Here is a 72,089-nt window from a genome sequence, read left to right as displayed (position 1 = left end):
CTGGGCACATGTGCTTATAGGCACAGCCCCATGCCTACTCTCTGTGCTGACGCTGGTAAAACGCCACTTACAATTCGTCGGTAGCTCCTCGTGTTGTGTCAGGCATGTGAGTTCCTTGTAGCTCAGAATTCAGCTGTGTACCATATTGTTGCTTGACAGCTAGGATGCCTTTTCTCCAGTTGTCCACGAGCAGTAATGTCATTAGGTATCTTGTGTGTGACATGTGGTGTAGTCGCTTGCTATTGTGGAAGAACAACCTCACAGCCACTGTTTTAACCGTGTGCCGCCCTTACTGCAATGGCCCAGGTAATTTTTCATTTGCTGCAGTACAAGGGAGATTGCACTCTTGCATATGTTTTAATACGTTATTTTATCTCATTCTAAATGAGCACCACGGGTGCACAGCTGTCCATACAGATGGGTCGAAACAATGTTGGCGGTTCTGTTGTTTTCCAAGATCATCTCCTCAACATTTGGTTGCCTCCACTGTATTTGATGCCAAACTATCCGCGATTTTGAGGGCGCTGGAGTAGGTGAGATGCGCCATGAATGTTAAATGCCTCATCTGTTCCAACTCCTTGAGTACCCTCCAGTCTTGTATCCAGCTCATAAAGTAGTTCACAATATCCATGATGCCTTCCTCTGGCTACAACGCCTGGGGAGGAGGTTTCGTTCTGTTGATGTCAGGGCACATGGGTACGGCAGAGAATTAAATGGCAGATCTACCAATGAAGGAAGCTTCTCTTGACCGTCGATTAGTTCAATGTGCAATTCCACTGCATGCCCTTATTTTGTAGTTGACGTACAGAGTCATGCGTCGATAGGAAGACGAGTGGCTGAAAGTGACTGATAACAGGCCGCGTCTAGTAAAGCGCACTACACGGCTGTGGTGTACTTCCTTCGCTCACACAGGTGGAATGAGGTCCTGTTTACTCGTCTTCGCTTAGGCCACCGCACTATGATGCATGGCTCCTTGCTCCAGCGAGAGAATCCTCTAGTGTGTGGTGCTTGTGGCGCACAGATAACTAACCGCCATACTTCAGTAGACTGTTTTTTTCATTTTTGGACCAGTAAGGCAGTAGCAGATTTGCCGTCAGATCTGCCCTCTCCTTTAAGTAACACTGAAACGAATGTGGGTAGAGTTTTAAGATTCTGTCATGTGTCCAGCTTGTCTCGAAAAATTTTAGGGAGCTGCTCTTAATGCGTTAACAAGATGACTGGCTCACCCATGTTTTTTTGTAAGTGGTCAGCCAGTCACACTTCCTGCGCTTCTCTTTTAGCTCTACTATGATTTTACTTCTGTTTTAATCTCAGGCATACCACCTTTCAACCTTCACCATTCTAATGAGGCTTGTGAGATAGAGTGATTGTGTGGGTCAAAGTGAGTGGGATGGAAGTGAGTTAACGACTTTTATTTTACCTGTTTCCTTCTAATCGTGTGAAGTATTCAACTCCAAGCATAACATTTTTGTTATGGCAAACTCCTGTTATATACAACAGTTCGCCGCAAGGGTTGAGAAAATTTTCTCTGTAATGTGCTATTTATTCGTAAATGTACTGTTATTTCGTGTTTTATTAATTCTCTATGGTTTTATTTATAAGCTTTCCGACCTGTATTCTGTAAAATGTGTTCTTACTCGTTCCGCGACGAACTTGCTTTACCTAACATGGTTCCACGGCATGTGATAAGCAAATACAGTGTAAGTAGCGTGAATAAAAGGACGCTATGTGCAAGAAGCATGAAGCGCCCTTTGAATGTATCCTGATAGTTAAAAGAGCCACGCGCACTTTGAATAAGAAAATGCTATTTGACACTGAAATCAGTATAAAAGATAGGGTCGCCACCAACTCTAGCCACACGACAAAGAAGAGGTAGCACTGAGTCGGAAAATTACTTAATTTATTAATAAGAAAAACTCACAAAGGAACATTCATTGTAAAGTCATTGATAAAGAATGGGATGTAGTTATTAATATGATCCAGGCATTCTTCCCGTGAATCAAATATTGAGTAAAGTAAATAGGGCGTGAACGCCATGCGTAAGTGCAGCCTGCAGCAAGATTCGTGAAAACACGATCTATTCCAGAGCATTTGTTTCAGATAAAAAAAGGGACACTAATCACTACACCTGTGCACATGGAAACGCTATAGGTGGGCCAACAAGGAAAACTACAAGGTAAATGGCGAAGGTAACGGCGACGTAACATCGGTACACAAGATAAGATTGAAGGCAAAATTATTTATTCCTTAAAACATTGATGTAGTGCATCTATAGACTGCTGTTGCATGCTAACTATGTACGATTGCTTGTGAAATACTATACGTTTCATAACAGACTCGCGTGCCCACTCGGTCCGCGGAGACGAACTTCTATGGACCGTGGCCAAATTTTAATCACATGAGACAAAGAAAATCCACAAATACACAAAAATTAACAAGATCCGGAAAAGATTAGAAGCATACACACACAGTTGTAGGCACATAAACATTCCCACTGAACCGAGGGCACTTCAACATATGCAACTCCTTTGTGCTGCGTTCCTCTCACGGATCAAAGTCAAGACTGCATTGGGAATCAAACTGAAAGTCTACAAAAGCCTTGCATTCCCTGCTGAAACCCAGCAAGTAAATCTTTATAAGACGAAATTCGACACCAAAAGCTAAAAGCTCCCCTCTCTATGTGACAACGCGCCACGCGGTCAGTCCAACTCACCCTTCTTCGACTGGAGAACAGCTGTGTACGCTTCCCGTACCGGCGGCAGACTGCCTCCCGCTTCTCCAGCCTCTTCCACGCTCCGCGTGGACCGGAAAACCCCATGATTCCATTTCCGCCACCAACCTAACGCAGGTGGATTTCTCACAAGTAGCGGAAACCTCTTTGCCGACTTGACCACTACGAGAGTTGGCAATGGAAGGTGGCTACAGGACCCTTTCAACAGTTACAAGCTTTGTAAGGAAAGTGTTATGACCTGACGAAATTACAATACTTGTGGATTCTTTAACTGCCCTGGGACATGACCGATTGGAACTACAACTGACTTCATTACAAAAATGATAAAAAGATGTATTCAACTTAATACAGTCCATTGATACGAGAGCGTGTCGAATATTTACAACTGTCTTTTAAGAGTACAGCATCATTTAATGCACACAATGACGAACTCTTCTCTTGAAATATAAGTTCAACATTTACGAAAGACTGTTCTATCAAAGTACTGAATAGTACTGATGTCCTAGCTAGATGATAATGAGTGCTTCATTGGGGGTCAGCAACTGGGGAAGAGGGAGCCCATGCTCGGCTCTATTTTGATCCCCAAGCGATGGCACTGTGGTAGCTGCAGGAGAGAGGTCATGGTCTTCAGGGGCGCCTGCTATTCGTCGTTATGGATTGCAGCGAGACTTTGCTAATGTCTGTGGTATCGATGCACGTTGCCAGATTTGGTGTGGTATCACTATTTATGGATGATATATCAGAAAGCAACCAATATACAAGGAAACGATTGAACTTACTTTTGCATATTTAGAATCTACCCATTTAATGAAACAGCTTCCATTAGGCTCCATCAGGCAAGAGAATTTCAGGATTGAAATATAACACAGGCAAGGAGATTCTATATCACTAATCCACTCCCAACAAGCCCAGAAGCGGATTTGAGAACCTTAAACTGAATGATGAAGAGTATGTGATAATGGACATGTCAGAACCCCATGTTTTACTTCTAATATGGCGGTTTTTATGTGTGAAGCAGATAAAATTCAATAACACATGTATCAACTTAATGGACAAACGGTTTCCGGAATGAGTTTTCACTGTGGGCTGATTTGAAACTTCTTGGCCGACTGGGACTCAAAAGTCTGAAAGTACTACAGTGAGCACACCCATAGAAAACATAATAAACTAACAACAAAAATAGTGGACAAGCGTTGAATGTAAGGTAGTTTGAGACACACAGCATACGCAGGAAAGAAAAAACGAGAGAAGAGTAAACATGGCCTAAACCGTTTTTGATATGGGAAAGTGTTGTGTCTTAGAAGATCTGTCACACTTTCGCCTCTAACCAATACTGTAAAAGATGTTAAAAATGTTTTCATATTTTCTTATTCCATTTTGAAATGATAGCATTCCCTTTATGTCTACTTGAGTCCTTTACTGAAATTACAGAAAATACCTCAGAAAGGTAAGGTTCTCTAAATGTTAAAGATTGTTCCAAGGTACAACATCGTCATGTACTTAGTTACAAATAATCTATTCAAATTTAAATGTGTTGCGTTCGACATAATCTTGAAATCGACATAATATTGTATTTAATAGCCTATGCGCTACGTTATTTTCCTACTACACACGAATGCTCAGTAAATGAATTCAAATTAAGAAGAAATATTATCAAAACCTAGTTGAAAGCTTAAACTATGTTGAAACAGATTTCTGTTTTCAAGATGGGGCAAATTGTGAAAAAATTAAAGAAACTCAGTTCGTTTACAAACGTCGCGTGTACCATGGTAGAAGATCTTTTTTCCTTTCAAGGTATAAGAAGGCGCGTAATCGACGAAGTATGGCTTAACCATCCACAAATTATAAAATTTATTTATAAAACATGTAAAATTTTACTCACCATAAAATTAGAACTAACAAATCCACCAAACAGCTTTCATATATTATACAGCATTTAAATAAGTAGAAATTGTAATATTTACAAACGTTGTACAAAATGCAGCCGCATGTCTCAAAACAACAGAAAGTGGTTTCTAATGCGCATTCTTGAACACGATTCTAAAATCAATCAACATGTTGATACACTGACCAGAAAACAACATGTGTTCCTAGTGCACTATCCGTTATGATCGACATGTTGAGTTCTGTCTGCAAGGATGTCCGGAATCCAGTCACAATTCTACTCCATTACTTGGGAAGCTGGTGTTTATTTGCTTTTCTTTTTTACTAAATGACAGTATGGAACTGTATGAAATGCCTTCCAGACTTCAAGGAGCACAGCGTCTACGTGTGGAGTGACGTTTACCGTGCTCTGGGTCTAATGAGCGAACGGAGTGAGCTGAGTTTCCCGAGATCTCAGTTTAAAGAATGCAAATTTGTTTGTCATTTTCATTAATTTTGATATGGTTTTAGTAATTTAGAGGTTCAGAATGATAGGAACTGCAATACTAAACTATTTATTAAATATCTTGGGTCACAGTAACTGGCATGGTGCACTATGTACTGGTAATTTGCTTTCTTTCACGTGGTGATGGACTCGCTGATTTCTGAATGCTTTTGCGACGTAGGAAGGCACTACATGATGGAACTGAGATCTGTGAACAGAGGATATGGGGAACGTCACTTCGAGTGACTACTTGAAGGGCAGACACTGACTTCATGTAATTGGGTCTATGTCCCAGCCCTCAAGGGCTCAGTATTTGTTTGCTGGGCATGGGCTTGGCTGGGGACTGGTAAGTGCCACCAGTCCTCTGTCACCATGATTTAGTGACCACAGTGCGGTGTGGCTGTGGAATGTTTTATGTCACAGGAAAAGGGGATCTTGGCTTGACTACCTGGATCGCGAGGATGGTAATAGCAGCTATAAAGAAACCCTCATTCTTAACGTGTGCTGCGCGATGGTGAGCTCCATGACTGTTGAGCTGGAACAGTCGTTAGAGGGCAACCTCTGGTGAACCTGGCACACCTCTATTGTGTAAGGCTTCCTTAGGCACGTGGAGGTCTGTCTGGTGGACCCTATTTCCCTAGTTGCTCTTGAGACCGAGATAGAATCCTTGAAATGTTCTTCGACTCCTGACCGTGTGATGGTTGTACCACCTGCGAGTGCTCACATCCAATCCTTTAAACGAATGGGGGAGACTAGCCCTCCTGATAATCGGAATCAGATGAACTATAGTAACAGGGCTCAAGGAGTCATAAACAAACATGTGTTTTCGGTGATTAAGAGAAACGAGGGGACATTTGGAAAAATGTCCCCCTTCTATATCAACAAAGGACTTGAAGGACTTGCCAGTAGCCTGAAGTCTATAAAGCGCTTGCAAAATAGTGCCCTACTGGCCGAGACTAACAAGAAAAATCAGGTGGAACTACTTAGGTAATTATAGAAATTGTCTGACTGTGATATAATCGTTGAATTGCATAGTTTCCCTAAATCCAAGAAGTGTTTGGTCACATGCTGTGACATTATGGACATACACACTGCCAAACTTAAACAGGAAGGGCGGTACAAGGCATAGTGGATGTAGAGCAAAGGACGTGTAGAAATAATAGAGATATTGAGAAGACCGCCATCTACATTGTGACCTTTATTCTCCAACGCTGCCTGAACTCATCATGGCAGGTTTCCTCAGGGTTAGGCCTTATGTACCCACCCCTATGCCAGCGTTTTTGTCACACAATGCTGAGTCGCATGGGTGAAGCGACCTGTGGGAAATGTGCAGACCCAGCGCATGAAGCTGGGACTGACTGTCCATCTCCAGCAGTCTGCGTCAACTGCTCTGCTATGTAGCGGAGACTGCACTGTTTTGGAAGAGGAATGAGAATCTCAGGAAATAAAAGTGACTAAGCTGATACCCTACATAGAAGTCAACCAGAAATATGAGGCAACGAAATGTCCTGTTTTTACCACTTCCTATGCTTCTATGGCGCAGAGCTCCGTTCCTAAAGTGGACGCTTCTACACAGATGACATGCAGCGTACAACTGTCCACCATCAGCACCTGTAAATACATGTGTACATGACAAGCAAAGTGCATAAGAAATCCAAACAGCAACCAGAGGAAAGACCAGGAATGGGTGGACCACATCATATGAGTGGTCCATCATGCCGCTGACTTATCCATTCCCAAGTCTTCCGGTCATCCTAGGAGGAATACTGTACTTTTGTGGACTGCTGAGAGACGTTCAGCGATGCAGGACAAGCGTGCAGCATTTCGCTAGTTTGAATGCTGCCCAACAGAAGGCAGCCTCACAGCTTTCTGAGTTGCGAGAATGAAGGCTCGATGTATAATTAAGAAGAAAAAGACAAGTTCATGGCAAGAGTTCCTGAACTCCATCAACCGTTCCACTTGTCCTGAAAAAGTATGGGAAGCCATCCAAAAGATTTCCACTAAAGACATTCGTTTAAAAATAGCAGCAGTGTTGAAACAGGGTGTCTCCAAACAATGCCCAGAGACATCGCTCAGACGCTGGCAGAGAATTACTGCCCATTGCAGCCAGGATTCGACGTTTTGCCGCTATCACGCGACTGTAGAGAGGGGCAATTTACAATTCGGATCCAATAGCTCTGAGTTCTGCAATTCTTTTTTCTCCATGTAGGAGCTGGAATCCGTCCTGAGTGAGGCACATGATTCTGCACCTGACCCGATGAAATGAGGTGCTGTATGCTTCAAAATTTGCCGCAAGCGTCGAAGCAAGTCCTACACAATCCTTTTAATCTTCTATGGGAGACCAGCAACATCTCCAAAATGATGAAAGAGGCAATTCTGATACCTCTCCTCACACCAGGAGGGGATCGCACTTGTTCCAGTAGTTACTGGAGTATCGCCTTAATGAACTGTCTAGGAAAGACTGTGGAGCGAATGGTTGTTCGTTATCTGGTCCAGTTGTTAGAGACCACGAAACTCCTTAGCAGCTCTCATTGTGGGTTCTGGAGACGTTGGTCCGCTGTCGACACCCTGATCCTGCTAGAAATGGCTATTCAACAAGCTTGCTATGGAAACATTACAGTATCATATACCAGTAACCACTTGGAGAAATTGAGCAGTGCTGCAGCTCGCGTTGGTGCTGTTTGTAGGTTTCCGCCCTGTGTTGGAGGCCAGACGGTATCGTTTAGTTGGCATGGTTGCAGTTGTTTGTATTCGTCTCGTGTTTACTGGTGCCACTCGGTTTCGGAAGCGCTGCCAGTGTGCTAGTCTCAGTAGTGGCAGTTGTCGATATGTAGTCTTTGAGGCGACGTCGTTGTTTCTCCGGGTCGTCTGAGTGGGCCAGTTCGGTTGGGGACTCAGGAGGAGCCAGGTCCGCGCAGTGCCAGAACACGCATGGACTGCCGGATGGAAGGGCTGTGGCCACGAGGGTGAGCGACCTCGTCGTAAACCGGAGCTTTAAGATGAGTACATTTCAATTCAAGTAGAGAAACCCCCACCATTGTGATATCTCGCGATTCTCCAGTGACTGGGGTTCGTGTGCTGCCCATAGTGTCGCCGAGGCGAAGAGCAGCGAGTGGAGTGCTTGGGGAAGGCGGATCTGATTAGCTTTCCTCGACTTCTTATTACTATTTGCTGCGTTCAACTAGTTACAATTTGGCAACGTCAACCAGCGGTAATTTCTCTTTCCTGGTGGCCGCTAACGGCCCAGTTACCTGCCCTGGAGGTTAGTGTATGTAATGGCAGTGTACGATTCCTCGCCTTGCCGCTGCTGTCCGGTAAGGCGGGTAGCTTTGACAGCTTTCTTGATTGTAGGCCGCTTGGTGATTCTTCTACTCTGGTGCTAGTGGTCCCTTTCTCGTTCCGGGCAATCTAAGCACAGTATTCTGGGGACGTAGTGCAGATCGCTAGTTCCGGCTTTGACTTATTGTTCCATCGTTCCATTTGGTTTATCGGACGTCAGGTAGCTTCAGCAAGATGGTCATTAGTCATAAATTAGACTGCCACTCGTCTGAGTTACCATCTTGTGAAGTGAATGCAACGCTTGGCTGCGTATCTCATCGTTCGCGAAAATGTCAGCTGCCAAACCACCTCAGAGGTCGATTCCTGTGGCCCCTTGCTTCTTGTAAGAAGTGTGTTCTAAAAGGAGGCCTGATGGCCAATAGTTCAGTGTAACGCTCCTTCAGCCCATGCCTTCTGCGGGTATAATCTACCTCAGTACCCTTTAAGGAACTTATGTACGGGTCCTTACGTTTTATTATTGTATTATTTATTACAACAGTTTGTAATGCCTACATTACAGGTTATATATGTCTAGTTAATAGTTCTGGTCGCCTTCTGGAATAAATCTAGCAGTGTAGCGTTCAGTGGATGTTAATGGTTGTGTTACAAAGTTTACCATCATCTTATTTCACTCATTTGGTGATCAGTTGCTTGCTTTTTAAATAACCTTTGCAGCAGTATTTGCTGTTTTACAGCGAGGTTCTATATTTTTTATATTATTGCCCTTCCCGGAGTGTAAGGCCTTCAGCCATGATTGTAGTCATTTGCCTTAAAATTCTAATTTCGTATTTGCATTTTAGCAGTAAGCCTTAAAACTTTATTTACTGACATTCGTGGCGTCTGATGCCTTCCGCTGTGTTTGTGGCGACTTACCTTCAATATTTCAATACCTGCAATTTGTAAGTTGCAGCGAGTTTTAAGCAATTCTTAATTATTACCATTCCTGGCGAGTAATTCCTTCTGCCCAAATCACAGTGGCTTATTTTTAAAACATCATCTATTGTATTTAATGGTGATTTGCTAAACTGTAACTCACTGAAAACACTATTATTTTCACAGTTGTTTATTGCTTCATTATATCGTGTGTCTTTTTTAATTTATTTTTGAGTCTGGAATTAGGGGTTTAAAGTAAATTGTGTGTAACTGTAAAAGGCAACCAATAGAAACTGATTACGGCGCTGTCGACATTCGTAACCAAGTCCTGCCTTCCCTTGACTATCAGGTTTCAGACATTGTGTTCTGTACAACGCCATGAGTTGGGCTTTCGTGGCTACCTTCCCGTCTTCATACGGTTTTTCCTGCCTCAGCGGTTTTTTAATACCTGATTTTATGACAAGCTGTCGGATCGTATTGAGCAGGAGAACGGTGTTCCTCAGGGCAGTGTTTTAAATGTTACACTCTTTGTCATAGCCATAAACTGTATCAGTTGTGAGGTAATGAATGCTGCACAGTGGTCCCTATTTACTGTTTTCTGTTTCTCCCCCCAGTGTCCCAACAGCGAGCTGTCAGTTGCAGCATACACTGTCGAGATTAGAAGAGTTGGCTTCAAAGATGGGTTTTCAGTTTCCCGCAGACAAGCGTGTATACGTTCATTTTAAACGTCCTCGTAGTATTTTTAATCTACCTGACGTGGATATGAGAAACACCATCCTACTTTTTTAAGACTTAGTGTTTCTGGTCCTCATTTCTGATTGAAAATTGTCGTGGTTGCACCGCCTCAGGGACCTCAAAGCCAGAACACTGAGCGCACAGTTTGTGTGGGGCAAATACAACCTCAAATCCAGCGTTTTAACCGTCTACCTTCCGAATGACTGCTGAGGCCCAAAGTGATTTTAGATTTGGTGCAGTACAAGGGTATTGTTGTCCCACGTCGGTTTTCAATACAATATTTTATAACATTTTGTCTGAGATCCACAACTATGTCGCTGTCTTTACGGATGGATCTAACCGGGAGGCCACAGATGATTTCCCTGTTGTTTCCCTAGACTGTGTCCTGAAGGTCAAACTGCCTGAAGATTTTACTGTCCACGATGCAGAATTATATGCGACCTTTTGGCCACTGGAGCAGATGAGACTCATCCAGTGCTAAATTTCTTGTTATTATGATTTTGTGATTGCCCTTCACTCTATATGACGTTTCGTATGCAGCAGACAATGTAGACCAGAGTATCCAAGATGCCTTCCTCCAACTGAAACTTCTGGGAAAAGAGGTACCTTCTGGTGGGTACTGGAGCACATGTGTATTCCATTGAGAGTTGGGGCAGATCTAGCAGCCAAGGAGGCATGTCGTATCCTCAGTTATTTCACTGTGCCTTCCCCCAGCATGCTATAGTCTCGCTTTTGAGATGCCAAGTCTTGCATCAGTGGGAGGATGAGTAACTTGAAGTGACAGACAACAAACTTCGTCCTGTGGCGTGCCTTCTTCCAGCCTCCGTCCATCGACAGAACGAGGTTCTGATTACTCGTTTCCGTATAGGCCACAGCACTGTGATCCATGGCTTCTTGCTCTGGCAAGAGGACCCTCCAGTGTGTGGTGCTTGAGGAATATAGATTTTTGTGCGCCACCTTTTATTGGTTTGTATTTTTTTTCCGATCGGCGGGCCAGTGGATTTGTCGACGGATCTGCCCTTTATCTCAGGTAACGTTCAAACGAATGTCGTTAGAGTTTTAAACTTTTGAGAATTTTCCAATATTTTCCCATGCATTTGAGGGAGATGGCTTCAATGTTTTAACAGCGTAATTGACGCACCAGTGTTTTTTGTTCTCAGCCAACTACATTTCCCTATGCCTTTCTTTCAGCTCGTTTGTCGTTTTACTTGTGTTTTAATCTCATGTAAAGCCACATTTACTATTTTACATTGTTTTAGCGCGCGTATGATAGAATGATTTTGTGATCAATTGGAGTGAATGAGACTTTTATTTTAATGATAGCAATGGCGCTGATAACCTCGTCGTTGAGCGCCCATAAGCTCCAAACACACACACACACACACACACACACACACACACACACAGACTGGCGGTCCCAGGGGCTGGTAAGCACTGTCTGGCTTACAACGTCAGGCAGTCGAGTGGCCACCAGAGATGAGAAAGACACCTGAGATGCAGGCGATGGCTGTTTTCGCACGGTTTGCAGACTGGCTTTGTAAACAGTCATCGGCTGCTTTCGAGACCAGGAGTCGCACAAAATTATTGGCTACCCTCATGAGCAGTATTTCCTAATTCCACAGGCCCTCTGATGTGAGGCTTACTCCATGACTGCAAAGAGTTGGAAGTTCGTTTGGTAGAGTATAACGTCACGTGTACAGAGCAGGCACTGACTTCTTTCAGCAGTAGTGGAGCGTTTTACTATAAGGTTGGTATCTGAGGGTGATGCGCTTTTCTGGCAGCACTCTGTATGTTGGAGGGAAGCCTTGCTATTAGGCCACAGTGTTTTGCAATTATGTTATTGTAAACAGACATGTTTGGCGGGAAAAAATATTCCAGAGTATAAAGAAAAGCCAAATTTTAACACTGATGTGCGATCCGCAGAGTTTCACATGTGGACTTCAGTCGGTGGCAGTCCATTCAAAGTAGTCCGTAGACTTTGGTCGACGTGAAAGGTGCGAGTCTTAGCAGTATTATGCACACAGTGTGACATCCCATACTGTGTTCCTTCTTTGTGGACGAGTTCATCATCTTCTGTGCATCCTCCACCCTCGCAACAGCTACTCGGCAATTGCAACTGACGACTGGAGGAAGGGTCTTACACCACAGAGTTTAAATTCTCTTTGGAGAAAACAGTTCGTGTTGATTTTAACAGTTGTCAATCTCTTTTTAGTTCAACCGTTATAAAACTGCGGGACAGTATTCTCACTATTAAGGGAATGGTGAGGTATACGGGCCTTAGTTTTGATGAGTAGTTAACGTGGCTGCCACACCTTAAAGAACTGAAACTGAGGTGTCTCAAAGCCTTAAATATTCTTAAGTGCGCGAGTCATAGATCTTGGGGGGCCGACAGGCCACGTCTGCTCCAAATGTATAAGGTCTTTGTGCGACTATCGCTTGAATTCAGATACCAGATTTACGCAAGGACTTCATACCTCAAAATGATGGATGCACTACGACTGTCACATGAGCCCTGTTGTTAGCTTGTGTGCAGCGGTGGGTTTCCGCTGTCTGTTACACGACTTTGTCCGTTCCTAGATTGCCAGCATCCAGCTATGTTGCGCGGCCGCCACTGGAACGGCTTTTCGGTTATTGACCATAGGCAACAAGGCCGTTTGGGGCCCATTATAGAGCGACCCTTCAGTTATTATAGGTGGGTGGCACGACGGTCCAAAGCCAGCGGTGAAGCAGGGCATTCCGCTGAATACTACCAAAGCCGAGATTTCTTTTAGAATAGACTGCTTACAGGAATCATTGCCTCCAGACTATATTTCTACAACCAAATCTAACAAGATTATGCGTTGCTACCCTGAACTTGTTATTGTTTACACAGATGGGTCTAAGCAGGGAGATTTTCTCGGTTGTGCTGTCGTGTTACCCGACATCATCCTCAGGATAGGGCTCCCAGAGCAGTTTATTACGTAGAATTGTTTGTTATTCTGAGGGCAGAACTTGTTATTGTTTACACAGATGGGTCTAAGCAGGGAGATTTTCTCGGTTGTGCTGTCGTGTTACCCGACATCATCCTCAGGATTGGGCTCCCAGAGCAGTTTATTACGTAGAATTGTTTGTTATTCTGAGGGCAATTGAGCAGATGAGCCGGTGTCATGACAAGAAATTCCTGATCTGTTGAGATTCTCAATGTTCCCTTCTCGGTTTTGATCAGATTGACCCAACGCATCGGTTGGTGCAAGACATGCAGAACATTCTCCTTCTCCTGCAAAGGCGAGACAAGAAAATCGTCTTCTGCTGGGTTCCACGGCACATAGGGATCCGGGGAAACGAACGCGCTGATGCCACTGTCAAGAAGACCTGCTCCCTTCGTCCTCCTGCTCGCTGTTCAGTTCCCCCTGCGGGGTGTCGCTTCATTTGTGAGCAAGAAGGCCATGGTTTGGTGGGAGCCTGAGTGGCTGGAAGTGAGGAATAATAAACTACGTTCTGTAAAGCCTTCAGTGCAACTGTGGCTTGCCTCCTCCCTTCCGCAACGATCTGAAGATGTGGCCTTTACACGGCATAGAGTGTTGTGTTGGCTGAAGAGCCAACACTGTGTTACTAGAGGAGGCCGACAGGCACGCGTTTTAGCTCGCGCAGGCTGGCGTGAGGAGGGAAGAACTATACTGACGTGAGGTCTGGAACATGACAAGGAATTAGAATTCAGAAAGCGGACGTAATTAGTTTCATATTTAATTTTAATCCATTAATGATGAACGTCGCTCTTGACGGTACATGATTCACAATATTGTCTGTTCAGAATTCATTCCAATTACTGAATATGGCGCCTTGTTAGGTCGTAGCAAATGACGTAGCTGAAGGCTATGCTAAACTGTCATCTCGGCAAATGAGAGCGTATGTAGAGAGTGAACCATCGCTAGCAAAGTCGGCTGTACAACTGGGGCGAGTGCTAGGGAGTCTCTCTAGACCTGCCGTGTGGCGGCGCTCGGTCTGCAATCACTGATAGTGGCGACACGCGGGTCCGACGTATACTAAAGGACCGCGGCCGATTTAAAGGCTACCCCCTGGCAAGTGTGGTGTCTGGCGGTGACACCACATAGAGTGTGACATTGCTCATTGACGCGTGGCTTCCCCTTACGTCAGGAGGAGCCCCCAATATGTCAAAGATGCGGAACATATCTATCAGCATGAAATACTTAAGCAGTGTGTTTTATACGACGACCCGAGGGTTGAACTGATTATCCCACAGGATATACCTCCTATTTTAACTAATAACGAGGCGAGTGTTGTTCGTGCTTTAAGTTTTTGTGTAGTGTCCAGAATTCTTCCCAAGATCTTGGGTGTGAGATTTTAATGTGTCACAGAGTGGATGGCTCACTCATTATTTAGAGCTAGTTATACAACTGCCGTTACCTGTCCTTTTTTTAACCGTTTTTTACAGTTATTTTATCCATGGTTTTATGTAGTTATTCTCCTGTGTCTCGTTGCGATTTTAGTATGGGTTTTTCTGATTCTCATGTTATTCGAATTGCCTTGCGATTCTTGTGAGGGGATGAAACTCGGTTTTCCGTTTTATTGACTTTTTCACAGATAATTCAATATGCTATTCGGTATATCTTAATGCAAGGACATTGATGACCTTACTATTTAGCGCTCTCAGCCATAAATCACCGCCACCACCACGACCATCATCATCATCATCAGCAGCAGCAGCAGCCCAGCAAACGGAAATTTACGGTGAGCAGTTAAAGTTGCACTGACGAGATACATCACTCCGCTCTGCACTTCAATTTATATTCTATACAGTGAAGTAGTAAACACTGCTATCCATAATAACCTATACTCAGAAAGTTCATATACATAGAGATTATGACCTGTTCCACTGTCTCTTTCTCGCGAATAAAATGATCAATGTTTTAATTAAATAAATTAGGGTGTTTAAACGAAAGATTTTTTTTGTGAGATACCCTCGTACCACATTAATTATTATGCAAATCACCCACTTTGGAATCTACACCTAGGGTCTAATATTGTGTTATCCATCTGAAATTGTGTACATGTAACTTCATGGGGTGGATATTACAGAAATGACCACAGTTAATTTTCGTGGTTGGGGAGACAGAAACTACGAAAGGGGGATGTTGCAACTTTGATTTTTATTGAAGAGATTTCCAGTTTTTATAAACGTTTTAACACCAGAGCATAAAATGTGTTAGACAAAAGAGAAAAAAATCAAAATTGTCCCTGTATTACGCTACATGGCGCTGATACGTCCTTCGTCCCAAGTAACCACAAGTTTCTCTGTTCTATGCAGGAGACCCCCTGGGAAAGTCTGGGCATATACATGGAAGGCCAAGAATGTCCCGTACATATTTCATACACCATCAAACATGCAATCCAATTCACGTTATCTGTCCCAGATGCGTATTTTGCAAGCTATGTTGCCTTCCTTAAAGTGCACGAAATATTTTAAAGACCAGTTTCATTTTTTGCACCCTGCACAAAGCTCAGTAGTCACACACGAGCGGTCGTATTTACCATTACGTAAGCTATCACCTTTTATCGGTATGAGAAAACCCACAGTAATACGACCCTCGTATTTGCTTGGACAGGAGCTGAGTGTGGGAAGGGCTGTGAAGGTGGGGCCAGTCATAAGCCACCGTCCTCCACAGGCTGCAAACGGTCGTTGGCGTTTAACGATTATGATGATGAGTCTGCTGCGTGGACAGAAGGCGTTGTCCGTAATGGTGCAGGCGTTGGCGACCGCGACAGGACACTGTGTGTGTGGGCGGGGCGCGACCACCACTGTGCGCTGCTGGGCGGTGTTATTAAAAGCGGCGCCGGCGTGACTAACCCCACTCCGCATACCGCCCGCACCTGCCATTGCGGTAATTACAGTTATTGGCCGGCAAATGTGCGTTTTCATTAGCGGGAGCGGGTCGCGGCTGGTCGATGGCCGCGATTAGCGCCAGCGTCTGGATTTATGGGCCGTGGCGCATTGGCCGGGGGTGAGGCGCGGTCGCCAGGGGAGGGATGCGTCTCAGGGGCCACTGGCTACCCGATGTGGAGTGATCTCTGCTGCTGGGAGAGGATTTGCGGGAATGGACGGCTGCACGTGGGGCAAACCGCCGGAACTGACTTCGAGTGAATGTCTACTGCGAAGTAATCTAATCTAATGCATATCAGGAACCCTTCCACACCAGTTCGCATAGAAAGCTTCATTTTAAAAGTGTTTCTCCAGTTAAAGTGACTGCAATGTACACAATATACTTTGTGAACTACCACTATCATTAAGTATGAGAAGAGAAATTTTTTGGACTTAGTTAACAAACCGTATACCTATGTAAATTTTATAATGTCATTTGTAACTATGATTTCAGTAAATTCTGTAGCCGGCCGGAGTGGCCATGCGGTTCTAGACGCTACAGTCTGGTATCGAGCGACCGCTACGGTCGCAGGTTCGAATCCTGCCTCGGGCATGGATGTGTGTGATGTCCTTATGTTAGTTAGGTTTAATTAGTTCGAGGCGACTGATGGCCTCAGACGTTAAGTCGCATAGTGCTCAGAGCCATTTCAACCGTTTTCTAAATTCTGTAGTATTTACGTAAAAAATATATGCGGTATCATGTTATAAACTATTGCCAGTAACAAAACAAAACAAAAACAAAAAAAATACGTCGTGTGACTAGGGCCTCCCGTCGGGTAGACCGTACGACGGGAGCAAGTCTTTCGATTTGACGCCACGTCGGCGACTTGCGCGTCGATGGGGATGAAATGATGATGATTAGGACAACACAACACCCAGTCCCTGAGCGGAGAAAATCTCCGACCCAGCCGTGAATCGAACCCGGGCCCGTAGGATTGACATTCTGTCGCGCTGACCACTCAGCTACCGGGGGCGGACATTGCCAGTAATGTAATGCTTGGATTCCATACAAAAATTGCATTCTGCCTGATCTCTCTCACTTGGCACGAAGAGTTGAGGTAAAAGTGGATCTTGTGGAGTTAGTTTGCAAGTTATTCATGTTTGTGCAGTCTTAAGGGGTAGCTGAAGCTTTGAGCTCAAGTGAACAGATGGAAATTATGTTATTGTTCAAGTAGACTGATTATTGTGAATGAATGAACACTTATTATATTGTAGCTAAAGCCACCCATTGAAAAAAATGGTTCAAATGGCTCTGAGCACTATGCGACTTAACTTCTGAGGTCATCAGTCGCCTAGAACTTAGAACTAATTAAACCTAACTAACCTAAGGACATCACACACATCCATGCCCGATGCAGGATTCGAACCTGCGACCGTAGCGGTCACGCGGTTCCAGACTGAAGCGCCTTTAACCGCACCGCCACACCGGCCGGCCACCCATTGAACACTGACAGGAGTTCAATAGGTAATGCAACATTTTTCTTTTGAAAGTGGGTTGGTTTTATTCATGACACCAATACACAATATATTTCAACATAGCCACAATTCAATGCCACAGCCTACAGCCACCTTACTGGCAGGGCCTGTACGCATACATAACACCACCATATTGGTCGTCGTCGGAGCCAGCGTCTTGCTGCATCAATAATCTCTCTATCATCCACGTACTGCTTCCTGCAGAGTGCATCCTTAACTAGGCAAAACAGAAGAAATCAGCAGCCACACATCTTTGAGCACCACACTGGTAGACAAGTCTATCAGCACTATCAACAGAGATGTACAGCTTAGCAGCGAAGTGTTTGATTGTGATCTGTTGATCATCTCAAATGAGAGGGTCAACACTTGCCAACATTGCAGAAGTCACAGCTTTGTGTTGGGCTAGGTGGCACACGGGAGATCAGAGACGTTTGCGCGCCATTGTTGCGATGATGATAGACGCCTCACCCAACAACTCACTGTGGTTCTATCCTCAGAAGTTTACCATTCGTTTACTGGGTACTGGGATGGGGATCCTGGAGTTCCTGAGCTGGGGACTGGTAAACTCCATGAGTTCTCTGTCACCATGAGCTCTGGGCATGCCGTGTGGTGGAGGAACACCGTCCGTCACAGGGTATGGGCCTCTGGGATTCACCTCCTGGATCGCGGGAATGGTACAACCATCTACAATAAAACACATCTGTCTCAAGTTGTGCTGCATGCTGATGGCATGCATGGGTGTTGACATGGAACAGTCGTTAGCGGGTAACCTCTGGGGAACCTGCCAAACCTCAGTTGTATAAGGCTTTCCATGAAAGCGAGGCTGTGTCTGAGTGAACTTCCTTACCTAGCTGCTCATGGGAACACCATGAAACCTAAATCTCATGTTTCTACTTCCACTGGTTCGGGTGGGCGAATAGGCAGTATTAATACCCAAAATCCTTAGAGGCTTCATGTGGCTAGTCGATATGGGTCATCTCTGACTGTCTACGACAGTAAGCACAGTAACCGATCACATCCTGTTGTGGATAACACTGTTGTTGTAATAAAACAAGTGAACAGTAATTTTGAAAAATTGTCGCCGTTCTATATCCATGAAGCTCTCGAGGGACTTCGAGGGCAACTTAAATCTTTTAAGAGGGAGCAGATTGGTACTCTTCTGCTGGAGGCAACGATGGCTCCAGAAATAGAGAAACTGTTGAATGCCAAGCTATTTGGGGAATGTCTCATCAACAGTGGAGTTGCACAGTGGGTTGAATAGTGCTAAAGGTGGTGTCACGTGCCGGGATATTATGGATATGGCTACAGAAGAGCTGCAACAGGAATGGGAAAGTTCAAGGGTGAGTGAAGTCCAGAACGTTATGAAAAGGGTTGATGGGGAGCTCCAAAAGTCAGCATCAGTTATTCTGACATTAAATGTGCCAAAGTTGCCAGAGTATATAGCAGCAGGATTTCTTCACCTTAAGGTGAGACTGTATGTCTCAAATACAATGTGCTGCTTCAAGTGGCAACGCTTTGCTCACACGACTGTGGCTTGTAAAGGTAGGCCTACATGTGGAAGATATGGCAGTGCAGCACATGAACAGGGTTTTCAATGCACTGCACCATTCAGGTGTGTTAATTTCTCTTAGCCAATCCTGTCTGGAGCAGGTATTTTCCTGTCTACGCTGAACAAGAAGAGATTCAGGAAATCAAAGTCACACACGGTTCTGAGGAAAAGGAGGAATTTAAGGCCACTCAGCCACCAAGTGTCCTCAAGTCTTTCGTTTTGGCGTTGGAGCAGCCTGTCCTGAAGTAAGCACCCACGCTGTGATTGTTGAGCAGGGCACATATACCTGCACCTGTAAATGTAGCTGCCAGCCCGCACCACTGGTCCCATAGCCCAACCATCATATCGCTGAAACACTGAAAGTTGCTGAATATAATGTCAGTGTATAAAGAAAACTCCCAGAGCATGTACTGGATAAGAGCCAACAGAGTATTTCTGTTATATCAGACTATCTACCGTCACCAAAGTCCAAGTTAGTGACAAAGGCCAAATGGTCAAAGTGGTCCATTCTGAAGCCATCGGACCATGCGACCTTGTTGCTGTCTAGTATCATCGCTGATATGGACGTCGACGTCTGTCTGAGGAAACCAGCGAATCCCTCAACTGACGCCCCCCCCCCCCCCCACCGCCCCCAACCGTTGCCGTCTCACCACCACAGTGGAGAGAGAAGCGGAGGGACAGAGTAAAACCTAACTGTTAGAACTGATTCCATACTGCAGTCGAACATCGATAGACTCAAGACACATGTGGATGAATTGAAACTGCTAGCACACGAACGCCTCCTGTGCTTGTGTCTGCAGGAAGCGTATTTTGAAGCGTCTGATGTCCCTGTCATCAGGGGCTGTAAGCTATGTCACAAGAATGGCCCGACTGGCGAAAGGGCCAAGGGAATGGGTTGCTTTGTTTGTCAATAATACACACTTCTCCTCTACTCTCCCCCTAGTTACTGACCTATAAGTGGTTTCAGCTGAGGATCATGTATGGCAGAGGGTCACTATTTGCTCTGTATGTTTACCTAAACGTGATGCAATTGACTCTAATGCTCTAAAAGGCTTACAGAACAACTTCCCCTATCATTTCTCCTACTGGGAGACTTGTTCCCATCATATAGTCTCCGGATGGGGTATTGGACAGCCTCATGGCGTTTCAGGAGCTGGGCATCCTTAACACGGGCACTACTACCGATTTCTGAGCTGTTACTGGATCATTGTCAGATATCGACCTTTCTTCCGCTTTCTAGTGCTGTACCCGTGGTCTATTTCATTCATAATCGAAACGTCTTCGGTCCCGGGTTCAAATCCCGCCGCTGCTTAAATTTTGATAAATAATCAGCACTGGCGGCCGAAGACTTCCGGCATAAGAAGACACTCTCATTCTGCCAACGGCCTTGAGGGCAGAGGAGCGGACAAAGGTTCATGGCAGTCTCTTGTCCTAGGGGAGGGAAACTGCCCCTAAAGGCAGAAGAAGCAGCAATGTATTAAAGGCACGTAACGTGTATCCACGGGACATGTGCTCTGTAATTGAAGAAGTGTCACGATGATCTCTCTGTTGGAAAAAGATTCCTGAATAGTCCCCCATTCGGATCTCCGGGAGGGGACTGCCAAGGGGGTGGTTACCATGATAAAAAATTAAATAATCAATGGAAGGAAAACATTCTATTAGTCTGGGCGTGGAATATCAGAAGCTTGAACGTGATAGGGAAACTAGAAAATCTGGAAAGGGAAATGCAGAGGCTCAATTTAGATATAGAAGGGGTCAATGAAGTGGAAAGAAGACAAGGGTTTCTGGTCAGATGAGTATAGGCTACTATCAACAGCAGCACAAAATGGTATAACAGGAGTAGGATTCCTTATGAATAGGAAGGCAGGGCAGAGAGTGTGTTACTGTGAACAGTTCACTGACAGGGTTGTTCTTATCAGAGTCGACAGTAAAGCAACACTAACAAACATAGTTCAGGTATACAAGCGGACGTAGCAAGCTGAAGTTGAATAGATAGATAAAGTGTGTGAGGAAATTGAAAGGGTAATACAGTATGTAAAGGGGGATTAAAATGTAATGGTCATGGGGGTTGGAATGCAGTTGTAGGGGAAGGAGTAGAAGGAAAGTTTACAGGAGAATATTTGCTTGGAACAAGAGAGGAGAAAGACTAATCGAGTTCTGTAGCACGTTTCAGCTAGTAATAGCGAATACTCTGTTCAAGAATCACAAGAGGGGGAGGTATACTTGGAAAGGGCCGGGAGATACGGGAAGATTTCAGTTAGATTACATCATTTTCAGACAGAGATTCCGAAATCAGATACTGCATTGTAAGGCATACCCAGAAGCAGATGTAGACACATATCACATTGCAATAGTAATGAATAGTAGGCTGAAGTTTAAAAAATTAGTCAGGAAGTATCAATACGTAAGGATGTGGGATACGGAAGTACTAAGGAATGACGAGATTCGGTTGAAGTTCTCTAAGGCTATAGATACAGCACTAAGGAATAGCTCAGTAGGGAGTACAGTCGAAGAGGAATGGACATCTCTAAAAAGAATCATCACAGAAGTTGGGAAGGAAAACGTATGTACAAAGAAGATCTGCGAAGAAATCATGGGTAATAGAAGATATACTTCAGTTGATCGATGAAAGGAGGAAGTACGACAATTTTCCGGGAAACTCAGGAATACAGAAATAAAGATCGCTGAGGAATGAAATAAATAGAAATTGCAGGGAAGCTAAGACGAAATGGCTGCAGGAAAAATTTGAAGACATCGAAAAGGAAATGACTGTCGGGAGGACAGACTCAGCATACAGAAAAGTCTAAACCACCTTCGGTGATATTAAATGCAAGATTGGTAACATTAAGAGTGCAACGGCAATTCCACTGTTAAATGCAGAGGAGAGAGCAGATAGGTGGATAGAATGCATTGAAAATTTCTATGAGAGGGAAGTTTTGGCTGATGTAATAGAAGAAGAAACAGGAGTCGATTTAGAAGAGATAGGGAATCCAGTATTGGAATCAGAATACGAAAGAGCTTTGGAGGACTTAAGGTCAAATAAGGCACAAGGGATAGATAATATTCCATCAGAATTTCTAAAATCATGGGGGTTGGGAGTGGCAACAAAACGACTACCCACGTTGGTGTGTAGAATATATACGTCTGGTGACATAACATCCGACTTTCGGAAAAGCGTCATCCACCCAATTCTGAAGAGGGCAACAGCTGACAAGTCCTAGAATTATCGCACAATTAGCTTAAAAGCTCATGCATCCAAGTTCCTTACAAGAATAATATACAGAAAAATGGAAAAGAAAATTGAGGATGCGCTAGAAGACGATCAGTTTGGCTTTAGGATAAGTAAAGGCACGAGAGAGGCAATTCTGACGTTGCAGTTAATAACGGAAGCAAGACTAATGAAAAATCAAGACACTTTCATAGCATTTGTCGACCTGGTAAAGCGTCCAATAATACAAATTCGTGCAAGATGTTCGAAATTCTGAAAAAAGTAGGGGTAAGCTATAGGGAGAGACGGGTCATATACAATATGTACAACAGCCAAGAGGGAATAATAAGAGTGGACTACCAAGAACAAAGTGGTCGTATTAGAAAGGATGTAAGACAAGGATGTAGCCTTTCGCCCCTATTGTTCAATCTGTGCATCGAGGGAGCAATGATGGAAATAAAACAAAGGTTCAGGAGCGGAATTAAAATTCACGGTTAAAGGATATCAATGATACGATTTACTGATGACATTGCTATTCTGAGTGAAAGTAAAGAAGAATTACATGATTTTCTGAACGGAATGAACAATCTAATGAGTACACAATATGGACCGAGAGTAAATCGAAATCGGCCGGAGTGGCCGTGCGGTTCTAGGCGCTACAGTCTGGAGCCGAGCAACCGCTACAGTCTCAGGTTCGAATCCCGCCTCGGGCATGGATGTGTGTGAAGTCCTTAGGTTAGTTAGGTTTAATTAGTTCAAAGTTCTAGGCGACAGATGACCTCAGAAGTTAAGTCGCATAGTGCTCAGAACCATTTGAACCAGTAAATCGAAGAAAGACGAAGGTAATGAGAAGTAATACAAATGAGAACAGGGAGAAACTTAACATCAGGGTTGATAGTCACGCACCAGATGAAGCTAAGGAATGCGGCTACCTACGCACTAAAATAACTAATGACGGACGGAGCAAGGAGGACATCAAAAGCAGACTAGCAATGGCAAAATGGGCATTTCTGACCAAGAGAAGTCTACTAATATCAAATATCGGCCTTAATTAGACGAAGAAATTTCTGAGAACGTAAGTCTGGAGTACAACATTGTATGGTAGTGAAACATGGACTGTGGGAAAACCGGAACAGAAGAGAATCGAAGCATTTGAGATGTAGTGCTACAGGCGAAGGTTGAAAATTAGGTGGACAGATAAGGTATGGAATGAGGAGGTTCTACGCAGAATCGGAGAGGAAAGAAATATGTGGAAAACACTGATAAGGAGAAGGGACAGGATGATAGGACATCTGTTAAGACATGAGGGAATGACTTCTATGGTACTAGCGGGTGCTGTAGAGGGCAAAAACTGTAGAGGAAGACAGAGATTGGAAAACATCCAGCAAATGATTGAGGACGTAGGTTGCACGTGCTACTCTGAAATAAAGAGGTTAGCACAGGAGAGGAATTCGTGGCGGGCTGCATAAAACCATTGAGAAGACTGTGGACTCCGTCCTGTGTGAAGTCACAGACGAACCTTATTTCAGTGATCATTTCGCATTCCGTATTCACCTACTGGATGGAGCTCTCCCTGAATGGACGCAGCCACGATGGATGATCAGCAGAGACAACTGGATGATATTCAGCTAACTGGCTGTGTGTGAATGCCGCGACAGCTTCCAAGAGCGGTGGACCACATCACACGAGTAATTCACCTTGCTGGTGAACCCAAAGTCCTCTCATTCTAGGAGGCCCCCTGTGCCTTGGTGGACCGAAGTGTATTGTGCAGTCATTCGGATCAGGCGTGTAGCTCTGCAATGGTTAATGACACATCCAATGGCGACACCGTCGCAGCCTTTGGGGTCTACGAGAGTAAGAAAAATACACTACTGGCCATTAAAATTACTACACCACGAAGATGACGTGCTACAGACGCGAAATTTAACCTACAGGAAGAAGATGCTGTGATATGCAAATGATTAACTTTTCAGAGCATTCGCACAACGTTGGTGCCGTTGGAAACACCTACAACGTGCTGACATGAGGAAAGTTTCCAACCGATTTCTGATACACAAACAGTAGTTGACCGGCATTGCTTGTTGAAACGTTGTTGTGATGCCTCGCGTAAGGAGGAGAAATGCGTACCATCACGTTTCCGACTTTGATAAAGGTCGGATTGTAGCCTATCGCGATTGCGGTTTATCGTATCGCGACATTGCTGCTCGCATTGGTCGAGATCCAATGACTGTTAGCAGAATATGGAATCGGTGGGTTCGGGAAGGTAATACGGAACGCCGTGCTGGATCCTAACGGCCTCGTATCACTAACAGTCGAGATGAAAGGCATCTTATCCGCATGACTGTAACGGATCGTGCAGCCACGTCTCGATCCCTGAGTCAACAGATGGGAACGTTTGCAGGACAACAACCATCTGAACTAACAGTTCCTAGGTGCACGAATGGCAAAACGTCATTTTTTCTGTTGAATCCAGGTTCTGTTTTCAGCATCATAATGGTCGCATCCGTGTTTGGCGACATCGCGGTGAATGCACACTGGAAGCGTGTTCTCGCCATCGCCATACTGGCGTATCACCCGGCGTGATGCTATGGGGTGCCATTGGTTACACGTCTCGATCACCTCTTGTTCGCATTGACGGCACTTTGAACCGTGGACGTTACATTTCAGATGTCTTACGACCCGTGGCTCTACTCTTCATTCGATCCCTGCTAAACCCTTCATTTCAGCAGGATAATGCACGACCGCATGTTGCAGGTCCTGTACGGACCTTTATGGATACAGAAAATGTTCGGCTGCTGGCCAGGCCAGCACATTCTCCAGATCTCTCACCAATTGAAAACGTCTGGTCAATGGTGGCCGAGCAACTGGTTCGTCACAATACACCAGTCACTACTCTTGATGAACTGTGGTATGGTGTTGAAGCAGCATGGGCAGCTGTACCTGTACACGCCATCCAAGTTCTGTTTGACTCAATGCCTAGTTGTATCAAGGCCGTTGTTACGGCCAGAGGTGGTTGTTCAGGGTACTGATTCTCAAGATCTATGCACCCAAATTGCGTGAACATGTAATCACATGTCAGTTCTAATATAATATATTTGTCCAATGAATACCCGTTTATCATCTGTATTTCTTCTTGTTGTAGCAATTTTAATGACCAGTAGTGTATTTCATGGCCAATATTTCTGGACCCTATCAACCGCTCCACTTGTTCTATTGCAGTAAGGGAAGCCCTCAGGAGGATTTCCTGGAGGGGCACTCAGCTACCTATAGCAGCATTATTGACTCAAACAGCGACTGAAGACATTGTGCAGACAATGCAAGAGACTTTTGAGCTGACTACTGCCGCTGCCAGGCAGTATCTAGCGTTCCACCATGACTGTGCCACCATGGAAATGTGTCAGTTTGATTCATACCTAACAGTTCGGAGCCCTATAGCTACCCACTCTCCATGTGGCAGCTGGATTTAGCATTGTCTGCGGCTCGTGAAACTGCGCCCAGTCACGGCCAAGTCCGATACAGTATGCTTCGACATTTGTCAGCAAGATGAAAAGAAATCCATCTCGAATGTTTTAATCTTATATGGCAGTTGGGCAACTTTTCCGACTCATGGACAGAGACAAATCTGACGCCTCTCCTCAAACCAAGAAAGGCCCACCCAAGTCCCAGTAGTTACTGGAGCGTCGCCATAACGAACTGCATAAGAAAGACCTTGGAGCGAATAGTAACCATTGTATGGTTTGGATATTGGAGACGAGGAAACACCTAAGTCGGTCTCAGCGTGGATGCAGGAGATTTCGATCCACTGTCGACTATCTAACCTTTGTAGAGGCGGCTATTCAGCAGGCTTTCCTACTTAAACAACATTATGCAGGCACATTTTTTTCATATCAGAAAGGCATAGGATACTATGAGACACTTTATTGTGTGGCAGATCCACGAATGCCCAATCTTCATTTGGTCCTTTTTATCAATGCGCTTTTTTCGGTACCGACTTGGTGATGTGCTGTTGATAGTTTCAAGTAGGAGAACGATGTTCCTCACTGCCGTTTGTTAAGTATTAGCTTCTTTGCCTTAGCCATAAACAGTATCACTTCTACAGTAAGCCTGCCGGTGTGGCCGTGCGGTTAAAGGGACTTCAGTCTGGAACCGCGTGACCGCTACGGTCGCAGGTCCGAATCCTGCCTCGGGCATGGATGTGTATGATGTCCTTAGGTTAGTTAGGTTTAAGTAGTTCTACGTTCTAGGGGACTGATGACCTCAGAAGTTGAGTCCCATAGTGCTCAGAGCCATTTGAACCATTTTTCTACAGTAAGCAGCCCTGTACAGTGGACGATTTTGAAGTTTTCTGTTTGTATTGTAACAGCAACTTGTCATTTGCAACTTACGTTGAAGGGGCTCGAGGAATGGGCTTTGGTTTTGTGTCCTGTGGAAAAGCGTGTGTTTGTTCATTTTAATCGTTCCAGTCGTATTTTTAATTTACATGACTTGTCTGCGTGGAACTCTGTTCTTCCTTTCAAAGACTCTGTGCTGTCCTTGAACCTCATCTTTTACTCCAAGCTGTAGTGGATACCACTCCTGAAGGCTCTGGAGGCAAGGGCCCAGTAGGCACTGAACATTTTGGAGTGTATTAGCCACAGGTTATGTGGAGCACACAGGGCACGTCTGCTTCAGTTTTTATGGCTTTCGTTCGATCATAGCTGGGCTATGGGTGCAGACAGGTCTCATCTGCTCCTATTAAGTATGGCTTTCGTGCATTCGCGGCTGGACTAAGGATGCACGGTGTATGGATCAGCGAGGCTTTTCTACTTTAAGATCATTGACACTGTATTCAGTTGGCCACGGTGCTTATAGGACCAGTCTCATACCGCATCTGTGTGCTGAAGACAGCGAATTGCCACTCACCATCCAAGGGACAATTCTTTATGGTGCGTCAGGTATGAAAGCTCCTCGCTGCTACAACTTCACCTGCATATCATAATGTTGCTCATCTGCCCTTGGAACGCCTTTTCGCCAACCGTCCAAGAGCTACATTGCCTTTTGGGATCTGCGGGCAGTGTGTGCTGGAGTCACTTGATATGGAGAAAGTATAAACTCAAATATAGGGTTTTATCTGTCTACCTTCCTGGTTACTGCAGAGGCTCAGGGTGATTTTGGGTTTAGTACAGTAGTGGAGAGATTGCACTCCTGTATGTTTTTAATGCGACAGTTCCTGAGGTTTTATATTAGCAACACAACTGTGTCACTGTCTTTATGGAAAGGGAACTCCACAGATTCCTCTGTTGTTTTCCCGAATCGTGTCATGGAGATCCGACGCCTGAAATATTTACGTCTTCGAAGCGAAACTATATGCCATCTTGCAGACCCTGAAGCACATGAGACGTTCTTCCACTGCTAAATCTCTTGTGTGCTCCAATTCCCTGAGTGTTCTTCACTATCAGGACCGTTTGTACCCAGCAGATAAAGTAATTCAGAATATCCAGGATGCCCTCCTCCTGCTAGAACGACTGGGAAAGAAGGTGTCTTTCTGCTGGGTACCAGGGCACATGAGTCTGCAGGAAATGAAAGGATGGATCTAGAAGCCAAAGAGGGGTGTCATGATAGTCAGTTATTTCAGTGTGCTATCTCCCTGCATGCTATCACCTCGTTGTTGAAGTTCAAAGTCGTAAGTCAATGGGAAGATCAGTGGCCGTCAGTGACAGACAATAAGCTCCATCTAGTGAAGCCCACGTCGCAGCTGTGGCTTGCCTCCCTCCAGTCAATGAATGGGACAAGGTCCTCCTTACTGTCTTCACATAGTCCACAGGCCTATGAGGCACACCTTCTTGCTCTAGCCAGAGGACCCTCCAGTGTGTCGTGCTTGAGGCATACAGATAACGGTGTGCGGCATTTCGTTGGACCATGTTTTATTTTCCGACCAGCAAGCCGCGGCAGATTTGCCGACGGATCTGCCCTTTATTTTAATTATCGAGAGAATTTGGTTTGAGTTTTGAAGTTTTGTAAATTGTTCGACATCTTTCCTAAGATATGCGAGAAGTCGTTTTAATGAGTTAACAGGGTCACTGGCTCAACCATACTTTTGTAAATAGCCAACAAGTGAGATCTGAGAGTGCCTTACTTTTAGCTTAATTCCTTGTCGTTCGACTTATGTTTTAATCTCATGTATAACTATTTTCACATTTTATCCGTTGTTTTAGGGCATGTGAGATTGGGTGGTTTTGTAGTCGATTCGAGTGCATGTGTGTGGAACAATTTTCGAGGTTATAGCCACACTGGTTTGTTTTAATTAGTGTACAGGCGCTGATAACCTCGCCATCGAGAGTCAAAAAGCTTCAAATGCACACACACACACACACACACACACACCTCTGTGCTATCGGGCTATAGCCTTCATGGTAAGGATGTCCGAACTGTGGACAACGCCAAGGGAGATAGGGAGTTGTTGCTGTGTTTGTCAGTAATGCTCTGCAGTCCTCTGCTCACCCATTGCCTATTGATCTGCAAGCACTTGCTGCTGAAATTCATGTGTGTCAGAATATCACAGTTTGCTCGCTGCATCTAATTCTGCAAGATGTGATTAATGCTCATCATGTTTCGTGGAGCTCGATCTACGCTTGTCCTCAGGGTCCAGTTTTGGAGAGTCTCATGGCGTCTCATGAGCTGTTCATCGTCACCATAGGTACGCCCACCCATTTATGTGCTGCCACTGACCTCTCTTTCTTCTCTCCAGTCCTTAAAGATTCTGTTCAATGGTAGGTCATTGATGACATTCATTCCGGCGACGACTTCCCACTCTGCAATCACTTACTAGATGGAGCATTACCTGAAGAGTAGCTGCCAAAATGGATGGTCAGAAAGGCTAACTGGACGCTGTTGAGCCAGCTGGTTGCATTTTAACATTGCGACAGCATGTACAAATGGGTGAATGGGTGGACGACACCAACAGAGTGATGCATCTTCCCACTGATGGATCCAATCAAAGTCTTCAGATAATCATAAGAGTTCCCCTGCGGAATCAGGGGTTAGAGTAAACCCATGGTGTTCCTGTCTATCATAAGAAGCTACTAAAAGGGGTCTCTCATACATTTTGTCTTAGTAAGTTGTGGTTCCGTTTATAGTTTGAATTCCATTTTTCAAAATTTTACAGATGTGTGAGCCACTTGGGGAAGGATGCCTTACATGGTGCATTCCGTATCTATGGTGTGCTGAGATGTTCTGCGCCAACTATTGCAATCGACATGTAATTGCCCCTGCAATCCAGCGTTTTGGACAAGGACACCCTAAAAAGTGCATAATTTACATCCATTGCGCACTGTCATCTACTACACCCACGATAATAGTAGATATTCCAATGCATCCAATATCCAGTGTGGTAACCAGTCCATAGTGGTTGTAGCCGCCTGACAAGGCAAGGATCACACTGCTGACGCCTGCACAGCAAACTCTCTATGTATGCCAAGGAGTAGATGCCCATTAGCTTGGTGCATTGGGGCTCCTGGTAATGAGCCAGATAGTCTTTGCTGAGATTGGATTGCGGTAGTGGGGAAAATCCCTCGTCAGATTGGGTGGCATCAGGGCAGATGACCCACAATGAAGTGATTTAAATTGTCCAAATTGTCCAAATTGTCAAACGGCCCCAGCTGTCTCTACAAGAGGTAAGGTGCAGTATAGAGACACAACCACAAATCATTCATTACTTGGCTACACCATGGTAGGTATGTAGGGTTAAAGTTCAAGGATAGGCATATTCTCTCCAATGCTTAGTTTGTACAAGGTCTGATGGTGAATCATTTATGACAACAAAGCCTCCGTTTTTTGTTGAGAAGTTGGAAGACAAATTTGGAGAAGTGGGGGGTATGTCCAAAATGCGGAATGGTTCAGTATTGATAGAAACAGTATCCCCTGCCCAGTCATGTGCACTGCTCGGCTGTGCGAAGCCGGGTGATGCCTCGGTTTCCTTCACCACCAAAGGAGCTTAAACATGGTCTGGAGAATAATACTCCAATGAGACCTACAGCAACGAGGTGACCACTCCATCAGGTGTGTGTATAGGGGCCCAAGGACAGCAGGACTGCTAGCAGTGCCTTCATCTTGTCCTTTGAGGGTGTTACCATGTCCGAAAATATTAAGATCATAGTATATACTGGTGTGATGCTAACCCTGTGTTCCTCCTCTTATGTGGTGCTTCAAACGTTGGAAATCAGGGTACATGTCCTCCTGATGTAATGCCAGCCCTACATGACAGGAATGCAGACATCCATCAAACATGACAATTCCTTGTGTCCCTCCTCCTGTGTGTGCGAACTGCAGAGAGCATCATTCCCCCTGTTCGCCGAACTGCACCATTTATTAGAAAGAGGGGAACATAAGGGAGTTTAAGACCATGTACGCATGACATCATCATATGTTATGGCTACAATGATATCGCCCTTTATGAAGACAGTATGCTCATTTGTTATGCCTAACTACACTTGTCCCCTTTATGGTTGGGACCTCTCTTTCTCACGTTGCTCCCTTCCCACTTACATGAGAAGCAATACCATCCCAGCCAGTAGGTATGTCAGTCCCCATCGCTCAGCTGGAGAAGCATCAACCTTCATCAGTTTCACTCGCCAGAAAGGGGTCCCTGACAGACTACCTTCTGAGATCTCTGCTGTTGTATATTTGGAAACGAGCCAGTGCCTGAAGGAGCCACAAGCCACTGGTCATACTGCTTCACGGTAATCATCAGTTACTGAGACCACCGCAGAGAAGCCCTCACAGCCAGAGAAACCTAAAGAGAATCGAGTGGAGAAAATGAAGAAGCCCATAAAAAACAAAGAAATCCAGATGGCTCAACCATTTCGGTAAGTTCCAATTCTGAGCATGAGGTGGAGATCCTAGTGTCACCGAAGGACCTAGATCTTAATGGAGCCTCAAAATCAATGGACACACCCACCACAAGCGCTCATGGGGTGGCAGCAGATGACATGGGGCATAAGGTGCCTCCTCAGTCACTTCATTCACTCCCAGTACATTGAAAGATTCATCCTCCAGTAGTGTTATGGGGGTTTCCTCCAACACCTGGCTGAGCTATGGTAATTCATCAGCACTTCACCTGCTTTGTTCATTGTACTTCAGGAAGCTTGATTTCGAGCGATGTGGACCTCCATGTTTCGTGGCTGACTATGACAAGATGTCAGTTGGACTATGAATATATGTCCCACCCTGCACATAGCGAATTTGTGCCTCTCCAAACAACTTTAGACGCCATGGTTGTCAGGGTAAGGTCAGTGCAGGATATTACCATCTGCAATGTATGTCTTCCTCCAGATGGTGAACTACCTCAATCAGTAATGCCCATAACCCTGTTTGGGGTCCGCCCTGCAGGTCTGGGGGCTAGAATAGACCTGAGATATTCCTACCTAAAAGGCGACTAAAATGAGTGTCACACATTTCGGCCTTTATGCAATGGTCCCCTGTAGGGTCTGACCTCAATTCTTCAAAATTTACCCGAAAAGCAAGCCATTTGGGGAAGCGCGCCTTACATGGTGCATCATACCCATTGCGCACTGAGACCTTTCGCGTCCTTCGTCGACATGGATCTGCACTTCTGCTCATCCTCCAGCTGTGCAGTATCGTTTCCTTCGCTGACGACGATAATGGACTTGTTTACTTGTTTGCACCTGATATTCAGCACAGTAGCCAGTCTGTTGTGGTGGCGCCACCATGTACCCTGTTGGTTGTAGCCCTCTGACCACACAGGGCACATTCTGCTGATGCCTGCACAGTTAACTCCCCACATATGCCAAGGATGCCCGTTACCCTGGGGCATTGGGACTCCCAGCAGTGGCCATTCTGCCAGGTGGCCTATGCTGCGGCTGGGTGGCGGCTATGGGGTGGGCCTGTGGTCAGAGTTGGTGGCATCAGAGTGGATGATACCCAATGAAGCATTCAAGGGCTCAATTTAATGCGCAGAAGTATGACCCCAGCTAGTTCCCCTCCCTGGCCATATGATGCGAGGAACGCCAGGCTAAGGATTGCAGTGAATCTTACTCGCCCCAGTACTTAGTATGTACGAGAGCTGATAGGGAATTATTTGTGTTGATGAAGCCTCAGTTTCTTGTAGAGCGTTTAGAGGATAAGTTTGGGGAGATATGGAGGGATTGTCCAAAATGCGTTCTGTATTAGTCTTATAAAAACAGCCTCCTCTGCCGAGTCATTACTCGATTGTGACAATCTGGGGGATGTTTCTGCTATTATCACGTCCCATAAGAGCTTAAATATGGTTCAGGGTATTATTTTCCACAGAGACCTTCGTTTGCAGTCTGCCGACGAGCTGCGTGGCAATTTGGAGCAGCGAGGTGTTTATTTCGTCTGGCGCGCCATGAGGTCTAAGGGATAATCAGGTTGCCACTGGTGCCTTCATCTTGGCCTTCGAGGGTGACACATTACCCAAAAAGGTCAAGCTGATGGTTTACTGCTGTGATGTGAAAGCATACATCCCTCCCCCAATGTGGTGATTTAAGTGCTGGAAATTTAGCTGTATGTATTCCTGCTGTACTTTCAGCGTCACCTGCCGATATTGTGGACGTCCTTTGCATTCCAGTACTGCACGTGCCCCACCTCCCATCTGCGTCAACTGCAAAGAGCATCATTCACCTTGCTCGCCAGACTGCAGGGTTTTACAGAAATTTGAATGCCTACATCCCATACCTATGACAAGTTCCTATGCTACTGATACGAGAACAGTTATCGCCCCATCAGTTCCAATAACTCCAGTCAGCTCTCAAAGCGGTAAAACTACACCTGCCCCATTGACAGTGTAGGGCACTTCCCTCCTTGTTTCTCCTGTACCACCAACTTCAGGAGCAACATCCCCCCAAAACATTTAGGACATGAGACCCACATTCTCAGCCAGAGAAGTGTAAGTTTTCTTCAGTTCCTTTTGCTAGGAAGGGGTCCCTTGGCTCACTGCCTTCCTAGGAATGGCCATATAAAATTAATCGTCGGTAAAGCAGATGCTGGACTGAGATTTATTGGAAGAGTCCTAAGGAAATGCAGTCCGAAATCAAAGGAAGTAGGTTACAGTACACTTGTTCATCCACTGCTTGAATACTGCTCATCAGTGTGGGATCCATACCAGATAGGGTTGATAGAAGAGATAGAGAAGATCCAATGGAGAGCAATGCACTTCGTTACAGGATCATTTAGTAATCGCGAAAGTGTTACGGAGATGATAGATAAACTCTAGTGGAAGACTCTGCAAGAGAGACGTTCAGTAGCTCGGTACGGGCTATTGTTGAAGTTTCGAGAACATACCCTCACTGAGGAATGCAGCATCATATTGCTCCCTCCTACGTATATCTCGCAAAGAGATCATGAGGATAAAATCAGAGAGATTAGAGCCCACACAGAGGCATACCGACAATCTTTCTTTCCATGAACAATACGAGAATGGAATAGAAGGGAGAACTGATAGAGGTACTCAAGATACCCTCCGCCACACACCGTCAGGTGGCTTGCGCAGTATGGATGTAGATGTAGATGTAGATCCTACCAGTGGCAAAGGGGACACCTACCAGTGGCTGAAGCACCCACAGGTAGCTTGTTGTAGTTCTTTACAGTCCTCCTGAGTCCCTGAGACTGAATCATCGAAGTCCTCCCAGACGGAAAAAACTAAGTGGCAGTGACAGATACCAAAAAAGGAAAAGACCACCAAGAACCAAGGCACTGCGGTGGCCCCCACACCACCACTACCTACAAGCTCTTTGTCTGAGGATGAAGTGGAGATTCTTGCGTCTTCTGAGGACCTAGATCTCGCTAGGCCCTCAGACACAATGGATGTTGATCGCACAGGTCTCATCTGGTGGCAGCAGGTGACCCTGAGGCGTAGACTTCCTAACTGATTGTTTCATGCCTTCCCAATCTCACAATAACGTCATCCTCCAGAGGAATTGCTGCGGTTTTTTCCACCACCTGGCTGAGTTGCAGCTACCGTTGAGCTTTACACCTGCTTTTCAGCATTGCCCTCCAGGAAACCTGGTTTCCGGCAATGTGGTCATGTGCCCCCCATGGCATAGAGGACATTACAAGAACCGTATCGAATATAATAAAGTATCAGTTGGAGTTCGTGTCTATATCCTGAACTCGGTATGTAATGAACTTGTGCCCCTTCAAACTCCTCTTGAAGCTGATGCTGTCAGGATAGGGACGATGCAGGAAATACCTGTCTGCAACGTATACCTCTCTACAGTTGGTGCAGTACCCCAGAACGTATTGGCTGCACTGATTTATAAACTCCATAAACTTTCCCTAATTTTGAGAGATTTTAACATCCATAACCCCTTGTGAGGTGGAACAATGCTAATTGGCCGAGGTAATCGAAAATTTACTGTCTCAGCTCGACCACTGCCTCCTAAACACTGGAGCCACCACAAATTTCAGTGTGGCTCATGGTAGTTACTGGGCTATTGATTTATCACTTTACAGCCCAGAACTTCTCCCATCTGTCCACTGGAGAGGCCATGATGTGTTGTAGCGGCCGCTTTCCCATCTTTGTGTCACTCCTCCAGCGTCATGCCTATGGACGCCTACCCAGATGGGCTTCAAACAAGGCAGATTGGGAAGCTTTCACCTCTGCTGTCGCCGTTGAATCTCCCCTACATGGTACCATCATGTGATGGTTGAACTGGTCACTCGTCATTTCTGTCGCGGAAGCCGCGATCCCTTCTTCCTTAGCGTGCCCCCAGTGAGACCTTGGTGGTCGTCGGAAATTGCTGAGGTCATTAAAGAGTGTAGGTGGGCTCTACAGCGACATAAGCGACACCCTTTCCTACAGCACCTAATAGCTTTTAAATAGCTCCGTGCCCACGTTCGCCAGCTTATAAAAAGATGGAGGGAGGAGTGTTGGGAAAGGTATATCACGACAGTTTGACGCCATATGTCATCTTCCCAAGTCTGGACGAAGATCAGACGTGTTTTTGGGCACCAGACCTCATCAGGTGCCCTTGGCGTTAACATCGATGTCGTGTTATGTCCGAGTGCACACGCGAATGCCGAGTACTTTGCCGAGCACTATGCTCGAGCCTCTGCATCGACGAACTACCCCCCAGCCTTTCTCACCCTCAAATGGTGGATGGAAGGGAAGGTCCTCTCATTCACTCATTCACTACACGCCACAGTGATCCTTATAACGCCCCATTTACACAGTGGGAGTTTTCAGAGCCCTTGAACTTTGCCCCAACATAGCTCCTGGACAAGATTGGATCCACAGTCAAATACTGGCGACATCTCCTCCTCTTCTTCAACCAGATCTGGTGCGACGGCATCTTTCCATCGCAATGGCACGAGAGCACCATCATTCCATGCTCAAACCCGGTAAAATCCCGCTTGATGTGGATAGCTATCGGTCTATCAGTCTCAACAACGCTTTTTGTAAGCTGATAGAACGTATGGTGACCCGGTGGATGTATTGGGTCCTGGCTTAGTGACTCCATGCGAGGCAGGTTTCCGCCAGGTCGCTCTACCACTGATAATATTGTGTCCTTCGAGTCTGCCAAGCGAGCAGCCTTTTCCAGTTGCCAGTTGCCATCTGTTTTGAAAAGCTTATGACATGACCTAGTTACATCACGGTTCAAATGGCTCTGAGCACGATGGGACTTAACATCTGAGGTCATCAGTCCCCTAGAACTTAGAAATACTTAAGACTAACTAAGCTAACGACATCCCATGCCCGAGGCAGGATTGGAAACTGCGACAGTAGCAGTCGCGAGGTTCCAGACTGAGGCACCTAGAACCGCTCGGCCACAGCGGCCGGCGGAGACATCATGTCCTTGCCACATTATATGAGTGGGATCTCTGGGGTCCGGTGCCGACTTTTATACAAAATTTCCTGTCGCTCTGTATTTTCCGTGTCCACGTTACGTGAATCCCATAGTGCCCCCCATATCCAGTAGAATGGGGTCTAGCAGGGCTCTATATTGAGTATATCTTTATTTTTAGTGGCCATTAACGGTCTAGCAGCAATTGTACAACCGTCAATCTCACCTTATCTGTATGCAGTCGACTTCTGAATTTTGTACTGCTCCCCCAGTACTGGTGTACCTGGCATCGCCTACAGGGAGCCATCTACAAGGCACAGTCATGTTCTCTAGCCCACGGCTTCCAGTTTTCAGACTTCTGTCTGCGTGGTACCGTTCACCTCGAAGCAGAACTTTACCTTAATGAGACTTCTGTCTGCGTGGTACCGTTCACCTCGAAGCAGAACTTTACCTTAATGACGATCCACTCACTGTAGTGGAGACATATCGATTCTTAGGACTGGTTTTCGACGCCCAATTGACTTGGCTTCCTCACCTTCGTCAACTTAAGTGGAAATGCTAGCTGCGCCTCAACGCCTTCCGCTGCCTGATCTACGCCAACTGGGGTGCAGATCGCTCTACACTGCTGTAACTATACAGAGCCCTTGTTCAATCCCGCTTCGATTAGGTGAGTGTGGTTTATGGTTTGGCGGCGCCCTCAGCGTTGCCTTTGCTCGACCCTGTGCACCACTGTGGCGTTCACCTAGCGACAGGAGCTTTTAGGACGAGTCCGTTGACCAGCGTCCTGGTGGAGTCCAGAGTCCTTCCATTGAAGGATAGGCGTGCACAACTGCTCGCCAGCTGTGTTTCACACCTTCATAGTTCTCCTGCGCATCCGAATTACAGTGTCTTTTTCCCGTCCACGGTGGTTCATTTCCCACATCGGCGGCCCAGGTCAGGGCTTACAACTGCAGTTCACATCCAGTCCCTTCTTTCTGAACTGGAGTCCTTGCCTTTACCACCTATACTCGAGATCCATTCACGTACACCTCCATGGTGTACACGTAGGCTGTGGCTTCGCCCTAAGGACTCAGTTAATCCTGCAGCTCTCTCCTGTCACTTCCTCTTGATTCTTGAAATGTACCGAGGACGTGGAGTGGTTTACACAGATGGCTCGATAGCTGATGGTCACGTCGGCATTGCATATGTCCATGGAGGACATATTAAAGACCATTCCCTGTTCAGTGGCTGCAGCGTTTTCACTGCAGAGCTAGTAGCTTTATCTCGTGCTCTTGAGCTCATCCATTCATGCCCTAGGGAGTCGTTTCTTCTGTGTACTGACTTCTTGAGCAACCTACAAGCTATCGACCAGTGCTACACTCGTCATTCTTTGTTAGCGACCGTCCAGGAGTTAATGTATACCCTGATACCACCCAATCGTTCAGTTGTGTTTATCTGGACCGCAAGTCACGTCGGAATCCCAACCAACGATCTTGCCGACAGGCTACATGAAACCGCTTATGGAGTTCGGCATTCCAATAACTGACCTGCATTCGATTTTGGGCCGCAAGGTTTTTCAGCTTTGGGAGATGGAATGGCATATTCTCAGTACACACAACAAACTGCGTGCCATTAAGGAGGCTACGAATCTGTGGAAGTCCTCCATGTGGTCCTCTCATAGGGACTATGTGGTTCACTTCCGGCTCTGCATTGGCTACGTTTGGTTGACCGACACCTACCTCCTGCGCCGTGAAACCCAACCTCCTGCGCTCGGCTGACAGTGGCATATATTCTGGTGCACTGCCCTACTTTGACTGCTCTGCGACGGAATCTTAGGTTACCTTATTCGTTGCCGCTAATTTTATGTGACAATGCCTCATGCGCTGATTTAATTTACGTTTAATTTGTGAGGGTGAATCTTATCATTTCATCTGTTTTAGGACATGTTCTTTGTTCCCTGTGTCCTCCACCGTAGTGCTTTCAGGGTGGATGTTTTAATGTGTTGCAGAGTGGCTGGCTTCTCCTTCTTATTCTCATGGTCAGCCAACCATGGTAACCTGCTTTCTTGTTTTAATCTCTTCTCCCTGTTTCTTGCGTCTCTGTGGTTTTCTTGTCCCCTTTTCTCCGTTCAAGTGGTACCCTTCCATCAGTTTCGTGGTGATTTTTCCTTTCTTTCCGTTTTGTGTTGTCAGTCTCGTTTGTTTTATTCTCACACTTGTGACATTGCTTTATTTGGAACAAGGGACCAATGACCTACAGTTTGGTCCCTTCCCCTTCTTTTAAACCAACCAACCAACCTGTGTGGAGAGTAACTATGAGCACTGACTGTGGTAAAGATATCGAAAATCAGTGCTTTATATAGCTGAAGAACCGTAGAGCGATCTACACTCCAGCTACTATTACTCAGGCGCTGAAGAGTCTTTTAAATACTGGTGCTCCCACACATTTCATTGTGGCTCATTGGTCTTTCAGTCTACAACTCTGGCCTTCCACCATCTATTCACTGCAGAGTTCATGACGACTTGTATGGTAGTGATCATTTCCTGACTTTCCTGTCCCTACCAGCGCCACTGCCCTGTACGTCTGCCCAGATGGGCTCCTAACAAAGCTTACTGGGATGCTTTCATCTCTGCTAATGCTTTTGGATCTCCACCACTTGACGATATCAATGTGGTGGTCCAAACCACAACTGTGACCATTGTTTCTGCTGTCGACTTGACAACTCCCAAATGATCAGGATCCAACAGTAGAAGACAGGGCTTGGTGGTTTTAGGAAATAACGGAGGCCATTAGAGATTGTAGGTAGATTCTCCAACATCATAAACAGCACTTATCGATGGAGCACCTCATTGCCTTTAAACTGCTCTGTGGCCAGGTCCTGCTACTAATAAAAGAACGGAAATAGGCTTGTTGGGACGGTATGTTTCAACCACTGTATTACGTACCTCTCCTTCTCAGGGTTGGAGGAAGATCAGGCGCCTTTAAGGATTCCAGACGCCTGTAGGTATCCCTGGGACTTCCACGAATGGAGATATTTATACTGACCCAGACGCAATCGTTTTGCTGTGCAGGGTGTTCAAACTTCTGCATTTGAGAAATGTCACCCAGTCTTTCGTATCCTAAAACAGCAGGTGGAACAAAAGCGCTTATCTTTTACTACACAAAACCTAGAGCCATACAATTCTCTATTCAGTGAGTGGGAATTCCTCAGTGTCCTTATGGTTTGCCCTGATACAGCACTAGAGCTAGAACATGCTTAAATATCTCTTAGTCGATTACTAGCGTCACATTCTTGCCATCCTCAGATGCATCTATAGCGATGGCGAGGTCCCATCGCAATGGTGGGAAAGCGTCATCGTCCCAGTGATGTAACTTCTTAAGAACTCCCCAGACTGACAGCTACAGCCCCATTAGTCTCATCAGTGTTGTGGTGTAAGTTGCTCGAACACATGGCGAGCAGGTAGCTATGTTGGCTCCTTGAGTCTTGAGGCCTTCCAGCTGCATCCCAGCGCGCTTTCCACAAAGTGCTCTCCACCACTTATAATTTGGTATACCTAGAGGCTGCTATATGTACAGCCTTTGCCAGACGTCAGCAGCTTATTACTATGTTTTTGGCATAAAAAAGACTTATGACACATATGGAGACATCACATCCTTTCTGCACCGCACGAATGGGGTCTCTGTGGACCGCTCAGAATCTTCATGCAGAGTTTTTTGTCGTTCTGTACTTTCCGAGTTGAAGTCTTCGGTCTCTGCAGTTCAGCCCATATCCAAGAGAATGGTGTCCCGCAGGGCTGTATTGAGTGTATCTCTACTTTTAGTTGCCATTAACGGCCTTGCAGCAGCTGTAGGACCGTCCGTCTCACCGTCTCTGTGTACAGACTACTTTTGCATTTCGTACTGCTGCTCCAGTACTGCTGTTGCTGAGCGGCGCCTACAGGGATCCATGCTCAAGGCACAGTCATGGGTTCTAGCCCATGGCTTCCAGTTTTCAGTCACAAAGTCGTGTGTCATGCACTTCTGTCGGCATGGTACTGTTCATCTGGAATCAGAAGTTTACCTTAATGACGATCCACTCACTGTAGTGGAGACATATCGATTCTTAGGACTGGTTTTCGATGCCCAATTGACTTGGCTTCCTGACCTTCGTCAACTGAAGTGGAAATGCTGGCAGCACCTCAGCGTCCTTCGCTGGCTGATCAACACCAACTGAGGTGCAGATCGCTCTACATTCCTGCACCTCTACAGAGCAATTGTTCAATCCCGCTTTGATTAGGGGAATTTGATTTTTGGTTTGGCGCCGCCCTCAGCGTTGTGTTTACTCGACCCAGTACACTGTGGCGTTCATTTAGCGACCGGAGCCTTTAGGACCAGTCCGTTGACCAACTTCCTGGTGGAGTCCCGAGTCCCTTTATTGAATGTTGGGCATACACAACTGTTCGCCAGTTACGTTTCAAACGTTCGTAGTTCTCGTGCGCCTCCGAATTACAGTGTCCTTTTCCCACCCACGGCGGTTCATCTCCCGCATCGGCTGCCCAGGTCAGGGCTTACAGTTGCAGTCCAAGTACAGTCTCTTCTCTCCGAACTGGAGTTCTTGCCTTTACCACCTATACTCGAGGTCGATTGACGTACACCTCCATGGTGTACACCTAGGCCGAAGCTTCGCCTGGACCTTTCACATGGTCCTGAGGATTCAGTTAACATCGCAGCTCTCCGCTTTCACTTCCTCTTGATTCTTGACGTGTACCGAGGACATGGAGTGGCTGATGGTCACGTCGGCATCGCGTATGTCCGTGGAGGACATATTGAAGAGCATTCCTTGTTCAATGGTTGCAGCGTTTTCACTACAGGGCTGGTGGATATATCTCGTGCTCTTGAGCACATCCGTTCATGCCGTAGGGAGTCGTTTCTTCTGTGTACTGACTCCTTGAGCAATCTTCATGCAGAATTTTTTGGCGCTCTGCACTTTCCGAGGTCAGTTCGTTGATCTCCTCAGTTCAGCCAACATTCAAGAGAATGGTGTCCCGCAGGGCTCTGTATTCAGTGTGATTCAATTTATCGTGCCCATTAATAGTCTGGCAACAGTTATGGTGTCCTCAGTATCACCTTTCCTCTATGCTGATGATTTTGCGTTTACTTTTGCTCGTCTAGTATTTCTGTTGCTGAACGGTGACTCAAGAAGCCATACAAAAGGTGCACACATGTGCCCTCACCTATGGTTTTCAGTTTCCAGCCGCCAAGACTTGCGTTATGCACTTCTGTAGTCGTCGTACTGGCCGCCCACATCAAAAACTTTACGTTGATTATCAACTATTTAACACAGCGGAGACTTATCGCTTTTTAGGACTGATCTTCGTCGCCCAGCTAACTTGGCTTCTCTATTTACGTCAGCTGAAGCAGAAGTCCTGGCAGCATCTTAACACTTTTCACCGCCTTAGTAACACTAGCTGGAGTGTAGATCGCTCTACACTTCTGCAGCTCTATAAAGCACTGATACAGTCGCGCCTTGTTTATATGAGTCTAGCCTTTGGTTGAGCATCGCCCTCATCATTGCAGATACTTGACCCAATTCACCACAGTCCACTTGCGACAGGAGCTTTCCGAACTAGCACTGTGAACAGCCTTCTCATGGAGGTTGGGGCCCCTCCATTGCAGATCATGCGTCAAAAACTGCTTGTGTGTAGTGCACCTCAGGATCGAAATTACCACCCCTTCTTTCCACACAGGGTAACCATTTACCCGCAACGGCGGACCAGGTCACACATTACAATAGCAGTCTGTTGTTGGTTCCTTCTTCCTGAATTCGAGAGTTCACCCCCCATCACCTTTCTTCAGGATTGGTTAATACACACTTCCGTAATCGATACGTCGCCCACCGTTTCGTTTGGACCTGTCACAAGGCCCAAAACTCGCATTTCATCCTGAGGTCTCCTGTCGCCAATGTTTCCCTATACTATCCAGAGCTCAGAGATAGTGTACGCTGCTGGCTCGATTTTAGATGGCCACGTTAGCTTCGCCTATGCTCACGTTCGACACACTGAAAATCACTCCTTGCTGGATAGCTGCATTGTTTTCACTGTATTGTTGGTAGCCAAGCCATCTATCCTGCTCTTGAATGGTTCAAATGGCTCTGAGCACTATGGGATTTAACATCTGTGGTCATCAGTCCCCTAGAACTTAGAACTACTTAAACCTAACTAACCTAAGGACATCACACACATCCATGCCCGAGGCAGGATTCGAACCTGCGACCGTAGCAGTCGCGCGGTTCCGGACTGAGCGCCTAGAACCGCTAGACCACCGCGGCCGGCCCTGCTCTTGAACATATCCACTCCCACTCTGGTGAGTTGTTTCTCATCTGTAGCGACTCCTTAAGCAACCTGCAGGCTCACGTCCAGTACTTTGCTATGAGTATCCAAGAGTCTGTTTATACCCTCAAACAATGGCGGATGTTCAGTGGCCCAGGTCACGTTAGTATCCCAGGAGATGAACGTGCTGAGTGACTGACCGAACAGGCTACTGGTAAACCTACACTGGGGATCGGCATACTGGAAACTGATCTGCAATCGGTATTACACCATAAAATTTTCAGGATCTGGAATACCGAATGGCACACCCCAACTACGCCAAATAAATTTCGTGCTATAAGGAGACATCAGATGTGTGGAGGTCGTCCATGAGAGCCACTCGCAGGGACTCCATTACCCTTTGACAGATCCATATCGGCCATACTTGGCTGACTCATAGTCATCTCCTCCGTCGTGAGTACCCACCTCATGTCTTCCAGTTCTCAATTAACAGTAGTCCGCATCTTGTTGGACCGTCCCCATCTACCTGCCTGAGGCGAGCCTTCAATCTTCCTGACACATTAGCTATGATGTCAGCTGATAATGCCTCAGTGGCAGATCAAGTTTTTTGTACGAGAGCGCGATCCTATCACTCAGTCTAAGCGTGAGAGCCTGGCCTTATCTCTGAAGCCCTCACCATACCTGCGTTTTTTACTCTTCCTCCTCCTCTTGTATTGTCTATTTGACTTCGTTTTGTTATGTGTCTGTACTTTGGCCTAAGAGTTTAGGCTGGCGTTTTGGTGGATTGAGAGTGGCTAGCGAATGGAAAATGGTTGACTTATGGAAAATGGTACTGATAGGCCTAACCTTAGTAGTTTTGTCCCTTTAAACACCAAACCAACTAACTAACCATCTTAGGAGACAATCTGTATCTTGGTGGACGGATGAGTGACGTTCAGCTATCCGGGAGGAATGACGATTTCAGTGCGGACTTTCAGCAGACAACCTCCTAGTCTTTCGATTCGTGGCAGCCAAGGCTTGAAGCGTAATGAAGGAAAGCAACAAAAGGTCATGGCAAGCGTCTTGTACTCTATAAACTGATCCACTTGTTCTGTGAAAGTATCGGAAACCATCCAAAGAATTTCAAGTAAACACAGTCGCTTACCAATAGCAGCAGTGCTGAAACAGGTGTGTCTCCAATCAGCCGGCCGCGGTGGCCGAGCGGTTCTAGGCACTTCAGTCCGGAACCACGCGGCTGCTACGGTCGCAGGTCGGAATCCGGCCTCGTGCATGATTGTGTGTGATGTCCTTAGGTTATTTAGGTTTAAGTAGTTCTAAGTTTAGGGGACTGATGACCTCAGCTGTTAAGTCCCGTAGTACGTAGAGCCATTTCAACCATTTCTCTCTGTCTCCAATCAGCATCTGGAGATACTGCTCAGATTCTGGCAGAGCACTTTGCAAAAACTGATGCCAATTCCAGCCAGAAGTCGGTGTTTCGCCGTTGCTGTGCGACTGTAGAGAGGGACAAGTTGTACTTGCAGGCTGCATTCTGTTGCTATAGATATGTCTTTTAAACATTTCTCTATGTTGAGTGTTTATGGAAAAAGTTCAAGGCAATCGTAAAATGCGTTTTAGACAGGTACGTGCCGAGTAAAACTATGAGGAACGGGAAAAACCCACCGTGGTTCAACAACAAAGTTAGGAAACTACTGCGAAAGCAAAGAGAGCTTCACTCCAAGTTTAAACGCAGCCAAAACCTCTCAGACAAACAGAAGCTAAACGATGTCAAAGTTAGCATAAGGAGTGCTATGCGCGAAGCGTTCAGTGAATTCGAAAGTAAAATTCTATGTACCGACTTGACAGAAAATCCTACGAAGTTCTGGTCTTACGTTAAAAAAGTAAGTGGCTCGAAACAGCATATCCAGACACTCCGGGATGATGATGGCATTGAAACAGAGGATGACACGCGTAAAGCTGAAATACTAAACACCTTTATCCAAAGCTGTTTCACAGAGGAAGACGGCACTGCAGCTTCTTCTCTAAATCCTCGCACAAACGAAAAAATGGCTGACATCGAAATATGTGTCCCAGGAATAGAAAATCAACTGGAATCACTCAACAGAGGAAAAACCACTGGACCTGACGGGATACCAATTCGATTCTACACAGAGTACGCGAAAGAACTTGCCCCCCTTCTAACAGCCGTGTACCGCAAGTCTCTAGAGGAACGGAAGGTTCCAAATGATTGGAAAAGAGCACAGGTAGTCCCAGTCTTCAAGACGGGTCGTCGAGCAGATGTGCAAAACTATAGATCTATATCTCTGACGTCGATCTGTTGTAGAATTTTAGAACATGTTTTTTGCTCGAGTATCATGTCGTTTTTGGAAACCCAGAATCTACTCTGTAGGAATCAACATGGATTCCGGAAACAGCGATCGAGTGAGACCCAACTCGCTTTATTTGTTCTTGAGACCCAGAAAATATTAGATACAGGCTCCCAGGTAGATGCTATTTTCCTTGACTTCCGGAAGGCTTTCGATACAGTTCCGCACTGTCGCCTGATAAACAAAGTAAGAGCCTACGGAATATCAGACGAGCTGTGTGGCTGGATTGAAGATCTTTTAGCAAACAGAACACAGCATGTTGTTGTCAATGGAGAGACGTCTACAGACGTAAGGTAACCTCTGGCGTGACACAGGGGAGTGTTATGGGACCATTGCTTCCATGCGTCTTTTCGCGTATGATGCTGTAGTATACAGAGAAGTTGCAGCATTAGAAAATTGTAGCGAAATGCAGGAAGATCTGCAGTGGATAGGCACTTGGTGCAGGGAGTGGCAACTGACCCTTAACATAGATAAATGTAATGTATTGCGAATACATAGAAAGAAGGATCCTTTATTGTATGATTATATGATAGCGGAATAAACACTGGTAGCAGTTACTTCTGTAAAATATCTGGGAATATGCGTGCAGAACGATTTGAAGTGGAATGATCACATAAAATTAATTGTTGGTAATGCGGGTACCAGGTTGAGATTCATTGGGAGAGTCCTTAGAAAATGTAGTCCATCAACAAAGGAGGTGGCTTACAAAACACTCGTTCGACCTATACTTGAGTATTGCTCATCAGTGTGGGATCCGTACCAGATCGGGTCGACGGAGGAGATAGAGAAGATCCAAAGAAGAGTGGCGCGTTTCGTCACAGGGTTATTTGGTAACCGTAATAGCGTTACGGAGATGTTTAACAAACTCATGTGGCAGACTCTGCAAGAGAGGCGTTCTGCATCGCGGTGTAGCTTGCTGTCCAGGTTTCGAGAGGGTGCGTTTCTGGATGAGGTATCGAATATATTGCTTCCCCCTACTTATACCTCCCGAGGAGATCACGGATGTAAAATTAGAGAGATTCGAGCGCGCACGGAGGCTTTCAGACAGTCGTTGTTCCCGCGAACCATACGCGACTGAAACAGAAAAGGGAGGTAATGACAGTGGCACATAAAGTGCCCTCCGCCACACACCGTTGGGTGGCTTGTGGAGTATAAATGTAGATGTAGATGTAGATGTAAAATGAAGAAGCGTTCTATAAACTACCCTCTTTTCTTTTAACTATAATAATCAGATTCAGAGAAATGCGTGCATTCTGTTACTATTGGCTGAATCAGGAGAACTAGCTACAGAAGTCCTCTTGTTAGGTTAGGTGTTGGTACCTTCGACTTCCCACCCTTTCCGCTAGGAGGAGAAAAAGAAAATTTCGGAGGATCCATTTCGGTTCCACGAGCAGCTAAGGAAAGAGGGGTCCACTCATACACAGCCCCACGTAGCTGAGTAAGCCTTATAGAACTGCAGTAGGTTTCCTAGAGGTTGCCAGTCAATGACTGTTCCACTTCAGCAGCCATGCACCTCATCAGTTTTTTTATATAGGTGTTTATTCAACGCCAGTAATCCAGGCGGTCGAGCCAAGATCCCCATTCCCTGAGACAAACAACGTTCCACCGCCGCGCCGCACGGTGGTCGCTGAAGAACGCCCAGAGCTTACGGTGGCAGGGGACTGACGGCGCTTACCAGCTTCCAGCTCAGGCACCCCGGGGTCGCCAAGCCCGTACTCAGCAAACAAACGCTGAGCCCCTGAGGACAAAAGTGTTTGACATTACGTGCAAAGTTTCTTGGAAGTCGCTGAGTGTTCCCTTTCTCAAATACTAGGTGAATCTTGTCTAGATAGTTTGCGCACTGTGAGTTAATCTACCTTAACACATAGTTACTAACTTCAGTACTCGACTTGCTGTGCTAAAAGTATAACGTAGGATTAAATGTCTTAATGAGTAGATTATGACAGCATTTTAAATTTTACAATCTCGAATATGGCTGTTAGGAGTAACTCTAAGATTCCAGTTAATAAGGTATAAAGTCAATCAGTTGTCAGTGTTTATTTATTCTAGACTTGACCTAGGTTTCTCTACCACTATGGGTATATTCTTCTAGAGAAGAAGGAATTACCGAGAACATTTAATTTGATAGCAACAAGTAATATCTTGCTTCAAATGGTGAATATAGAGTCACTACTGTTCTTAAATGGAAAAGAAAAGATGTTACTTATATGGATTACATTACGTAAAACATGTTACATTCACCATGAACTGAAGCGCTCAAGACACATATCTTCAATAAGCAATATCTCGTTTGCTTGTTAATAAACGTAGCTACAAAGTTGCATCCTCTAATGACAACAGCCTACACAATAACTTATTCCGTGATGTCAAAACCACAAAAGGACCATTGTACAGTTCTGATGTCTGCAAGATTACATGTGATGCATGTCGTATATTTTACTTTGGAAAAACGGGGAGGACTTCCAGTGTCAGCTGTAAAGAACACCTGTTGGGTAAGAAAGTTAGCAATAACCATAATTACCATAATTATATACTGGCAAAGGTCGTTAACGTCAGATAATAATGCTGAAAGAGTAGAAGGAATCGACACTCTAATCAAAGAAAAGGAAAGGAGCCGGCCGAAGTGACCGTGCGGTTAAAGGCGCTGCAGTCTGGAACCGCAAGACCGCTACGGTCGCAGGTACGAATCCTGCCTCGGGCATGGATGTTTGTGATGTCCTTAGGTTAGTTAGGTTTAACTAGTTCTAAGTTCTAGGGGACTAATGACCTCAGCAGTTGAGTCCCATAGTGCTCAGAGCCATTTGAACCAAAAGGAAAGGGTGGAAATTGAATATACTGGAGAAAATAAATATTTGGTCTCCTCTTAGACGAACAGATTCAATCGTGAAATAGAGGTGTCTTTAACCCATTGTCTAGTAATAGTAAAATAAAGGATTGACTATAGGAAAAATATTTAAATTTACGAATATCGGCATATTTTGTCTTACACACTTTTCTCAAAATTATGTTACATTTTTGATAGGAATTCTTTATAAGTATATCCTTACAATGTATTGAAGTGATGAGGAGTGAAGATAATACTGTTTTAGAAGATTTGTTTCTGTGGTATACCGGAAAAAATACAGACACTAGACATTTTTCACACTCATACCATGTATCACTTTTTATCATCCTTTCTTTGTACACTTCACTATTTCTGGAGGATGGTTTCTTGATGGAATTGGGGGAGGGGGGGGGGGTGGACTTAAGAAGACATGAAAACGACTGTTTATAACACGCGAAACATGGAAGGAAAAATAAATCGATTTTGCCACTTTTCAATGTTATACGACATGTCATGCCCTCTGTTAACTGAGAGGAAGAAACACCAACGAGCAGCTATAGCTGCTCGGTCCGTCTCACAAGTGGCTATGTAATAACGGATTTAAAACCTGCGCCCGGCTGTGAACCGGCCGTATAAGCCAATGGCTAACCCTTTGAGAGGCAATGGTTTCTGCATGAAAGCACCATTTTCTTATTTTTTCTTTTTAAGTACCCGTGCCTTCCGTGAGAAACCACCGATGTGACTGAAAGACAAAGACATCTAATGGTACACACTGAGGTATTTCTGTGAATGTTGTGCATTATGCAGTCACCTACAGCGTTGACAGCAAGAGCTAGCACATAGATTCTGGGAAATTGTGACCTTTCTTCTATTTATTTTATTTTTAAGGTGTTCATATTGAGGAGATTACTGACAGTGAAATTCAGTGTATTTATAGTTACTGGAACGTGCATTTATACTATTGATGTTATGAGCAGTTTCGAAAAAAAAAAACACGGGAGTAGCATGTTCTTTTGATAAAAATTTGCAAGACGGCAGACCTTCGGTCTCTTCATACTCTTATTAAGGGCCACCAAACCAGCCTATCTTGCATTTCAAAAACTTGAATTTGCACACATGCAAATAAATGTCATTTTGCTACTGTATTACACTGTCATGCAAAGTAGGTAATCAGATGCTAAGTACTGGTGTGCACACGATTGGGAGTAGGATGCATGCAAATCATAATTTCTGTTCATTTCATGCTGGAGACGAGTGGGAACTTTTGCTCTGTGAGGAGGTCAACCTCTCACAGCAGCAGCGAATGGTCAGAAGGCGGGGGAAACATCTGGTCACTGAGAATTGTGGACGGATCCCCGACCTGCCCGTGTCTGGCGGCTTCCTCTTTTGATGTCGGATCTCAGGGTCCAAAGCGATGGACGCTCGCTATTTTAACTGGGGCAGTTTTCTCGCGAAAGCCTGATGTGTTCAGCACGAACGCGCCAGCTCGGTGCCACGGCTGTGGTATGGTTTGGGACGCGTCGGAGAAATGGTCGCCGAGCTCCACGGGGTAGCCGACAGAGGTTCGCTACACATAGCGTCCCAGCTGTCATATTCCGTTGGCACCCAGAAATCTTCCCGCAAAAAGTCGTAGCAGTAGCTGTGATCAGCTGCTCGACTGGTACGTCAGTACACCATCGGGACTTGGCGGCAATGAATGGTACTGACGGCTACGTTGACGGAGTACGGTAGTGGGATTGTAGATAAATTCGTTGTAAGGCCATAATTGGCGAAATTATTGTTTATCGGCTACGATTGGCAGAGCTCTGGCACAGCGGAGTGGCCGTTCTCTGGGCACGGGGTGGAAGAAAATTTGAAGTTGTTTGTTCCTGGCTGCCACATAAGTTGGCCGTTTACTTTTGCTCGGTCTCCAAGGCGGAGCCTACACTCGTGCAGCGTAGCCGACCACGAGTGGCAGCCGTCATCAGGACGCCGCCTTGGGCCATACTGTCGGTGATATACGCAGCTCCGGCCTGTAGGGTTTCAGTTGATTCTTCAGCCACCCAAAATTAGAAATGAGGTTCCTCAGAAGTTGAATCTCAACAACCACTTTGTCTCCGTAGGTGATATCTTGATACTGGATCCGATTACCCACTTGTTTATCGATGATATACTTTTCGTAGTAGAGAAGCACACTAGATTCCATGCAGTGTCGTTTGTACTAGGTTCTTGCCGACACCTCTGTCAGATGATAACTATTTACATGTTTGGAATATGTTCATATACACGCTTGTTCATTGTAAAAATTTATGATCAATTTTGTGTTTAGTTTAAAGAAAATAAATGTAGTAAGTTTTAGGACGGTATTTATCTTTCAAACAGTCACACTCACCAGTATCTTTTAAAATCATCCTTTCTGCAGATAAGGGTCGCACAATAGCAAACATGTGGCTAGTTTCCAAATTTTTTAAATATTGGTGCCATTTTGCTTGTTATTTAGGACTACAACTTGTCTTGGTCATTATGTCTTAATGGAAGATACGAAGTATAGGAGTGTGTCTACAAATAATGCGAAATTGTTTTCAAATATATCTTAGGAAATGATTGGTGGTTGAAAACAGTGGTTACAAACTCAAACCATAACTTTAAAACACTTGATATTTTATTTCTTGCCAATTTCTTTTTGTATTCATTGCTTTCTATGATTATAAAGGTCAGTTTGTGGAAGACTTTGAAATTAATTTTGTTGTTATTGGTAACTGAAGGGTTAACGGTTCCCAGACGTTGCTCTCGACCTTGTAATACATCTACCTTTAAACCTAAATGGATACTCCACAAATCAAATTTAAGTGCCTGGCAGAGCGTTCATCGAACCACCTTCACAATTCTTTGTAATTCCATTCTCGTACAGCGCACGTAAATAACGAAGACCTATATCTTTCCGTAAGAGCTCTGATTCCCATTATTTTATCGTGGTGATCGTTTCTCCCTGTGTAGGTCGGTGTCAACAAAATATTTTCACCTTCAGAGGAGACAGTTGCTGACTGGAATTTCGTGAGAAGATTCCGTTGCAATGAAAAACGCCTTTCTTTTAATGATGTCCAGCTCAAATTCTGTATCATTTCAGTGACACTATGTCCCATATTCCGCGATAATACAAAACGTGCTGTCCTTCTTTGAACTTTTTCGATGTACTCCATCAGTCCTATCTGGTAAGGATCCCACACCGCGCAGCAGTATTCTAAAAGAGGGCGGACAAGTGTAGCGTAGGCAAATCTATTACATTTTCTAAGTGTCCTGCCAATAAAACGCAGTCTTTGGTTAGTCTTCCCCAAAACAGTTTCTGTGTGTTCCTTTCCTTTCAGCAGTCATGTGGATGACCTCACGTTTTTCGTCATTTATGGACACCTGCCAATTTTCGCACCATACAGATATCTTTTCTAAATCGTTTTGCAATTGGTTTTGATGACTTTATTATTCGATAAACGACAGTGTCATCAGCAAACCACCTAAGATGGCTGCTCGAATTGTCTCCCAAATCTTTTATATAGATAAGGGTATACGCTACCTTGGGGAACACCAGAACTCACTTCTATTTTACTCGATGACTTTCCGTCGGTTACTACCAACTGTGACCTCTCTGATGGGAAATCACAAATCCAGTCACATAACTGAGATGATATTCCATAAGCACGTAATTTCACTACAAGCCGCTAGTGTGGTACAGTGCAAAAAGCCTTCCGGAAATCCAGAAATACTTAATCGATCTGATATCGCTTGTCAATAGCACTCAACACTTCACCCGAATAAAGAGCTAGTTGTGTTTCGCAAGAACGGTGTTTTCTAAATCCATGTTGACTGTATGTCAATAGACCGTTTTCTTCGAAGTAATTCATAATGTTAGAACACAAAATACGTTCCAAAATAGTGCTTCATACCGACATTAATGATGTAGACCTGTTATTTAGTGGATTCCTCGTACTACCTATCTTGAATATTGGCATTACCTGTGCAACTTTTCAGTCTTTGGATATGGACCTTTCATCGAGCGAACTGTTGTATATGATTGTTAAGTATGGAGCTAATGCATCGGCATACTCTGAAAGGAACCTAATTGGTATACAGTCTGGACCAGAAGACTTGCTTTTATTGAGTGATTTAAGGTGCTTCACAACTCCGATGATATCTACTTCTACGTTACTCACGTTGGCAGCTGTTCTGGCTTCGGATTCTCGAATATTTACTTCGTCTTCTTTTCTGAAGGCATTGCAGATGGCTGTGTTTAGTATCTCCGCTTTGGCAGCACTGTCTTCAATAGTATCTCCATTGCTGTCGCGCAGAGAAGGAACTGACTGTTTCTTGCCGCTAACATACTTCACATACGACCAGAATCTCTTTGGAATTTCTGCCACGTGTCGAGACAAAGTTTCGTTGTGGAAACTTGGAAACTATTATAAGCATCTCGCACTGACGTCTGCGCTAAATTTCGAACTTCTGTAAAAGATCGCCAATCTTGGGGATTTAGCGTCTGTTTAAATGGCTCTGAGCAATATGGGACTTAACTTCTGAGGTCATCAGTCCCCGCATCTGTTTAAATTTGGCATGTTTCTTTCGTTGTTTCTGCAACACTATTCTAACCCGTTTTGTGTACCGAAGAGCATCAGCTCCGTCGTTTGTTAATTTGTTTGGTATAAATCTCTCAATTGCTGCCGATACTATTTCTATGAATTCTAACCACATCTGGTTTGCACTTATATTGTTAATTTGGAAGGAGTGCATATTCTCTCTCAGAAAGGCGTAAGTGAACTTTATTCTGCTGTTTTGAATAGGTATATTTTTCGTTTATTTTTGCAGGGTTTGGGGGTTGCAATATTCAGTCTCGCTACGACAACCCTGTGTTCACTAATTTCTGTAACAGTTTTGAGCTCGTTATTAACTCAGGATTAATTGTTGCTAAGAGGTCAAGCGTGTTTTCACAACCGTTTACTATTCGCGTGGGCTCATGAACTAACTGCTCCAAATAATTTTCAGAGATGATATTTTGTGCGTTCCTCTGGAATTAAACATGTATTTTCGCCAACAAATCGAGGGTAAATTAAAGTCACCACCAACTATAGTCGTATGAGTCGGGTACGTGTTTGAAATCAAACTCAAGTTTTCTTTGAACCTTTCAGCAACTTTATTATCTGAACTGGGAGGTCGGTAGAAGGATCCAGTTATTATTTTATTCTGGTTGCAAAAAATGACCTCTGCCCCCACTAACTCACAGGAACTATCTACTTCAATTTCGCGACAAGATAAAATACTTCTAACAGCAACAAACACGCCACCGCCAACCGTGTTTAGCCAATCCTTTCCGAACACCGTTAGGTTCTTTGCAAAAATTTTGGCTTAGCCTACCTCCAGCTTTAGCCAGTTTTCATTGCCTATAATGATTTGAGCATCAGTGCTTTCTATTAGCGCTTGGAGCTCTGGTGCTTTCCCAACACAGCTACCTTGACGCTGTACATTACCAACATCACTTACTCTTCAGAATCGTTGTTTCCCTGACGTACATCTAGTAATGCTTTTCGTTACTTTGGCGAGATACCATTGTTTCTTTGACAAGCTAGTTTATCACAAGAGGGCGCTGTTAATTACTTCTTGTAACGTCGTTTTCAAATCTTCAGGGTTTCATATTTTCAAATTTTTTTCTGGATAAATAGACTACTTATGCCTTCATGTTAGTAGGCTTTTCTGCTTTGTTGCCTTATACTGTGAAAAATTCAGTAAAGGATTACAAAAGGTGTTTGGAGTTTAACTGCAGATGTTGTGATCGCAGGAAACTTGTTATGTATCCTCTTCAGTGTTTTAGTTGCTTTTTCTCTGCACCTAACAGGCTTCCCAGAAACACGTCACAAATTTAATAACTGATATTTTCTACACTGTTGCAACCGGACCACAAAGTGTACTGCACCTGTCAGTCTAGAATAAACGTTTTGCGCCAATGAGTCCAAACTTCAAAATCTGACCTGCTGTCCCAGGTTTTTGCTATTGCCACACGTACTTGGAGGTACTAACCGAGCTAAAAAAATACTTCTAATAGCTGCAATTATTAGACAGCAAATGAAGCAATTAATATTTATTTCTGTTTAGTATACTGTCCTCAGTCGCCAATAAAAATATCTGCATAGTACTTTTTACTTCTTTCAGTTTTATCTGAGATTTCTAAAGCTACGGATATGGAAATTGGTATTTGACTTACCAGTTAGAAGTAAAAAAAAAAAAAAAATACGTGCTCCAATCTTTTTGGAGATTTATTCCTCTAAGGGGTGAAACAGGAGATGAAAAGTCTCCGAAGTTATTTTATTATGAAATTTTTTTAAGCTAAATCTACGAAGATTTGTATTTGGCCTATCCGTTAGAAATTAAAAATATGCGTTGCACTGTTATTGGAAATTCAACTCCTTAGGGGTTCAGTAGAGAGGAAAATTATTAAGAATATATTTCGTTGTATTAAACAATTTTAAAAGCTTAAGATATGAAAACTGGTATTTTACTTCTCAGTTAGATGTAAAGAAATATTTTGGATAAAAGTTCCTAAGCAAATAACCCCACAAGAACGTATGAGTGTGCGTGTGTGCTCGTACGTGTGTGTGAGTTTCTCTCTCTCTCTCTCTCTATCTATCTCTCTCTCCCTCTCTCTCGTGTGTGTGTGTGTGTGTGTTTTGGGAGCTTATGGGGGCTCAACGGCGAGGTTAACAGCGGGCTCATACTCATTAAAGCAAAACAATGTGGATAAAATCTCTAAAATAGTTACACACTCATGCATTCAAATTGATCACACAACTACTCTCACTGAAAACAGCGAAGAAAGATTAAAACTAGGTATACATGAGATTAAAACACAAGTAAAACGACAAAGGAGCCAAAAAAGGCACAGATAAATGTCGTTTGCAGATCACTTACTGAAAACAGGGATGAGCCATTCACCCTGTTAACACAATCCCTAAGATTTTCGGAAGAATGTGGGACAATTCATATAACTTTACAGTTCAAACCACGTCCGTTTGACCGTTAAATAAACTAGTGGGCAGATCCGTCGGCAAATTCTACGTGGCTTGCTGGGCGGAAAATAAAACGTAGTCCAATAAAATGTGGCGCACAGTAATCTGTACTCCACAAGTACCACACATTGGAGGGTTCTCTCGTCGAAGTAAGAAGGGAGGCGTCATAGGGCTGTGGCCTATGCGAAGACGAGTAGTCCCGTCGACGTGGCTGAGAGGAGGTACACCATGCTGTAACGGTAACGCTGTTCGCCTTAAGCGAAAATCGATGCTAACGTTATACCTCTCCGAGGAATTTTTGAGAAGTTGTGACAGTATGTAACCCAATGGAAACAGAACAATCAACCTGGGTTTCATTTACGAAACACTCCAGTAGAGTATTACCAGCAGTAAACAGGTGGGTCAGGAATAGACGTATTCCCAGCACAAAAGCATGTTCTAACATTACATATTAAAATCGGTCGGAATCCTGATCCTCATTAGTCATTCTTGTGTCAAGCAACATAATAAAGCAGAAGGCAGTGCTAAGACTAGCGCTAACTCTTTGCTTGTATCTGTTCACACTAGAACACAGGTAAATGTGCTACTAACTAGAAAGTCAAACAAATAAATGGCCAGTGGGATAGTAATCAGTAACATCTACCTCTCAACAACACGTGCCTTAAGTGAACTAGTTGCAACAGTTTATAGAACCAATTACCAGCACACACCAAACTAGTAGTAACACTAAACAGGGAGAGCGCGAAATGATTCTGATTTAAATCAGGGAGTCTGTTAATGATCATACTCTATAGCATCATTGCTTAGTGCAGGATCTCTATGGCTGAGCATTAGCCAGCTGGCATTAGAATTGCAAACACAGTGGGTATTTCTTTCTTAAACTCGGTTTCAAGCAATTAAACAGAATGTAAATGTAACTACACAGGTTCTGAAGGAGCCTTTGTTTTGCTTCATTATTAATTATGTAAAGCACAACAAACTATAACTCTTTAAATAAAAAATTTGCTTTGATAAGCAGTCTTTTAACCTACTCAAAATATAATTGGCTGTGCAAATACCAACATAACATTACATTTGAATTCAAACACTTTCTCATGAAATGAACACTGATTAACTCCATAATTCTGATCAAAGAGCACATATGTCGTAATTAATAAATTTTTTCAATTCATAGTAAATTTATTATTTTTCGTCAGCTTTTGCAGTAAGGGAAATTATTTGAGGCAATGACTGCAGATTGGCCTAAAAATTCACTGGAAATGGGGTATTTCTCAAACTATAAGACTGAACTTTAAACACTGTAACTCCACACATTAGAAAGCAATCATAACTATTTTTACAGCTGCCAAATAAGTCGGAATTAAATTCACTAGGATAGGATTCCTGTCCATGTTTGTCATTTTGGATAATTACGAGTGTAAGATGGAATTTTTAGCAGCACCACGAATATTATTAAAATCAATCAAATTTCACAAATACATGGTCCATTTACAGAGTGCCAAATATAAGCAATTTAGTGGAAGGCTGGTGGTACTGGTGGCGTAATTTGCAGTAGCTGTTAACATGGCGGCGAAGCAGTCATAGCAGTACTGTTGACCTTGCCGTGTTATAGATCTTCCTGGCGTCGAAATTATAATTCTATACGGCCAAGAAACCGTGCCATGATAATATTATCACCAAATGCATCATCTGAGGCCCATAAGTACTGCTCTTCATCCGTTACTGTTGGCGAACTGTTAAACAGAGCACTTCTCAGCCCAGACTACTTACCCGTCGCAAAGGACGAGTTGTCACTTGCGCACCATCCACACTTTCTCCTCTCCGCCAGGCTACTTCCGTAGCTACGGGGCTTCCCCACATCTTTTACATTCACCACTACGTTCCCTAACTATGGACCATGTCATTTACAGTAAGTTACTGATGTGGTGTCACCGCCAGACACCACACTTGCTAGGTGGTAGCCTTTAAATCGGCCGCGGTCCGGTAGTATACGTCGGACCCGCGTGTCGCCACTGTCAGTGATTGCAGACCGAGCGCCGCCACACGGCAGGTCTAGAGAGACTTCCTAGCACTCGTCCCAGTTAGACAGCCGACTTCGCTAGCGATGGTTCACTGACAAATTACGCTCTCATTTGCCGAGACGATAGTTAGCATAGCCTTCAGCTACGTCATTTGCTACGACCTAGCAAGGCGCCATTATCAATTGCTATTTATCTTGTGATGCATGTACCGTCTGACCGATGTTCACCAATTATGGATTAAAGTTAAGTATTCCAGAAGCTACGTACCTTTTTTGATAGTCTCTATTCCTTTAACTGTTCCAGACCTCACACCAGCCTGCGTGAGCTTAAACGCGTGCCTTTCGGCATCCTCTCATAGTGGCTTGGCTGTCTTGCCAAGTCACAACAACTGACAATAATTCCAGTACTTATTGAAATTCACAAGCACATTTTATACATCGTTCAAAAGTTTCACATAACTGAAACATGTATACATAGTCAATGAATTTCCATGATAGATACAATACATAAGCAACGCTACAAATTTACGTAGAAATATCGATACAGATACAAAATAAGTCGAATATAGGTTTTACAATCGCCACATTGTGGGCTTTACTAGACACGGCTTATTGTCCGGCATTTCCACTCACTCATCATCCCACCGACGCAAGACCCGAGATCAACAGTGCACTTGGGGCACACTACTCTTGGTTGTAAAGGAGGAGCCACTTGGGGCAAACCTGGTAAAGCCGCCCACATCGGATTTGGTTGTTCTTCTCCTCCAAAATTGTATCAACTGCTGTGGGTATCACACTGACTGGAATAGGGACTGCAAAGTTCCTCTTTAAGAACGGAAGATCCAGGAGATCAAAACGACAAAGCGCATTCCGTAATGGTGAAGCCAAGAAGTTACACAAGTCAATGCAGCCGCCCATTTTCGCTGTCTTCTTTTCTTCGTCCTCAATCAGCCAATCCAGAAAACCAATGCCACCACTGAAACGGATATTGCTGGTGACAGGACTGGTACCTACATTTGTCAATGCACTTGTGCTGCCGCAGTTCCTTTGAAGCCTGCCCTTCCCCAGAACTTCAGGAAAGGCTATGGTTGCTGACATCGTGGAGCTTCCTGGCCCTTGAAAGGTCAAGTGCTCTCCACCGCCCAGCGCTGCTACAACCACTACCACTTCCGTGGTTGTGGCTCCAAAGCCACCTCAGGCCAAAAACTCGAAGGAGAAGAATCGCCCATTGACAGAGACAGAAGTGCACATTATCCTATCTGATGTCCCTCTCGAATCTTCTTTGGAGCCAATGTCGGACTAACGCTATCATCTCGCCTCCACCCACTGCAGCTCCACCCCCCCCCCTTCCTACTTCACCCTCCCTTCCCGCTCCGTCAGTAAGTCAGGATGAGCATTAATGGGTTCAGGAGACGTACAGGGGAACTGAAACTGCTAGCAGAGGTACGGCCTGTGTTTAAAAGGAACACATTTTAAAGATACTGATTCCTTACACTATACTGAAAGGATGACTTGGCTGGGGACAGAGCCGAGAGAAGGGTTGTTGTGTATATTAATAACGCACATTAGTTCTCTGCTCTCCACCTGGCTACTAAACTGCAAGCAGTTACTGTCGAAATTCATGGGTGTCAGAGGATCACTTTGCCAACTGTATATGGTTCTGCAAGAGAGCCTGAGACTCTCAGGGATCTTGTTGAATAAATCCCATGAAAATTTCTATTACTGAGAGGCTTCAATGCGTCTTGTGGGACTCGACCTCTACTTGCCCTTGGGGTCGGCTTTTGGAGAGCCTCATGTCATCCTCAATACAGGTACTTACACTCATTCCTATACTGCTACTGGGTCATTCTCAGCCATCGACCAATGTTCCTGTTCTCCAGCCCTTGCATAGCCCGTCCAGTGGGAGGTCACTGACGAAATTCATTCCAGTGATCATTAAACAATCCGCATTCACCTACTGCATGGGGCACTACCTGCAGAGAAGCCACCAGAATGGATGGTCAGTGGGGCTAACTGGACGCTGTTCAGCCAACTGTCGGTGTTTATAAATTGTGCCAGTGTTCGAGAATGGGTGGACCACTTTACAAGACAGTTCCATCACGCAGCTCACTTATCCATCCCAGAGTCCTCAGGTCATCCGAGGAGGCGACCTGTACCTTGGTGGAGGAATGATTGCTGTTCAGCAATCTGGGACAGGCGTGTGGCTCTTCTACGATTTAATTGCTGTCCTCTAGCAGACAATCGCATAGCCTTTCGAGTCGTGAGAGCCAAGGCTCGACGCGTAAATTACAACAAGACAAGGTCGTGGCAAGCGTTCCTGGATTCTATAAACCTTTCTACTTGTTCTACGAAAGTATGGGAAATCATCTGGAACTCTTCTGGTAAACAGTCGTTTACCAGCAGCAGCAATCCTGAAACAGGTGCATCGTCAAACAGCGGGAGCCTCCAAAGAACACCTGCAGATATGGCTCAGACGTTGCAGAGTATTTTGCAAAAACTATTGACAGCGAAAGGCAGGATCCAGTGTTCCGCGAGAAACTGTGAGACTGTACAGAGGGGCAAGTCGAACTTCAGATACAGCATTTCTGAGTCCTACAACTCCCCTTTCTCCGTGTGGGAGCTGGCATCGACATTGTCCGAAACTTACGACCTGCACCCGGTCACGAGCAAATCCGGTATTGCAAGTTCCGACTTTTGCCAGCGGCGTCAAAAGAAATGGTCCTCGAGAGTTTTAATCTGATATGGCAGGTAAACAACTTCCCCCACTAGTGGAGGGACGAAATGCTGATACTCAAACCAGGAAAAGACCACATGTATTCCAGTAGTTACATGAGTACTGCATTAACGAGCTGTGTGGCAAAAACCCTGGAGCGAATGATTAGTGGTCGTCTAGTCTGGTGGTTAGAGACCAGGAAACTCCATAGCAGCTCTCATTGTGAATTCCGGAGATTTCGGTCTGCTGCCGATAGCCTAACCCTCCTAGAGGCCGCTATTTAGCAGTCTTTCCTATGTTAACACCACTGATTTTTCATCTTTTTTGATGTCAGTAAGGCATAGACCATAGCACTTGAAAATAGAGTATTCTTGCGTAACTCTATCAACGGGGCTTTCATTGCTCCATCCCCACCTTCTTACTGTCTTATTGGGCTTTTTTACTCGAGTTCGTGACAAGCAGCCAGATCGATCTCAGGTGGAGAATGGTGTCCTTCAGTGCAGAGTCTTGTTATTCCCTTTGCCACAGTCATAGACAGTATCACATCTACGGTAAGGAGTCCCGTACACTGTTCCTTATTTGTGGACGATTTTGCTATTGCTGTTCCTCCTCCAGTGAGCCGCCTGTTGGAGCTTAGATTGCGGAGTTTAGAGTGGGCTGCATTTTAGAGACTAGATTTCTTGACCTTATTTTTGATTGCAAATTGTCGTGGTTGCCACACCTGAGGGACCTGAAAGCCTGAATCCTAAAGGCGCTAAGGATCATAAAGTGCTTTAGCCACAGGTCTTGGGGAGGGGACAGGGCATGTTTTCTCCGGTTTTGTAGGGCTTTCGTGCATTCGCAGCTGGACTATGGGTGCACGATGTATGAAACGGCAACATCATCTTCACAATCTTTAATGCTGTCCACCATGACTGGATTCGGCTAGCCATGGGTGCTTATAATACCAGTTGCATACCCAATCTCTGTGCTGACGCCAGTGAACCGCCACTTCCCATCCGGCGGCGGTTACTCATGTTGCGTCAGGCATGTAAGTTCCTCGCAGATACGACTTCGACCGCGTACCATGCTGTTGCTCGTCCACCTCTGGAACGCCTTTTCCCCATCCGTTCATAATACCATTTAGGAACAGCGTGCGGTGTGTCTGAAGTCACTTGGCGTGGCACAAATCTGGCCCCAAATCCAGGGTTTTAACTGTCCGCCACCCTGGTTACTGGAGAGATCCAGAGGACTTTTAGACCTGGTGCTGTACAGGAGATATTCCAGTTTTGTATACATTTTCAAATATTTCATCTGCACACCACAACCATGAGGGCTATTCGGAAAGTAAGGAACGATAGGTCGTGAAATGGAAACCACAGTGAAAATCAAAACTGTTTCATCTGCAACGATTAGCTACACCTTCCAGCTACTTCTCTACACAGTCGCCGCTCAGACTTATGACATCTGTCATACCGTTGTACCAACTTTTCATTTCCATCGTTGCAGAAGACAGCCGCCAGTGCTTTTCGACAATTTTGTACTCTGGACTGCAGCTCGTTGTCTGTGTCAAGCCGGCCGAAGTGGCCGCGCGGTTCTGGCACTGCAGTCTGGAACCGCAAGACCGCTACGGTCGCAGGTTCGAATCCTGCCTCGGGCATGGATGTGTGTGATGTCCTTAGGTTAGTTAGGTTTAACTAGTTCTAAGTTCTAGGGGACTAATGACCTCAGCAGTTGAGTCCCATAGTGCTCAGAGCCCCCTTTGTCTGTGTCAAAATATTGTCTTCATAGCCAGCGGTTCATTTGAGCAGAGATGAACCTCAGCGATAGCTAGTTATGGGTTGTATTGTGGGTGATCAAACACTCCCCATCGAAAACGCTGCAAGAGCATTTTCATTGCCACTGCAGAATGCGGCCGATAATTATCGTGTAGAACGACCAGCATGACGGATACGTTATGTGTGAATTGCATAGCTTCAGGCGAAATCTTTCGCCAGGCCCACATACTTTGCGGGAGACGCTAATTTCTAGCCGTATTTACGTTCCCACTGTGAGCTCAGAACTGAAAAGAGCGACATGATGCGATCGACGGGCGTTCTATACACAGTGCCCAATGCATCTGTGCAACGCTTCATCAGATTTTCACTGTATTTTCCATTTCGCGACCGAACGTCCCTTACTTTCCGAATAACCCTCGTATGTAGCTGTCTTTAGAGATGGGTCGAAACAGTGGGACATTGCTGGTTGCTCTCTTCTTTTTTCGGACAATGCCCTCAAAGTCCGACTGCCTCAAGACTACATTACTGGTCATTAAAATTGCTACACCAAGAAGAAATGCATATGATAAACGGGTATTCATTGGACAAATGTATTACACTAGAACTGACATGTGATTCATTTTCATGCAATTTGGGTACATAGATCCTGAGAAATCAGTGCACAGGTACAGCTGTCCGCGCAGCTGCAGCACGATACCACAGTTGCTCGGCCACCATTCGCCAGACGTTTTCAATTGGTGAGATATCTGGAGAACGTGCTGGCGCCGGCCACAGTGGCCGAGCGGTTCTACGCGCTACAGTCTGGAACCGCGCGACCGCTACGGTTGCAGGTTCGAATCCTGCCTCGGGCAAGGATGTGTGTGTTGTCCTTAGGTTAGTTAGGTTTAAGTAATTCTAAGTTCTAGGGGACTGATGACCACAGCAGATAAGTCCCATAGTGCTCAGACCCATTGTGCTGGCCAAGGCAGCAGTCGAACATTTTCTGTATCCAGAAAGGCCTGTACAGGACCTGCAACATGCGGTCGTGCATTATCCTGCTGAAATGTAGGGTTTCGCAGGGATCGAATGAAGGGTAGAGCCACGGGTCGTAACACATCTGAAATGTAACGTCATGATGCTGTAAACAGAATCTGGATTCATCCGAAAAAATGACGTTTTGCCATTCGTGCACCCTGGTTCGCTCCTGTCTGTGATGCAGCGTCAATGGTAACCGCCGCCATGGTCTCCGAGCTGATAGTACATGCTGCTGCAAACGTTGTCGAACTGTTCGTGCAGATGCTTGTTGTCTTGCAATCGTCCCCATCTGTTCACTCAGGGATCGAGATGTGGCTGCACGATCCATTACAGCCATCTCGACTGCTAGTGATACGAGGCCGTTGGGGTCCAGCACGGCGTTCCTTATTACCCTCCTGAACCCACCGATTCCATATTCTACTAACAGTCATTGGATCTCGACCAACGCGAGCAGTAATGTCGCGATACGATAAACCGCAATCGCGATAGGCTACAATTCGACCTTTATCAAGGTCGGAAAAGTGATTGTACGTATTTCTCCTCCTTACACGAGGCATCACAACAACGGTTCATCAGGCAACTTCGGTCAACTGCTGTTTGTGTATGAGAAATCGGTTGGAAACTTTCCTCATGTCAGCACGTTGTAGGTGGCACCACCGGCACCAACCTTGTGTGAACGCTCTGAAAAGCTAATCATTTGCATATCACAGCATCTTCTCCCTTCGGTTGAATGTCGCGTCTGTAGCACGTCATCTTCGTGGTGTAGCAATTTTAATGGCCAGTAGTGTGTACTATCTTCGACAGAGAATTATATACGATATTGCTGGCACTAGATCAGATGAGACGTCCATTCAAGTGCTAAATGTCTGATCTGTTCCGATTCTCTGACTGTCGTTCATTCTCTGAAACGTTTGTACCGAGCAGAAAAAGTAGTCCGGAATATGCAGTATGCTGTGCTCCAACTACAACGATTGGGGAAAGACGTGTTTTTCTGCTGTGTACTAGGGCACATGGGACTTGCAGAGAACAAAAGGGTGGATCTAACAGCCAAGGAGGGATGTCGTGATCCTCAGGTATTTCAGTGCTATAACCTCACCATTGAGCTCCAGAGTCTTGCGTCGGTAGGAGGATGAGTAACTGGAAGTGGCAGACAATAAACTGCATCTAGTAAAGCCCAAAACTCGGCCATGGTGTATCTGCTTCCTGCCAAGGCGACGGCCCCAGGTCGTCTTTACTCGTCTTCGCATAGGCCACAGCCCTATGACGCCTGGCTTCTCGCTCCGTTGGGAGGTCCCTCCAACGTGTGGTGCTGTGCGACTCATTTCGTTGGACTCTTTATTTCTTTTCCGACCAGCGGGTCGCGGCGGATTTTCTGACTCATCGACACTCTCTTCTAAGTAACATTCAAACGAGTGAGTTTCGCGTTTTAATATTTTGTGAGTTGCTTAACATTTTTCTGAAGATTTTAGGGAGATATTTTAGGTTTCTATCAGGGTAACTGGCTCACCCAAATTCTTTCGAAGTAGTCAGGCACTGACATTTTCCTTGGGCTTTCTCTTTGCCTTCCTTCTCGTTCTAGTTGTGTTTTGATCTCATGTACAGCTACTTTCACTCTTTTTTTCGCTGTTTCAGAGCCTGTAAGATAAAGTGATTGCGTCCTTGATTCTGGTGCATGAGTGTTGAACAATTTTCGAGATTTTAACAACATTCGTTTGTTTTAATGAGTGCAAATGCGCTGATATCCTTGCCATTGAGCGACCATAAGCTTCAAATATTATCGTCATCATCAAACATATTCGAATTTTTCCTCGCTGACACATCCAGCAGTTTGTTTTTACGCTGCTGCATACGAACGGCTCACCTCTTCTAGAGGACAGCGGCAGCACGCGGAACATGCGCCGTGAGTGTCAAGGGGGAAGCGCCACTGCCCCGGCAGGCCACGTGCCGATCGGTCTGTGTCCTCCGCGGGGTCGAATTCATCTGCAGCAATCTGCGTGCGGCGCGCCAGGACACGTTCACAAGCAAGCTTTCCCACGGATTCGTTACGAAACTGGGTCGGAACCCCGCGCTGTCAATCGTTATGCGCTGGCAATAATGACCAATGGACAGCTGTCGTGTACACCGAACACTTTAAACGACTGATCACCGAGCCGAGAGCGGGTAGGGATGTGTGTGTGGGGGGAGAAGGGGGGGAGAAGGGGGGAGGAGGACAGCTTGTGTAGTGAAACAAAGGGCGTAAGGAACTCCGAAGTGCCCTCTGGAACTTGCCCTTGACGCCGTGAGAATCTAGTTATTTCCAGTATGTCCCATCCAATAGGAAGCGATTTTAATATGATTCAATAAATTTGCAAAACCGACGAAGTTTCACAGAAGTTTATTTTTATTTAAATGACGGCCGATGTCGGATCTTTGTAGTCCAATAACAAACCATCCTGTAGAATAGAGTGTACCATGCTGCAAGTAACATGTAAAAATCATAACGCTTACAAGAGTACATATATGTTTGAAACGATGATTACATACCACATAAGTCCCACCGTAACACTATAATGTGTGTACACTGGTTGTATTGCTCGCACGTGTGATAAGCTAGATTTTATATTGCGACTTCTATACTTTAGTATTATTACGTATAAGAAATTGATTCTTGTACCACTATGAGCGCTACAGTCGTTTTAGTGTCAGATTGACTGGCCAGTGGGGGAGTTACAAGGAGAGACGCCCATGCATTCGTAAGATCTCCTGTGAACTTGCATCATTTATATTGTGACTGTGTTTTAGCATCAAGCTAAAATGGATATTATTTAAGGTCATGTCTAACCGTTACTTTGGAATTTTGTGAAACAAAGTGAGAAATCTGCCCGTTGCGAAAACTCTTCAGTGCCCCCTACCTCAGTTCACCTAATGACATTCAGTGCTCAGGGAAGACTGTTTTGCTGCATGCAGCACTCTACAGTCGTAAGCATGTAGTATTTTGTGCCCCCTACCTCAGTTCACCTAATGACATTCAGTGCTCAGGGAAGACTGTTTTGCTGCATGCAGCACTCGACAGTCGTAAGCATGTAGTATTTTGCACTGAGCCACTCATACAGGTGATATGGGCGGCGTGCGCACATTATGTTGTCATGGTGAGACATTTGTGGTATGTAGTCATTTTGTCAAAAGTACTTGCACTTTAGTTGGCCCTACGTATTGAATATCTTATCTGTTACACGGTACATTCTGTTCTACAGGATGGTTCGATAATGGGCTACAAAGGTCTCAGACTGGTTCTCGTTTAAATAAATCAAACTTCTGGGCAACTCTTTGACACTTTTGTAATTTTATCGACTCATGAGAAGCATTAAAATTACACTGTTCAGTTCATAAATTCTCGGACTATGGTACAGCAAATTGAGAAACATGACAGCATAAGACTGAAAATTTAATTATTCTACATAATACGACGTAAATTTTTGTCTTGACGTTTGGTGTACATATCGTACAGATAGCCTCATACTAAATAAGTGGTACCATGTCTCATGGTTAAAGAAAAATTTGAAGAAAAACAGGGTACAGAATAGTCGATAACAAATTATAATAGAACAAATAAACATTCTAAAATACCAAAAAATAGGAAGTAAAGACCATTAAAAATTCTCTAGATTGCTCTGGAATGATAGTCTATTCTCCCTATATCATGGCCATGAGCCAACGGTTACGTAGGTGTGGCATTAACGCCTGGCAGCCAAAAGCGAGGTACTGAAGCTTTCCGTGGGAATAGACAATTTTACGTACCTGTTATGGCGTATTAAAACGACCTTGGCCTCTCCAAACGTTGCTGGAATTTCTATATACTGGTGGAAAATTGATATTTCAGTCTGTTGAGTATCTTTCGCGGGGTCACTTGCTGATTTTGCTACTGTTGTTGTTGTTGTGGTCTTCAGTCCTGAGATTGGTTTGATGCAGCTCTCCATGCTACTCTATCCTGTGCAAGCTTTTTCATCTCCCAGTACCTACTGCAACCTACATCCTTCTGAATCTGCTTAGTGTATTCATCTCTTGGTCTCCCTCTACGATTTTTACCCTCCACGGTGCCCTCCAATACTAAATTGGTGATCCCTTGATGCCTCAGAACATGTCCTACCAACCGATCCCTTCTTCTGGTCATGTTGTGCCACAAACTTCTCTTCTCCCCAATCCTATTCAATACTTCCTCATTAGTTATGTGATCTACCCATCTAATCTTCAGCATTCTTCTGTAGCACCACATTTCGAAAGCTTCTATTCTCTTCTTGTCCAAACTATTTATCGTCCATGTTTCACTTCCATACATGGCTACACTCCATACGAATACTTTCAGAAATGACTTCCTGACACTTAAATCAATACTGGATGTTAACAAATTTCTCTTCTTCAGAAACGCTTTCCTTGCCATTGCCATCCTACATTTTATATCCTCTCTACTTCGACCATCATCAGTTATTTTGCTCCCCAAATAGCAAAACTCCTTTACTACTTTAAGTGCCTCATTTCCTAATCTAATTCCCTCAGCATCACCCGACTTAATTAGACTACATTCCATTATCCTTGTTTTGCTTTTGTTGATGTTCATCTTATATCCTCCTTTCAAGACACTGTCCATTCCATTCAACTGCTCTTCCAATCCTTTGCTGTCTCTGACAAAATTACAATGTCATCGGCGAACCTCAAAGTTTTTATTTCTTCTCCATGAATTTTAATACCTACTCCGAATTTTTCTTTTGTTTCCTTTACTGCTTGCTCAATATACAGATTGAACAACATCGGGGAGAGGCTACAACCCTGTCTTACTCCCTTCCCAACCACTGCTTCACTTTCATGTCCCTCGACTCTTATAACTGCCATCTGGTTTCTGTACAAATTGTAAATAGCCTTTCGCTCCCTGTATTTTACCCCTGCCACCTTTAGAATTTGAAAGAGAGTATTCCAGTCAACATTGTCAAAAGCTTTCTCTAAGTCTACAAATGCTAGAAACGTAGGTTTGCCTTTCCTTAATCTTTCTTCTAAGATAAGTCGTAAGGTCAGTATTGCCTCACGTGTTCCAGTGTTTCTACGGAATCCAAACTGATCTTCCCCGAGGTTGGCTTCTACTAGTTTTTCCATTCGTCTGTAAAGAATTCGTGTTAGTATTTTGCAGCTGTGACTTATTAAGCTGATAGTTCGGTAATTTTCACATCTGTCAACACCTGCTTTCTTTGGGATTGGAATTATTATATTCTTCTTGAAGTCTGAGGGTATTTCGCCTGTTTCATACCTCTTGCTCACCAGATGGTAGAGTTTTGTCAGGACTGGCTCTCCCACGGCCGTCAGTAGTTCCAATGGAATATTGTCTACTCCGGGGGCCTTGTTTCGACTCAGGTCTTTCAGTGCTCTGTCAAACTCTTCACGCAGTATCATATCTCCCATTTCATCTTCATCTACATCCTCTTCCATTTCCATAATATTGTCCTCAAGTACATCGCCCTTGTATAGACCCTCTATATACTCCTTCCACCTTTCTGCTTTCCCTTCTTTGCTTAGAACTGGGTTTCCATCTGAGCTCTTGATATTCATACAAGTCGTTCTCTTATCTCCAAAGGTGTCTTTAATTTTCCTGTAGGCGGTATCTATCTTACCCCTAGTGAGATAGGCCTCTACATCCTTACATTTGTCCTCTAGCCATCCCTGCTTAGCCATTTTGCACTTCCTGTCGATCTCATTTTTGAGGCGTTTGTATTCCTTTTTGCCTGTTTCACTTACTGCATTTTTATATTTTCTCCTTTCATCAATTAAATTCAATATTTCTTCTGTTACCCAAGGATTTCTACTAGCCCTCGTCTTTTTACCTACTTGATCCTCTGCTGCCTTCACTACTTCATCCCTCAAAGCTACCCATTCTTCTTCTACTGTATTTATTTCCCCCATTCCTGTCAATTGCTCCCTTATGCTCTCCCTGAATCTCTGTACAACCTCTGGTTCTTTTAGTTTATCCAGGTCCCATCTCCTTAAATTCCCACCTTTTTGCAGTTTCTTCAGTTTTAATCTACAGGTCATAACCAATAGATTGTGGTCAGAGTCCACATCTGCCCCTGGAAATGTCTTACAATTTAAAACCTGGTTCCTAAATCTCTGTCTTACCATTATATAATCTATCTGATACCTTTTAGTATCTCCCGGGTTCTTCCATGTATACAACCTTCTTTCATGATTCTTAAACCAAGTGTTAGTTATGATTATGTTGTGCTCTGTGCAAAATTCGACCAGGCGGCTTCCTCTTTCATTTCTGTCCCCCAATCCATATTCACCTACTATGTTTCCTTCTCTCCCTTTTCCTACACTTGAATTCCAGTCACCCATGACTATTAAATTTTCGTCTCCCTTCACAATCTGAATAATTTCTTTTATTTCATCATACATTTCTTCAATTTCTTCGTCATCTGCAGAGCTAGTTGGCATATAATCTTGTACTACTGTAGTAGGCGTGGGCTTCGTATCTATCTTGACCACAATAATGCGTTCACTATGCTGTTTGTAGTAGCTTACCCGCATTCCTATTTTCCTATTCATTATTAAACCTACTCCTGCATTACCCCTATTTGATTTTGTGTTTATAACCCTGTAGTCACCTGACCAGAAGTCTTGTTCCTCCTGCCACCGAACTTCACTAATTCCCACTATATCTAACTTCAACCTATCCATTTCCCTTTTTAAATTTTCTAACCTACCTGCCCGATTAAGGGATCTGACATTCCACGCTCCGATCCGTAGAACGCCAGTTTTCTTTCTCCTTATAACGACATCCTCTTGAGTAGTCCCCGCCCGGAGATCCGAATGGGGGACTATTTTACCTCCGGAATATTTTACCCAAGAGGACGCCATCATCATGTAATCATACAGTAAAGCTGCATGCCCTCGGGAAAAATTACGGCTGTAGTTTCCCCTTGCTTTCAGCCGTTCGCAGTACCAGCACAGCAAGGCCGTTTTGGTTATTGTTACAAGGCCAGATCAGTCAATCATCCAGACTGTTGCCCTTGCAACTACTGAAAAGGCTGCTGCCCCTCTTCAGGAACCACACGTTTGTCTGGCCTCTCAACAGATACCCCTCCGTTGTGGTTGCACCTACGGTACGGCTGTCTGTATCGCTGAGGCACGCAAGCCTCCCCACCAACGGCAAGGTCCATGGTTCATGGGGGGGATTTTGCTACTATTCAATCGAAAAGAAAATAGAACATGAACAGCAACGATTGAGGTTCGCAACACAGATAAAGTTACTTTTACATTTATTACTGGGAAACCTACAGCGATGGAAGCACATCTTTGTAATTGACATTATCCTGAGGGTTCAGCATTCGTTTGCTGAGTACAGCTTTGGCGACCACGCGGTTCCTGAGCAGGGGACTGGTAAATGCCGCCAGTCCTCTATCACCGTAAGCTCTGGGCATGCTTCAGGGATCACTGTACGGCGCGGCAGTGGAACATTGTGTGTCAAAGGGAATGGGGATCTTCGCTTGAGCGCTCGCATCTCGAAGATAGTAAAAATCTCTACAAAAAACGCTCAACCACAATGTGTGCTGTGCACCGATTAGATGCATGGCTATTGGGGTGAACAGTCGTTAGCGATCGACCTCTGGGGAACCTGCCACACTTCAGGTGCGCGAGGCGCTGTTCGAGTAGACCCTTATTTTCCTAGCTGCTCGTGGGACTGCAATAGTCGCTTCTAAATTCTCCCTTCCTCCTGCCAGTGGAAAGGATACGCCGCTGGAAGGTACCACCGCACAGTGTAACAAAAGGGCTGGTGTAGCCAGCCCTCCTAAAATAGTCAACAGTAACAGAATGCACGCTGTTTCTCAGATTCTGTTTTTCATAGCAAAATGAAAAGGGGTAGTTACCACAAAGTTTCTGAATTTTACATACAGAAAGGATTAGAAGGCATTGCTGGAACTTTAAAATCTGTTAAACGCTTGTGCAATGGGACTCTGTAGGTTGGAAAATCTACCTCACAACAAGTAAAAAGCCTTCAGACAGCTCAGAGCCTCGGGGAGTATACGATAGAAACTGAATTGCAAAACACCTTTGAACTGCTGTAAAGATGTTGTGACTTGCAGGGATCTAGTTCACATTGCCCAAGAAGACCTGAAAGCTGAGTAATCCTGCAAGGCATTGTCATAGTGTAAAACATCATGAAACGATCTAGTCAAACCAGACTCTTTTATCCTTAGTTTTAACACCAAGAAACTTCCAGAGTATTTCAAGGCAGGTTTTCTACGATCAGGTGTACAGCCTTATTTCCCAAACACAATATTGCGTTTTAAATGCGAGCACTTTGGGCACACTGCTTTTGGTTGTAAAGGAGAAGGCAACTGTGGCAAATGTAGTAAAACAGTCCATGAAGGAGTTGATTGTTCTTCTTCTTCAAAGTGTGTCCACTCCTCTGGGAATCACCTTGTCTGAAGTCGGGTCTGCATAGTTTTACTTAAAGAACGGATGATCTAGATCAAAAGGACTAAGCACATCCCTTATGGTGAAGAAAAGAAGTTATACAAGTCCATGCAACCGCCCACATTTGGTGCCTCTTTTTTTTGCGTTATCAGTCGACCAGTACAGAAAACCAATGACGCTACACAAACAGAGATTTCTAGCGTCGTCGCTAGTACCTGCGTTCCTGCAGTTCTTTGAAGCTTGGCTCTCACCCAAGATCTTCAGAAAAGGCCATGGTTGCTGACATCGCGGAACTTCTTCACTGTCCAGCGTTGCCAGTACCACTACTACTTCTGAAGTTGTGGCTCCAAAGTCACCTCAGAAGGAAAAATCGAAGAAGAAGCCGAAGAATCGCCCACTGACGGTGACAGGGAGTACAAAGTCCGACGACGTCGACGTCATCGCCGGCCCGGGTGGCCGAGTGGTTCTAGGCACTAAAGTCTGGAACCTCGCGACTGCTACGGTCGCAGGTCCGAATCCTGCCTCGGGCATGGATGTGTGTGATGTCCTTAGGTTAGATTTAAGTAGTTCTAAGTTTTAGGGGACTGATGACCTCAGGAATTAAGTCCCATAGTGCTCAGAGCCATTAGAGCCATTTCGACGTCATCCCATCTGACGTCTCTCTGGATCTTTCGAGGCGATGGGCCTTGATGTGGGGCTGGGACAATCATCTCGCTTCAAGACTTTGCTGCCACCAGTTTTGGGCTCCCATCCCAGCCAGAAAGTCAGGATGAAAGTTTTATTCCCGTGATAGATAACTCCCATTCTCCAGTGTAATATTAAGGGGTTCAGAGAACATATCAAGGATCTGAAATTGCTAGCACAGGTATGAACACATGCCAGTGTTTAAAAGAAACACATTTTAAAGAGGCTGATGGTCTGTGCTACACAGCTATATCCTTTAACGAAAGGATCACTTTACAGAGGTCAAGGCCGAGAGAGAGGTTGCTGTGTACGTCAACAACCGCGCATCACTTCTCTGCTCTCCGAATGACTACACACATGCAGGCAGTTCCTGTCAAAACTCATGGTTGTCAGAGGCTGAGTGTTTGCTCGCTGTATCGACGTTCGCAGAATGCAATATGATACGCCCTGCTGAACCCACAGGACAGGACGGGATAGGTAGTTGGAATTGTGGAAAGGGGTCAAAATGAGCGGCTGTCAGTTACACTCGAACACATATAACTTTATTTATTTGACCAAACATTACAGTACAAATTTTTGAACTTAGTTATCGGCTGAATACGCCGCACTATCTTTGCCTTAAGGGCACAACCACTTTAATTTTTAAAAAAAACCGGCTAAATGCCATTAACTCAAAATTCAGACGCCAAAGAGAATATTTAGAAGATAGAAGGCCTCATGTTAAGTAAGTTCTATAGTTTGGCTGAAAGCCAAAAATCTGAAAACCAACAACCTTAATTTTAAGGCCCATGATTTAAGACTCAAGGTAAAATTAAATTAAAAAAACACAAGGCAGAGGGCCTTATCTTCAATTAAGCTGAAGGCCCCATGACTTAAAACTCAAGGTAAAATAAACTTAAACAATAAAGCTGTACCTTAAATTAGGCTGAAGGCCCCAAATAATCTAATGGTTGACAAGCAAGAAACTTTAATTTTAAAGCGGCTGAGGA

Source organism: Schistocerca serialis, chromosome 7 (assembly GCF_023864345.2).
Source record: "Schistocerca serialis cubense isolate TAMUIC-IGC-003099 chromosome 7, iqSchSeri2.2, whole genome shotgun sequence".
Lineage (NCBI taxonomy): Eukaryota > Metazoa > Arthropoda > Insecta > Orthoptera > Acrididae > Schistocerca > Schistocerca serialis.
This window is presented reverse-complemented; position numbering follows the sequence as displayed.